Raw genomic sequence first — 71,577 nt, 5'->3', positions numbered from 1 at the left:
GCAGCAGCTTGTCCCTGAACCTGCCTCCAAGGCCCCCTTTTCCTCGAACTTTCCAGAGAGCTGATGGTAGCCCTGCTGTGGGCCCCTTCTTTCCTGTACATTTCCAGAGTCCAAGCGGCCCTGCCTCGTCTCTCTCCTGTTCGTTTCACCTATTCCAGTAGTCGGCAAACTGTGGCTCCCGAGCCACATGTGGCTCTTTGGCTTCTTGAGTGTGGCTCTACCACAAAATACCACAGCCTGGGCGAGTCTATTTTGAAGAAGTGGCATTAGAAGAAGTTTAAGTTGAAAACATTTGGCTCTCAAGAGCAATTTTAATCGTTGTTACTGTTGATAGTTGGCTCTGTTGACTAATGAGTTTGCTGACAACTGGGCTATCCTATCCCCTTCCGTGTTTCACTGTCCCCAGCTTTAATAAACAAACGAGCAAATAAACAAAAAACGTAGGGAGGCCTGGAGCAGAACACATTTCCACTTTCTGTTTCTTCTAAAAAGCCGTTGAGATATTTTTGTTCAGAGAGAAGGGGTTTCCCTCGTGGCTTTGGGCCCATAGTTCTGAAAAGTCCCTCCATGTCACTTCTCTGCGTAGGGAGGGGTAGCATCATATACCTTCCATGTACTATTTTCTCCCTCAGTTCCTCCTGTCCTTTTTGGAGAAATAGCTTTCTTTTTTCTTTTTTTCTTTTTTTTCAGAATGCTTTTAAATTCTAATGTCAGAGAACTTCTGCAAAAACCAAACATAGGCTTTGTTGAAGTGCTGTGGAGGGAGAGGTTGAAATAACATCGAGGCTGGACGTAAAGCAGCAAAAAGTCATTGATGTTCTACCTACGAGGAACAGGAAATGACGATAAAAGTCAGCAGGAAAAAAAAAAAAAAAAAAAAAGAATGAAAAGGACAGCCAGAAAGGAAAAGAAGGGCTTTTGTCTTTAATTGACCATCTAGCTCAAAGGTGCTCCCAGAAGTAATGGAGATTATAACAGCTCTATGGAGTGGGAGTGCCATGGGTTGAGGTCCTTAGTTGGATATTTTTTGAGGACCAAGAGTTTGGCCTGGAAAGAGGTGAAAGATTGGGCTGAAGAGAGGTGGAGAGAGAGAATTCCAAGCAGAGTTTGAAAGGAGATATAAAGGTCAGAATGAGCCCTGGCCGGTTTGGCTCAGGAGATAGAGCATGGGCTCACAGACTGAAGGGTCCCAGGTTCGATTCTGATCAAGGGCATGTACTTGGGTTACAGGCTCGAGCCCTGGCCCTGGAGGCAACCAATCAATGTATCTCTTTCATATCTGTGTTTCTCCCTCTGTCTCCACCCCTCCCTTCCACTCTCTCTCAAAATCAATGGGAAAATATCCTCAAAATTAATGGGAAAATATCCTGGGGTGAAGATTAACAGAAAAAGAAAAAATGTGAAGGTCAGAATGAGCTCAGTGGTGGTGACCATGGTGGGGCACTGAGGAAGGGGCTGCCTCAATGGAAAAGGATGGAGCCTCAGAAGCGTGAGGGTTAGGGCCAGGCCTCGGTGTGACCCGCTCCGGGTCTGTCTGGTCGAAAGCCTTCATTAAGAGCTTCGTAAATTGCCAAGGAAATTATATCCCAATTCCTCTGAGTTAAAGTTCAACTCCCTTCCCCTCCCCCACTCCTTCAAGATCCTGTCCTTTGGGCGTAAGACCTTACAGTTGCTAGAATAATGAGGTTGACGTGCTTTCCCTAAGCAATTAATTTGAATAACTAGTGTTCTAGTATTCTGTTTGTTTTCCACTCGAAATTCAAAACAGACTCATAAACTGCTCCACACAAGGACAAGTTCGGCAATTCTGTTTCTCTTTTTCTCTTTGTTATATACACATACACACATACACATACACCACACAAACACACACACACACACACCACACACATATACACACACCATACACACATACACCACACACACACACACACACACACACACACACACACACACACTGCCAGAGTTACCACCTCCCTCCCTTCCTCCATTGAATAGCACTACCTGGTGAGGGCAGTGGAGGAAATCTTAGCATCTGACCTTCAGCTCATAAATAAGTATGGCTGTGTATATAAGTTGCAGAGGAAAGCAATTAATTGTCATACCACTTAAAAATGCATGCAACACGTCCTTCCCGCCCCCCCCCCCCCCCGAAAAAAATAAAGATAGCATTGGCCTAAAAATCTTGTATTGTTCTTCTTCTCTCCTCCCCTCCCCCCTCCTCACTTAATGATCTCAGAGCGTGATTAGAGTTTCACAATTCTGGTCCTTCGTGAGGTCCTGAAACACTCCTTTTTGGGACATCCATGGCTGTGTTGATCTCTATTAGATATGGTCTTTGCCCAGATGCCTAACTCAGTCTGCTCTCCCACTCTTATCTTCCAGTGAAATCCAAATCTCCAGGAGGAACTTAAAAAAAAACAAAACACACCAACCACGCAAACACCTGGTCTGGCCCAGCACCTCAAGGGCAGAGAGCCAGCGTAGACGCTCCAGCTGTAAGAATCAAACCATTCATTATCCGGCCGCGGGTCTTCCAGCCCGGAGGGAACAGGAAGCTCGCCGGTGAGTCCAGGGCGATGGAATGCAAAACCCTGAGCAGTTATTGCTGCGGTTGGAAGCTTTGTCCCGGGAGTGAAGAACAATCTGAACTTTTTTCTAAATCACATTCTAGTCAATAAATACCTACCTAGCACCTAAGGTCTTTGAATTGACTCCAGAAGGAACCTTTTACACAGTGTGTTAACACCCTATTAGTTTTTGAAAGCCAATCTAATAGGGGTACAGAATGCCCAGGTCGCCTGGCTGATTAGATTGCTATTTAAGACAGAGCAGATCAAATACCCTCCCTAAAAAGCCTCCGGAGGCATCGGAATGCCTTACGGGAAGCTCAGCCAGCTCCTGGACAACTTTGCCCGTGGGTAGAACTTGATTTATGGTTTACAGATTCATCTAGGCGTGAAGAGTCCATTCCAGAGGAAGGGTCTGCGTTTAACCGTCGTTAACATACATGGGCTTTGAGGCTCCGGGCTTGTCAGCAATCCAGTTTCATAGCTCGTTTCCAAATCCCTTCTTGGAAAAGGAATTCGGATTACATAACCAGGAAAAACAAACCTGTTGCCACCCAGCATGAACTAACATGTTACAGTGCTTTACGGCCGAAGCCAGCACCCCGGCTTCAGGCACCGGGGGGAACAGTGGGAAAATGAAAACCTGCCAATTTTAAGTGGTGCCACTTAGTAGCAGTGACAGGGGCGATTCACCTTAGGACTCGGGGTGGATTAAATAGGTGCTCATTACCGCTGATTAGGACTGCGCAGTCATTAGCAATCTAGAAGCCTATTAGAGCAATTCTTTAGATGAGCTCTTGTGAGGAAGAACGCCACCTTGGGAGTTTCTAGTCAGCCTCAAGATTCCCATCAAATGCCTCCTCTGCTGGGCAGCCTTCCCTGACACCGTCCCCCTAGGCAAGTGAGGTAATGAGCTCTGATCTTAGGACGTCTATTGAATTGAACCAGAGAATTCTGGGATTGTGGGTTTTTAAATGTTTCACTGAAGGTGAACTTAGAGATAAAAGTCCCTAAATTAAAGTTTAATCTGCCTTGGCCAGTTCTAGTCAGTGGTTAGAGCACATGTGTCAAACACAAGGCCCGCGGGCCAAATCCAGCCCGCCAGGCCTTGCAATGTGGCCCGCACCGCGCTGTCATCACTGCACTCCGCTGTCAGTTTATGACATTGTCAGTTTATGACTGTTCAGTAAACCATTCGGCCCGCGATTTAGGCTGGATTTTAGATTTTGGCCCCTTCTCTGATTGAGTTCGACACCCCTAGGTTAGAGGGTCGGCCCCACACTCTGAAGGGATCACAGGTTCGATTCCCAGTCAAGGGCACATACCTGGGTTGCATGTTAGAACCCTGGCCCTGGTCCGGGCATGGGCGGAGGCAAACAATCAAGTGTGTCTCCCTCACATTCTCTCTCTCTCTCTCTCTCTCTCTCTCTCTCTCTCTCTCCTTCCCTCCCTCCCTTCCATTCTCTCTAAAAATCAATGGAAAAAATATCCTTAGGTGAGAGTTAAATAAAATATGTATTTTTTAAAATCTACACTTCGTGGTTTAAGAGCCGCACACAGACTCTGTCCTACGAGTCCTGTTCCCACATGAAATCTACCAACATGAGGCTGGGCACACAAGCAGACAGGAAGGAGGTTACTTTCTTATTTCAGACAGGTAGCCAACTGAGAAGGCTTTTCTGCCTGCAGCAAAACTTTGACCTACATTTCTGTTTTCAACACAGAAGTGAGAAAAAGAACACAATTTGATTTATCACCAACTCAGCACATAACCTTTCTTGTGGCTAATACGCTTTATAAACTTACTATGAGGTGTAAAAACCACCTTGGTTCTTCCAGCAGAAATTACAGGTGAGTGAATGACACAACCTAGCCAACGATAAGTACCAATAGCTATCTATTGATTATCCACCACGTGACCTGGTGCCGAGAGCTTTCCACAGATTATCTCTTAATCCTCATAACAGCCCCAGAGTGGAGACAGGTTAAGCAATGTGCCCAATGTCTCAAAGAGGGTAGGTGGTGCAGCTAGGAGGTTCTTTGGTTTGATTCCTACACCCCTGCACTGTGCCACCTCCTGGTTATCCGATGGCATTAGAATCTAGAAGACAAGGAACAAATACACTCTTTAATTGCTATGATCAGCAGGTCACCCTTATACATCCTGAATACATAGTCTGTCATCTTTGCCTTTTTCATGAAATAATACCCTTTTTCTTGGGAATTAAAAATCATAGGCAACCCTGAAAAGTGTTGATTACCCGTTTTATAAATAGTCAAGGATTCTGTTTTCTTGTTCTAGGACCTTAAAAGCAAATTCTCCTGGAAGGGAAAATATAAGGGATGATCTGGTTAGCAGATACCAACCAAAAGAGATGCCTAAGTCAGATGCCTCCACTGCCTTCACCTTTAGCTGCTCCTGCTTCTCCAAATTTCAAGAAGCAACAGAGACGGGAATAAGCAGTTTTCTTCAGTTCCTTTGTGGGTCATTTGCACTTTACCTCATCCACTGAGCTCTTGGGCGGGGCAAAAGAGAAATGGTTATTCTCCAACATTTTCTCTCCCTTCCTCTCCTAATAACTGTCTTTCACCAGGTAGCTGGGAGAGTACCGTTTGATGAGTTTCTACTATTTGGGGGCCCTTTGCTCTCTCATCCACACAATCTGCATATAGCTATTGAATATTTACTATGCCCCAGGCACTGAACTAGTCCTTACTGTTCAATGCCCAACGTTTTTGGTGGCCACTCAGAGAACTGGTTTCCTATGAAGCCAGGCAGGCTCCAGACACTGTTGAGATATCACATCTATGTACTCTCAAAATCAGGAGTAGCTTTAGGGTTGGGAGTGTGAAGAAGCAGAAGTTAGGGCCCGGGTAAGAGGGGAAGGAAGTGAACCATCATAAGATGTTTGTCTAGGGTTTGGGAAGTAAGGAATGCATGGGAGCCACAAAAGTTGCTGCCTAGTTATCTTGCATCTTACTGAAGATAAAGAGCACCTTTTCTGAAACCATGGCTCAGAGGGTCAGTATTTATGACTTCCCTTCTCCACAGCCCAACGGGCCTCACCTAATACATTGGGATCTGAATGCATGAAACAGATATAGGGAGACCATCCATCTCAGTTTGTCTGAAGCTATCTAGGGCTGTCCAAAACATATATTATCCAAGCAAAGTTTTGAAACATTTTTAAAAAAAAATGTATTTTCAATGGAGTGGCAAATGAGTAACTATCAAAAAAAGGATGAATAAGCCCATCATAAAAGTAAAAGTAAATTCTAGATGAATAATATTTATGAAACCTCAAACAATATCTGATCTTGAGAAAGAAGGAGTTAAGAAAAAATAATGTAACAAAATTGAACCCTAATAGGCATGATTAAAAATATTCAACCTCTACCAAAACCAGAAATTTGCAAATAAACAAATAAAAGGACAAAAATAAATAAATAAATAAGTAAATAAAAATGTATTTTCATTGATTTCAGAGAGGAAGTGAGAGGGAGAGACAGAAACATCAATGATGAGAGAGAATCATTGATTGGCTGCTTCCTGCACATCCCCTACTAAGGATAGAGTCTGCAACCGAGGCATGTGCCCTTGTCTAGAATCGAACCCAGGACCCTTAAATCTGCAGGCTGACACTCTATCCACTGAGCCAAACTAGCTAGGGCTTGAAACATATTTATATTGATTATCGGAATATTAAAAATAATATAAACAGAATAATAGTTATATATATAATAACTATTATTTATAGATATTTGTTATATACTGGAGTCCCAATGCATGAAATTTGTGCAAGAGTAGGCTCTTGAAGCCCCGCCTACCTCGGCCCTCACAGCTCCAGCTGCCTCACAGCCCCACAATCCCACACCCTCCCTCCCCACCCTGCCCACTGGTCATTCCGGAAGGTTGTTCTGCCATCCGGTCTAATTAGCATGCTAGCTCTTTATTATATAGGATAATACACATATTATATATATCATTTGGTTTCTTATCATTTTCATTTGCTAGTGCTCTTTTATTGAGATATCTCTGAAGAATGTAGTTTTTCAATATGGTCTTATTATATACATATTTTTTCTCATAAATTTGCCACAGTCTTTCTCACTTGACACTTCTCTGTAGCCCACAATATTTTCAACTGAGAAATCTCTCTTCAGGTGATGAGGCTCACAGTATGCTCAGAACAAATTCTGCTAAATGGAGATTCCCAATTCTATTCTTTATAGTTTAAAATGTGTAAATATTTCAGCTGAGATATTTACGATCCCTTATGTGTGGCTCTATTCAGAGTAAATTTTTAAAACAAATACATTTACAAGGCAAAACTTGCCTATAAATTGTCTCTATTCATATTTTAAAATATATATATATATATATATATATATATATATATATATATATATATATATATATATAAAAGCCTAAGTGACTGACTGAACAGTCAACTGGTCACTATGATGTGCACTGACAGATGCTCAATACACAGGATTGGGCTCCCTTCTGTCTGGATCCGGCTAGCAAGGATCAGGTCAAAACTAGCTATCTGACATCCCTTGAAGGGTCCTGGATTGCAAGAGTGTGCAGGCCAGGCCAAAGGACCCCTAGTTTTATATAATTTGGAAGCTTCAGAATTGTTAGCTTTTGTAGTTTCATTCCATCCTGGGATAGAATATATATTTGTTAAATAAAAACAAGGAGCTTCAGCAAAAGGTTATTCCACAAGTCAGGATATTTCAAGGCACAATTATAGAATTCATAATTAAATCCTATAAATTGATTAAGTGCTAAATGTTTAATTTATTAAATTCTTCCCTTGCTTCTATAGGATAAATGTCAATATCTCCCCATTTCCAAATTTTGTGGTTAATAACTGCAGCTTTCTAAAAGCGTAATAGAGCCCAGCTGGCATGGGTCAGTGGCTGAGCATCAACCTCGGAACCAAGAGGTAGTGGTTGGATTCCCGGTCAGAGCACATGCCCAGGTTGTGGGCTCGACCCCCAGAGTGGGGCACGTAGGAGGCAATCAACTAATTATTCTCTCTCATCATGGATGCTTCTATCTCTCTCTCCCTCTCTCTTCCTCTCTGAAATCAATAAAAATATATTTTTTAAAAAAGCATAATAGAACATTTCTGCTCTATAGATTTTTTATTTAGCAAGAAATTTATTGACAAGAGATAGAATGTATGAAGAATTTGTATTTCTATGATCTTCACAATAAAAATTTTTTTATCTTCAGTGTTAACATTTTTAACTGAATTTATGATAGTATTCATAATAAAGCCAGATGAATTTTTTTTACTCCGATTCTATGAATTTTATGGAAAAAAATTGAACAATGATTGGAATTAATTAATTTTAATTTGAAGCATCTGTTGACACATAAGAACGGAGTCATTTAGCTGTCTGCAGAGTTCTTCTGTTAATTAAATAAAACACATTAACAGCTATTGCTTCATATTTCATGCTTGTTCATGAAAACCTTAAAATAACGTCTAAGGTTTAAAGTAAATTCTGGGACCTTTGTAGTATATTTATGACTTACAGTTTTCATTATTACAGGGATCAGAGTAAACATTTGCTGGCAAACATTTTATTTATGTTATGTACTCATCATCAACTTTACTGAGAAATTAAAATTGTGTACTTAATTTTTCACTAAATAAGCATTTTTGTTTTGGTTCTGGAGCTGACAGGGTTCATTTAAAAATCTTGAAAAATATGAAATAGTAATAAACAATAAAGTAAATAAATAGAACAGTAGTAGATTTATACTATTTAGTATATAAGAAAACCATTTCAGCCAGATTGTTCATGCTACTCTATATAAGCTCTATGGCAGGCATTCTCTTTTTGTTTGTTTGTTTTTTTATTAATCCTCAACAGAGGATATTTTTCCATTGATTTTTAGAGAGAGTGGAAGGGAGAGGGAAAGATGGAGAGAGGAACATTGATGTGAGAGAGAAACATCAATTGGCTGCATTCTGTGCATGCCCAAACCTGAAACCTGGGTTATATACTCTGGCCAGGAATCGAACCGTCAACCTTTTGGTGGACAGGACAAACCTCAACCAACTGAGCCACTCTGGTTGGGCCTCTGTGCTATCTTTAAAGTGGAGGAGTTAGTTTCCTGTGTCAAGAAAGGTCTTGAAAAAGTGGGAGGGGTTCTCACTGACAGTTTGGATTTAACCTCTTGTTACATGTCTTTGCTTAGGCTCTCTCACATACTACCAGAGAACACTGTGGTAGAAAGTGGAAGTACAAAGTGGTCTACCAAGCCAATCTAGCTTTATTTTTGATACACCTATTAATAATAATATTCTCGCCGAAGCCGGTTTGACTCAGTGGTAGAGCGTTGGTCTAAAGGTCCCGGGTTCGATTCCGGTCAAGGGCATGTACATTGGTTGTGGGCACATCCCCGGTAGGGGGTGTGCAGGAGGCAGCTGGTCGATGTTTCTCTCTCATCGACGTTTCTAGCTCTCTATCTCTTTCCCTTCCTCTCTGTAAAAAAATCAATAAAATATATTTAAAATAATAATAATAATAATAATAATAATAATAATATTCTGTTAAAAGCAGTAACAACAACGCTGGGGCACATTAAAACAGACAATAGACGTAAACCAGGAAGTATATTCACCTTATCTATTGACCACAGGAATGTTTCATACATTAACTTTTTTTTTTAACAAGCAAAGTTTATTTAGAAAGCCACATAGGTAGAAGTGAGTCATAGAAGGCTCAGGAAACAAATTAAAGAAGCAAAAGAAAGACCTATGAATGGATTTCTGTACTACACCCCAAACCTTTTTCCTTTTGGTGTTAACGGTTTTATTGATTTGAGAGAGAAAGAGGCAGAAGGAGAGAGAAACATCAACCGGCTGCCTCCTGCATACTTCCTGCCAGGGATTGAGCCAAGGGGGGACACCCAATCAACTGAGTCACACCAGCCAGGGCTACACCCCAAACCTTTATATCAGAACTGGGTAGAGCCTAAAATTTTGCATTTTAGAAAAGCTTTTCATGATATTCTTAGGGACACTAAAATTTTATTTCTGGTTTAAGGGAATTTCTTCACTTTTCACTCCAATTAGTCAAACATCTGATCATAGGGGTTGGGAGAATCATACACTTTATTTCATGGTGAACCAAACACCTGGACCAAAACTATTATTGAAAATGAGGTGGGGGACCAATTGAACTGTCATCTCCTTGAACAAACTTGTCCAGCAGGTTGAGAGATTGACTTTTGACTATATGTATTATTGTTGTTTTGGAATCTTGGGCCTGTACCAGCCACTTTCTTTCTTTGGGCGTCAGATTTCCAACAAAGGAATAGAAAATTTGATAAATATTGATTTTTTTTTAACACTTTGGCAGAAATAATCACCGCATAAGCATTTTGTCCCTAAGTAATGCTACTGAAAATTTAAAATTAAATAAACAATTCCACTTTATTCATAAAATTACTGTTCCAAGACTCATTAGAATGTGTTTTGAATTTCTAAAAGGTAATCGATTGCAGAATGATGAGGGTTTATCTGTCTAAGCTGTTTTCTTTACTTGCTTTTTTTTTGCCTGTGAATTTTTGAAAATAGCTTAATCTCATTGACCTCAGCTACAAAATGAGGATTTCAGTCTAGAGGGAATCCAATGTTTGTTCTACTTTCCCAAGTTCATCTTTTATATCTTTCTTAAATGTTTGGAATTTCTTATTATGCACATGTGCTATTACTTTGTTAATAAGAAAGACTATATAAGTGGGAGGATTATGGGCCATTATTTTTTTCTGTGGTTTTCCTCTACTCTAAACAAACAAATGTTATATTAAAACAAAGTAAACAAGAACGTTAGCTACACTGAAGGAAGAGAGAGAGAGAGACAGAGGAAGATAGGAAAGAGAATGCAGTGAGTCAGAGTGTGGGTCAGTAGTGACTTTTAAAGATTTTTCAAGGCAAAGGGAATCACCTAGTGGTTGGAATAGAAAAAGCTTTTTAAAAGTTCAAGATCCCTTTGCTTGTGCTTTAGTTCCCATTACTGAGTCCTGTCCATATGGCTTGTAATCAATTTGCTTAAAACATATAGCCGTGGCTCACTGGGTTGAGTGTCATCCAGTGCACCAAAGGGTTTCTGGTTCGATTCCTGGTCAGGGCACCTATCCAGGTTCCAGTCTGATCCCTGGTCAGGATACGTGAATCAATGTCTCTTTCTTCCTCTCTCCCTTCCTCTCTTTCTAAAATCAATTTAAAAAACCCCAAAAACACACAACCCCAAAATGTTGAATATTTTTTGTAACCAACTTTATTTAAATCATATGAATGTGTTGAATATGCAATATTTACTACCCTGAGCTTTTCTTTCCTTATCAAAAATTCCTCAACATCAAGCTTTGAAATTCTTGTCCCAAAGTTCACCTTGTGCTAAGTTCACCAGTACTTTAGACAAAAGAAGTCAAGATATGCACGAACCAAGCATAACCCTTATCTACCTGAAACCCATGGTTCTAAAACCAACCGCTACCAGGCAAACCTATTATAATTACACTTCGAATATCACCGATGAAGTAGGTGAGGTTCCATCTACATAACAGAAGCTTCTGATACATTTGGGAGACCAAGACTGATTTTTTACTCGCTGAAAATAATAAATTATATGTGCAGTTTGGGTTCTCTCCACAGCAGAGACTGAGATAAGGACTGAGATGGAAGTTTAGTTGGGTGATGATTCCAGGAAGCAAAGGGAGGAGAAGGGAGACTGACAGGGAAGGAGGAAAAGCCAGTCCTTGAGTGCTGTTTCCCAATTGTTGCGTAGGTGCTAGGGGTTTGATTCTTCCGGGATCTCTCAGAACAGCCCACGTGAAAGATGCGACACAGGCCTTTATCTATCCACTAGTTCCTGACCCCACTCATTGAGGATTGCCCCTGGAAGCTGCCCTCAAAATTCCTGGCTGTTCTTGTATACTAGCTTAGCAGGCTGCCTCAGTTTCAGAGAAAGTTCTAGAGCAGCGGACTGGTGTGATCCATGGCTTGCACTTGAGGGGGAAACAGTCTGAGCCCACACAGAACTACCCACCTACCACAGCTGTGGCTGCAATCAAGGTGGGCTAAGGGGATGGCATCAAAGTACTTGCTATAGAACACACATTAATCTACTCCACTTGTCTTTGTATTTTTTTTTTTTTTAAATAAGTCTTTATTGATTTCAGAGAGGAAGAGAGAGGCATAATCACCAGTGATGAGAGAGAATCATCGATAGGCTGCCTCCTGCACGTCCCGGACCCACAACTGTGAATCAAGCCCAAAACCTAGGCATGTGGCCTGACCTGGAATCGAACCGAAACTTCCTGGTTCACAGGTCTACGCTCAATCAATGAGCCATGCCAGCCAGGTTCTGTCTCTCTCTAGCATGCTGTCACCTTTTCCCACCCACTTCTTTTCCCAGAAGCACACCCACACTTTTCCTCCTCGATTTCCTCAAGGTAGCTGAGTACCTTTTCTGGGTCTCTCTATCTGTTTTTCTCTCACCTAAGCCCCAAGGGCCCTTCTTTTGCTTCTGTAACTTATTTCCTGAGTCTGCGCAGCTCAGCTGGCTCACTTCTACCTCTGTGAATTTCTAAATAAACTTTTGCTAGTATTAAAAAAAAAAGTTGAAATGTAGAAATAGCACAGAAGTTGCTAGAATAGTTTCCATCTCATGATTGTTCAAGAAGTGAATGTATTTCTTCACTATTTATTACAGAAGAGCATAGCACAAGGCGTGGCTACAGAGTGGCCACTCAGTAGACATCTAATAGCAAATGTAAATTTCTCATTCAAGACGCTCTATTACACGTCTTTCTGTTTTCTTTAGGCAGTTGACAAATCTATGTATATAAAAGGCTAACATGCTAAGTGTCCCTCTGCCCATCTGACTGGTTGCTGTGACACACATTGACCATCAGGCGACAGACACTCAATGCAGGAGTTCTCCAGTAAAACACCCTGAAACCAGAGAGGAGGGAGCCACTGTCAGCCCGAATCTGGTTTACTGCACACTTGCATTTGTGTTCCACACTCTGAACAACAGCAACTTTGCAGAGTGCCCTCTTGCACTCGGGGACCTCTTGGGGGATGTCAGCGAGCCAGTTTTGGCCCAATCTCCACAGGCCTACTGGAGGGACCCTGCTCACTCTGCAGACGCAGGGGAGGAACCGAAGGAGACTGGCTGCAGGGAGTGTCTGGCCCATCTTGCCTCGTCCTGCCCCACTGACAACCTTCTAATTAATTTTCTTTCAGTGTGCATGAATCCATGCAGGTCACTAGCAGTTGAATAACAACCTGGGAAGCAACAGGTTTGTAATTGGTGTTGGAGTCAGAGTTTGGTTAGAATTCCAGAATGACCAGATACTAGACTGTATGTGGGAAGTATAGGGAATTACAAGAGACACAAGGATGAACTGAAACAGAGTTTACTCTATAGGAATTTTTGAGTCCAGTGGGGAAGCCAGACATAGAAATAAATATAATGTGTAAGCATTATATTTCTAGGAAGTAATTATTTCTAAGAGAGTGGTGAGAATAGAAATGTTTTATGAAGAAAGTGGCATTTGAATTGGGTTCTGAAGTAGAATTTCAGTGAAAGGATCGGGGCAATATAGGTTGTGCTAACCGTCTAAGGAAAGGTAGAGAGAGGTTTATACAAAATTTAGACTCTATTGAGGAGCATAATAACACTAGAGATATATTAATTTAACATTCTGCCTTAGCTGGTTTGGCTTAGTGGACAGAGAGTCAGCCTGTGGACTAAAGGGTCCCAGTTTGGATTCTGGTCAAGGGCGCATGCATGCTGGGGTTGGGGACTGGATGCCCAGTAGGGGGCGATCAGGAAGCAGCTGATGAATTATTCTTTCTAACCATTGATGTTTCTCTCTCCCCCTCTCCCTTCCTCTCTGAAGTCAATAAAATATATATTGTATATTTAAAAAAAGACAACTCATTGTTTTGCTCCTGCCTTCAGGAGCTTCTTTTTAGTTGAATAAGGAAATAAAACAAATAAATACATAAACACACAAAACAGTGGGCTTCATAAAAAGGAGAGATGACACATTCCTGGAGATTCTTTCTGGCTTCAATGTCCTCCTATGGAGTCCTAGCTAACAAGTGTCCCGAATCACTCTTTAGAATATGATCAATACGGGGGTGAGGAGGGGTAGCTACTAGGAAGAGCAGAGGGGGCAGGGTTAGAAAAAGAAGAAGAATCTGATCAATGATCAATAAAGGACAGCGGTTTAAGAGGTCCTGGGTTGGATTTCAAATCACATAGCTTTTATGTGCCTCGCTTAACTTTTAAATAAAATGAGAAGACTTAACCTAATAGAATGATGAAGAATGCATGGCAAGCACAGCACCAAGTATCTATGCTGCGAATGATATTTAATAAACAAATAGAAAAGTATTAAATATTTTCATCGGAGAGCACTCTCCCGCTGGCAGCAGGTGATAGACCACACCCGCCTAATCAGCCGTCGGGTCCCCAGGCTTTTGCAGAAAAAGCGGTTCAAAACTTCCTCAAAAAAAATTTAAAAAAAAATAAAAAATCCTCCATCAAAAAGCACGTGGGCTCCGCCTCCCGCACCCCCCGCCACTCCCCCTTCTCCAACAACAAAAAGGCACTGGAACCCCGGCGCCGGTTCCTCACGTGGGGGAAGTCGGAGGGGGGGGACTTGATTTTTTAAATCCATCCGAAATGGCCAATCAAAGGCGGCGGTCCTACAGCGCGGAAGAGGATTGGTCCGCCGCTGCTTCCAGCGACCAATAGGCTTGGGGAAGCGGGTTTGGTGGAGACCGGAAGTGGGCGTGCCGCAAACGGGTGGCGGCGGCGGCGGCGGCGGCGGGCAGTTTGAATTGGGGGAGTCTGGGCTCCGAGCCGCGGAGGCTGCGCCGGAACCCGGCTCTGCGAGGGGATGTGTTTCCTTCCCCGCTGGTGAGGTGAGCGTCCCGCCTCGGGGCATGGAGGGACGGCGGGGGACGGCGAGGGGGTGCCTGTGGGATCGCGCCCCCCCGGGGCCCCGGAGGTGCAGCGGACCGCCTGACGCGCCCGGAGACTCTGTTCCTGGGAAAGCTGTGCTCGCACCCGGGCCCCGAGACCCCGCTCGGCCGTGAGCTTGCACTTTGGGGGACCCGTTTGCAAGGCTGCGAGGTGAAGGAATTGGGGGTCAGCGTGTATGTCCTGTCACAGGAGCCGGGGGGGCGGGGGGGGCTCCGGTTTGATAGGTGGACGTGGACGGGGGTCCTTTGTCGCCCGTGGGTCCTTTGTCGCCTGTGGGCGGCGGCGGGAAGGCTGTTAGTCCCCGTTGCCTGTCACGTTGTGTGGACGCATTTGTGCTCCTGGCGCTGCTCTGCGGACCCAGAAACGGATGGCGTGGGTCCTGGCCTGGAGCGTGGTCCGGAGGAGCAGCAGGTGTTTGCATCCTCGGGCTCCGCACTGGAGGCGGGAACCGGGGTTTCTTTGGTGGAAATGGGGGATCCTGATAAGGAGAAGGCGGCGTGCACACCGGCCCGCAGTGCCGGGGTCTGTGCTGAGTCACAAGTCGGCTTCCTCGGGCGCTTTTCGGGGTTGGATTATTATTATTCGGGCCTGAAGAGTGTGTCCTGCAGCCAGAACCGGTGTGGCTCAGTGGATAGAGCGTCGGCCTGCGGACTGAGGGGTCCCAGGTTCCGTTCCGGTCAAGGGGCGTGTATCTTGGTTGCGGGCACATCCCCAGTGAGGGGTGTGCAGGGGGCGGCTAATCGGTGATTCTCTGTCGTCATTGATGTTTCTAGCTCTCTCTCCCTCTCCCTTCCTCTCTGAAATCAATTAAAACATATATATATATATATATATATATATATATATATATATATATATATATATATATATTTAAAGAGTGTCCTGCAGATGTATCTGAGAGCATTTTCTGGAAAGGACGATGGTCCTGTAAATTCTCTTTGCAGAAACATTGACTTCCAAGGGCTCTTCTACACCAAGCCCCCGCCCCGTTCCCCATCCTTTGCCCCCTACATCTTATTTTTAAGGTTTACATATTTTTTGGGTCTTCCCCCCACCTCCTCCCCAGTGGCTCCATACAGATTCTTGATGCCTACCGTAGTCAAAATTAGGCTGGGTTTGGTAGTTGCTTTAACGCCTTCTTTATAGCCGTCTTAGATTTCTGAGTTGGAAAAGCATTGGACTTGCCAGCCTTCCTTGCTTATTTCTTAACCTCCTCTCTTGTCATCCTTCTACATGGCTCCTTTTTATATTTCGATGCCTGTGGCGTCCCGGTGGTATGATATCAGTGACTGGCAGGATTGTTGAGGTGGGTTGCAGCGTGTGCCTCTGGGATCTGTGGACACACACACACACATACACACACACCCTCCCCGGTCCCTGAAGGAGCAAGCTAGGTTTGGAATGGACCGAGCACCCTGTTGGGACAGTGTAAATTGTTCTTTGTTGCTGGAGAGGCTTGAGACTCCCTTCAGGAGGTTTTTGGGCAAATGGGAGGAGAGTTTAAGTTGCTTTCAAAGAACTGACATCTGGAAGCAAAAGAGTTAAACAGACAGAGAAAACACCACTTTCCAAAAGCATGATATCTGAATTGTTTTCCCAGACCTTTGCTTCTTTCTCTTAATAATCGAAAACCTCTTTCTTTAAATCATTCTTAGTACTTTCATAAACTATTTATTAGTTATCCTGATAAAAAATAAAAAATTTAATTGATTCAGTCGATTGAAATAAAACACTAAAATGGTTTTGGGCTTCAGTTAGTAAAAACAAAAAATCCTCACCCTGTTGCCAAAATAACCTGAAAATGTACTTAATTTTTACTTAAGTACTAAGGGCTAATGAATAAAGAAACTGCTAGGATGCTTTTTACCAGCTGATTTAAATGTCCCAATATATGGCTGAGAAGGAGGTAGGCCACTTCCCTTTTGGTACCATAAGCTGAAATACAGAAATGAGAAAATGTTCTAAGGCTATGGGAAGTTGCCATCTCCTTTGCAAAGGAGAAAAACCACGGTACAGGGCAAGTTAAATGACATGCCTAGTCTGTAGCATGACTTGACTGCATTTTGCAGTGGTTCCAGTACGTGTAGTCACAGCTTTGCCACTCATAACATTAGTTTAACAAATGAGGACTGGGAAGGTGAGGGAGGTACCTATGTCACAAGAAACTATGACCAGGTTGTGGATCTCCCGGGGGAAGAGGGACAAAGAGGCAGTGGGAATTGATCGCATGAAGAGGGGGAAAAAGAGCATTTACAAAATTACTTGTGTATTTTATTTGCCTATAGGACCCACTTCACCCAAAACATTATGGCAAAACATTCATATTTTGTATAATGGAAACAAACAGCAATAGAAAGCAGGTAGCAATCGAAGGAGTCACAAAGGAGAAATAAAAACAGAAAGCAAGGGAATGCCAAGCAAGCATATACTATGTGCTTCACCGTCAGGTTTATTGGTAATCACCTTCAGAGGACGGGGGAGACAGATATTGCGTTTTGTCGTCTTTTGCAGTGAGGAGTTCTCAAACTTGATTCTTAAGGGTGGTCTGTTGACTCCTTAATCTCTGAGGCTTAAAGTGTCCTTTTCCCATCTATATATTAGACCAGCAGCCTGGTTCTTCTCTTCAGTTCACTTACAGATGTTTGAATAACAAAGAGAGGAGTCAACATGAGCTGGGCTTTGGAAGAATGGAAGGAAGGCCTGCCCACCAGAGCCCTTCAGAAAATCCAAGAGCTCGAAGGACAGCTGGACAAGCTGAAGAAAGAGAGGCAGCAGAGGCAGTTTCAGCTGGAAACCCTGGAGGCTGCGTTGCAGAAACAAAAGCAGAAGGTACTGTACCCCTGACACCCTGGTGTTTACAGCCCGGGACACTCATTCCGTGGATGCGTTGTTTCATCTTGGCCTGTTTGGTTTAGAGCAAAATGATTTTGCTATATCTTTAGGTGGCAATGACTCCTCTCCTTTTAAGAGTCATTTTAATTTCAATTACCTCATTTTTCTCTGTCCTCGTTTCTGCTTACCTGCTTATTATATTCGGGGTGGGGGGTGACAGAACAGAACACTTTGTGGTCCAAAAATAGCAACCAATTTTTTTGAGAGTGGGCTTTTCAACTTGATATTCCCAGACCTGTCTCTTCAGGGCTAGTAAGTGAAAACGTAAACAGCCCCTCTTATCTCTTCACTGAGGAACAAAGTAGTGATACAGTTACTGCTTCTAAAATGTTTTTGCCGCTGGGATAATTTTTCAGTTTCTTCAATAACGAATTTTAGCAGTCAATTTCGAAAATGAGTTGCTAAGGAAGATGTATAGGGCTGATTTTTGTTGTTTTAATTCTTGAAAGCGTACTAGAGCTTTTCTAGGCTGGGCACAGGTAGCCCTGACCAAAGGTAATGTAACGCATGACTTTGTAGAACTTTTCTCTCTAGCGGCCTTAAAGGGAGGTCTTTTAAATATCTGCATTCATCAGGCATTGCCACTGGATTATTGCAACCCTGTCTCAGAAAATAAGTCCTCAGTGTTAAGTTCACATTTACAAATCATACCCAGCAAGGTCATGAAGTAAGAGACATCTTTCCTTTTAAATAATCCCCGTTAGGTTGAGAATGAAAAGACAGAGGGCACAAACCTGAAAAGGGAGAATCAGAGCCTGATGGAAATCTGTGAAAACCTGGAGAAGGCTAAGCAGAAGATTTCTCACGAACTGCAGGTCAAGGAGTCACAAATGAATTTCCAAGAGGGACAGCTGAGCTCAAGCAAGAAACAAATAGAGAAACTGGAACAGGAACTTAAAAGGTAATTTTTTAATGGTATTTGGATGGATGTCTGTGTGTATTTATCAGAGACATTTCTCTTTCCTTCAGTGATGCAGTTATTTTTCCCAGTGGAAAAAACCATGACCTACGGAAAATCGATTCTTCTATACTTCAGTCCTATCATTGCATAGCTCAATACTATTTACATTCATTAAATGGTTGCTCACTTCATTTAAAAAAATACATTTTTATTGATTTCAAAGAGGAAGGGAGAGGGAGAGAGAATCATTGATTGGCCGTCTTCTGCACACCCCCTATTGGGGATTGAGCCAAGTGTGCAACCCAAATGGTGCACTGACTGGGAATTAAACCTTGACCTCCTGGTTCATAGGTCGATGCTCAACCACTGAGCCATGCTGGCTGGACTATAACAACTATTAAGAGTATAGTTTTCTATAATCTAGAAATTGTTAAGAGTATAAAAACTATACCACAAGAACTATTGAGTACAGTGTTTAAATTCTCACTGGTATCCTTCAAGTGCAGGCCAGGAACTTAATTTCTCCATCAATATCTACAGATGTTACAGGAACATCTCAAACATGTTAAGTTTGAAATGTTGATCGAAAACTGTTGACTATAGGCAAACTTCTGTAGTTAAACTTAATAGGAAATATCCTCATGGAGGGCTTTTTTTTGGTGGTGGTGGTGGTTTTCTCTCTCTAAGAAAAAAGAGAAACAGGTTTATAAAGATAATAGGGTATATTTTTATTTAATATTTAAAATAAACTTTTTGTTATTTAATGAAAGGATAGGGAAAAGGGGATAAGATGTGAATTTGAGAGGGAAAAGAAACAACGATTTTTCAAGGTTTTTAAGAATTCAACTCTGGAATTATTATCAGCCTTGTGACACATTAGGTAGTCTGTAGATACACCTCCACTGTCCAGTATGGTGACCAATGCTACATGTGTCTCTTTAACTCTTGAAATGTGGTTAGTGCAAACTCAGATGTGCTCCAGGTTCTGAAGATTTAGTAAAAAAATAAAATACCTTATTAACAATTTATTGATTACAAGTTGAAATGACAGTCTAGAAAACATTGAGATAAATATTGAGATGAAATTCAATTATTTCTTGTTCCTTTATTTTTATGTGAATGGAACTTTTCTATTGTACAGTACTGTTCTACCTACTGAGAGTTCAAATCTGAGATCTGGTTTGCTGGCAGTCATTTTCAGCTCTTACATTGCTACTTCCCAGGTTGAAGTTGAGGCTGAGGGAGCTAGGGCACCGAGGCACTTTCTTCACCCTCTGCTTTGAGGAATGTGCCCATGGCAAAAAGAATAGTGCACATTGCTAGCCATCCTAATTGGATGTTCATTATATTTCTGTGTTAAGCTAAAATCAGAGACATTAGAGGCTTGAGAGAATCGAATCCTCTTTTCACTTAGGTTGCCTGTTTCTGAAAGTTGCTCAGAACTGAAGTGGTAGGAGATTTTGTACATATATACAATATATAGCTTACTTTTCCCGTTTCTTTGTAACTGTTTTCAGTCATATATTTATATGTTATGTTAACTTGATTCTTATATCTGTTTTTAAATGTCATAAAGCACATAGTACATATATCACATCTACTATGCTTTTTGTCATGCCTTGATAACATATACCATCCAGTTTTGTGATTTCAGCCCATGCTTCAGGGATACCAGTTTTCTATGTTTCTGAAGTTCTGGGTTCTTTATATCCCTAGACCTCAAATATAAAATTTTCTTGGAATATATCCCCAGCCTCCCACTTCTTGCTTGTACTATATAGTGGATATTACAAATCTTCATTATAGCCTTTATGACATTGTATTTATTGGTTTATATTTCTGTTCCCTAACCAGATTGAGTTGTGTGTCTGTCACATAAGCCAGGTTAATTAAATGTCTGTTGGGTAAATGAAGCAGTTAGAATTCTTAGGGTGGGTTTTGTCAGGTTATTGCTCTCCGGGAATGTATGGTGTTGGCTTTCTGTAACTTTCACTCTGATTTGGCATCCTCTTGGGTCCTTTTCTAACAGGTGTAAATCTGAACTTGAAAGAAGCCAGCAAGCTGCACAATCTGCAGATGTCTCTCTGAATCCATGCAATACACCACAAAAAATGTTCGCAACTCCACTAACGCCAAGCCAGTATTATAGTGGTAAGGATTTTTTCTCTTCCTATAAATAGTTCTCTTATTGAGATTTCAGTTCTGCCTAAGAAATAGTTAATTCAGTTTTGAATTAAATTTCTATCTGGGCATTAAAAAATGTAACTACTTGCTATAACATATACATTTTGTTTATCTGTTGAATTATATTGAGACTCTAGGTTAATAAGTCTTTATGCTTTTTAAACATTTCTTTTTCTTCACCTGAGGATATGCCTTTTATTTATTTGAGAGAGAGAAACATTAATGTGTGAGAGAGAAACATCAATCAGTTGCCTCCCATATGTCCTGACCAGGGATCAAACCTACAAACCAGGTAAGTGCACTGAAAGGGAATAGAATCTGACACCTTTCAGTTCCAACCCAACTGAGCCATACTGGCCAGGGCTTAACATTTCTTTCACTAAAATAGGAATTCCACCAAGTTGTTAGAACTAATATTAGGGAAGCTTTAAAGGAAGCTCCCATTTTCAGGGAACATAATGACCTCAATATCTACTATTGCCCGCTTCTTCTAAATTTCTGCAGAAACACATTCAGGTAGCAGACTTGTTGACTGGCTTACACTTTTCACTTTATCCTTCTATGGTGTGTTTCAAAAGTAATTAAGTTTTAGAATATTCAAAGCACCTGTGTTTCCAAGGATTTTGATCCTTGAGTAATTTGATCAGTATCTGTTGCCTGAACTGACTGTTCTTTCTGGTGTACTAAGGTAGTCATTTCTCAGCTATCTTTTGCATTCATTATTGATCTGAGAATCCCTTCACTGAATCAATTACCAAAGTAAATTGTTATCTCCTTGTGTGTGTTTAGGTTCCAAATATGAAGATCTGAAAGAAAAATATAATAAAGAAGTTGAAGAACGAAAAAGATTAGAGGCAGAAGTGAAAGCCTGGCAGGCAAAAGTAAGTCAAGTATGGGCCTTAAAACAGAATGTGCAGTCAAGAAAGTGCTTTGGTACAGGCTAGAACAAGGTTAGAAAAATCTGCTTCGTGTAGAGCTGGGACATTTTTCTTACACCAGGAAAATAAAGTTCTTGGCTCACTGGTTATGATAGCTACTTCATTTAAAAATAGGTAAAGAGTGAATAAAATAGAGTGGGAGATTGCATTATCTCCAATTGTTAAATGTTCACTAAATGCCATAGAAACTAGCAATACAGTATGTTTGTTTCCCCTATTAAGGTCTAATGATAAGAATCACGTTTGAAGAGGGTAAGACCAGTCCTTCCGACACTGGCATTGTCACCTGGAGGAAATGGCTTTATATTCGGTTCTTCTGAAGGACTGTGGTGATTGCTGCCACGGTCCTGGGGTTGAGGATCCTTACTTATGAAATGTTTATTTAAGAAGAGAATGTTTTCAATCTCTCTCCCATTCTTTTAAGTAAGTTGCTGGCAAGGGTTTTAAACTTCATTTTGATATGTATAAATGAGCAGAGAGGTGGTTAGATTTGTTTAATGTCAGCAAAATAAAATAAGAAATCCATGTTTTAGAAACCCTTGCTTCTACAATAGTTTAGGGACTTACTCTGAAATACCTGGTATCTAGAATTTTCCTTCACCATTTTTGCTCATGTGATATTATTTGTTTAACAAGTACATTTTGTTCTGCTAAACATAAGAACTTGATAAGATACCACAGTTTTGCAGATAGTTGAATGACAAATCTATAAGTAGATACCTTAAATATTGAGGATCAAAAGTTCTTAATAGAACCTTAACAATTTTGATTCTTTTTTGTGCCTTTAACCCTTGTTTCGGAGTCACCAGAATTTTCATTTGTGACAACAGCGTTGCTTATGAAGATGAGTAATTATTAATAATTCTATGGTTTATCTTAGAAATATCATATGCTTCGTTATCCAGTTCAATCATTGTTATCAATTCTGCCCCTGATTCCCAGCTATTCTGTGGAGGAGTGGGAGTCTCCATAAATATTAAACCTTTCACTGTGGCAAGAAAAGCACTTGCTATATAAAATGAAATGTAGCATCTGCAGCCATGTCAGAGTGGAGTCAGAAAGAACCAAAAAATCCAAAGCATTAGGAAAATCCATAGATACCTATTGTATAACGTAAAATATCTTACAGGACATTTTTGGGGGAGTGGTATGGTGGAAAGTGAGATTCTTGAAAGTTTTTTAGGTTAATTTTGATTCTCTTTCTGTAAACCTACTGCAGAGGGTAGGGAGAGCGGGTATGACCAAGGACAGGGGAAAAAATCAAATTTCAAAATTCAAAATTGCAGTAAATACTCATGTGTTTAATGGAGTATTTGAGGGATGTAAGCTAATACAAAAACTGAGCTCAGGAGAAATAGCTCTGGCTTAACCCTTTTCTAATGGTCTGACCATTTGAAAATCTCACTGGGTATTGGAGCTTAATGGTTCCCTTGACTTGATGAACGTTCTTCCTTGGTACCCAGTGGAGATGCTAACCTCTTGGTATGACTTTATGTTCTACTTGAAAATAAGTAGTCTTGAGTATTGATTTCTAAAGGGCTCTAAAGAGCTTCTATCTTAGCAGAAAGCAAGCCAGGCTATTCCACAAAACACCATGAATCACCGGGACATTGCCCGACACCAGGCCTCATCGTCTGTGTTCTCATGGCAACAAGAAAAGACCCCAAGTCGTCTTTCTTCTAATGCTCTACAAACCCCGAGTAGGAGAGAGTTCTCTGCATCTCACTTCTCTGGGGAACAAGAGGTGACTCCGAGTAGATCAGTTTTGCAAGCAGGAAAAAGAGATGCCAACAGCAGCTTCTGTGATAATTCTAGCAATTCTCATCTTTTGGATCAATTAAAAGCCCAGAATCAAGGTAAATTAAGTTTAAATTTTCCTGAGATAATTTTAGAGGTGTTCCCAGACATTGTTGGTCTGAGAAATTGCTCATGTGTTTCAACCCAGTCTGATGATTTTAATACTGTCTTTTTGATAATGAGAAAAGATATCACAGTTTTGGAGTGTATCTTGATTTGTACTGAAAAGCTGGGCCCCTGAAGCCTTCAGAAGTAGGATGAATGGCTTTGATTGTCTTTCCAGAAGCCGGGTGAGTAGGTTGGTTGCAGTCGACACTCCCCACGCTTCTCATCTGGTGCCTTTTGGGCCCCGTGGAACAGCCTGTGTTCTGGCCAGTTTGGGCCAGAGGTGTGGCATGTGTCTGCAGAACAGCTTTGCTCTGTGCTGCCAGCTTGTCCATATGGGAGCAAACCTGTAACCTTGGCTGCTGCACCACGCTGCAGCTGACAGCCAAAGGGACCAGGTGGTGTTTTGGAATCTTCTCTGCAGACTACGATAATTTCCAAGGTTATGATATATTGAAAATCACCGTCAGTGTTCACTGTGAGAGCTGTCACACTGCCAATGCCATTGGAACCAATAGTGTGTGTGTGTGGGGGGGAAATGAGAAAAAATTATTGTTAATTTTGGCAGTATAGGAGGCTCACACTGTCTTGATCTTTAGTGGAGGTAAAGCTACCCCAGGATATGGGAGGGTGAATTTTTCACTGTTTATCACTTACTAGCATTGATGTGGGCACAAAACACATATTAGTCTGCCAGTGTGTAAAACCAAGTGGTAATTTAAGTAAGGGTGGTATATGTGATGCACTTTTTGCAGCCTTGATCAGGTAATATTCATGATTTTAGAAAAGCATTTTCTTCCTCAAGTTTCTCTGATAAGAAGAAAATTTGTTTCTCCTGCTTTCTATAGGTTATTTGATATAAATAATAATAGACTAACCACTAAAATTAAATCCAATGAAAGTAACTTCTGTGTTTAATGTGAATTGACTTATGTTTGTCTCACCAAAGACTTCAGAGCAGAGTGACATAAATGGTAAATTCTGAATTGAGTTGTAAGTTTTTTTGTGAAAAGTACCTACGTGTTAACTGAAGTATGGCTTTTGTTTGTGATTTCAGAGCTAAGGGGCAAGATCGGTGAGTTGGAACTATGTCTACAAGGACAAGAAAAAGAAATGAAAGGCCAAGTGAATAAATGGCAAGAACTGCAGCTCCAACTGGAGAAAGCAAAGGTGGAATTAAACGAAAAGGAGAAAGTTTTGAATAAAAGTAGGGATGAACTAGTGAGAACGACAGCACAGTTTGACCAAGCCTCCACAAAGGTATGTGACTGCTCCTGAGTTACTGAAAAATCTCCACTTTTTATGCAGTTATTTGGGAAGCGCACTTTACACTTGAATTATGAAATAAATGATAAAATGAATCTTACTAATAAATTCCAGGCAGTATCGATGCCCTTGAACTAGTAAGTTCTTTTAGAGTTAGATATATCAGGGCTCAGTTCTGGACTGCCTGTTTTCCCTGCTGAGGGACTTGAGCCAGTCATGTCTCTCTTAATCTCAGAGGGTGAAGAATAAGGTAATGTATACACAATGCCTGCCACTGTTCCTGCCCATATAAGAGACTTAAAGAAATGGAGCTTTGAATGACCTTTAGGAATTATAATAGAATGTAATTGAACTACTCTTGGGATCCATTATCCATTTACTCCTAAAGCTTCAATTAAGGCCTGTCATTTGAGCATTGCTTTTGTTTTTATTTTTGTTTTTTGGTGGTGGTGTGTCGTGAGGTGTTTGTTGCTTTAGCCACAACCTATCTCTCTAGTCTTCTGTTTTTTTCCTGTTATTCATTCATTCATTCATTCACTCATTTGACAAGTATTTATAGATTGCCTACTATGTCAGCCATTGTTCTAGACTTGAAGATGGAGCAGTAAGAAATTAGACAAAAATCATTGTCCTGTGGAGCTTCATCCTAATGGGGGATGTATCAATATAGAAATCACAGGTAGTGTGGTATATGGGGACGAGTGTAGAGAAAAAAGAATTATCTTCTAGAACCACCAGCCTTATTTGATGTCTCCTGGATATAATCTTTACTGGGCCCAGTGTCTTTTTTTTTTTTTTTTTTTTTTTTTTAATATATTTTATTGATTTTTTACAGAGAGGAAGGGAGAAAGATAGAAACGTTGATGAGAGAGAAACATCGACCAGCTGCCTCCTGCACACCCCCTACCGGGGATGTGCCCGCAACCAATGTACCTGCCCCTGACCGTAATCGAACCTGGGATCCCTCAGTCTGCAGACCGACGCTCTACCACGGAGCCAAACCAGTTTCGGCTGGGCCCAGTGTCTTTTTGCTTCACATACTCTCCTTGGAATACTCTTGACATGCTCTTCTTTTCATCCTTTCATCTCACCCCACTTTTATGTAATTTTAAGTGTTTACATATATTTAGAACCATATCTAACAGTATTATAATTTTTGCTTCAGCCCTAGCTGGTTTGGTTCAGTGGATAGAGTGCCACAGTCAGACTGAAGGATCTCAGGTTAGATTCCAGTCAAGGGCACATACCCTGTTTATAGGCTTCATCCTTGGCCTGGTCACATGGATGTTTCTGTCATTGGGATGTTTCTCTCTCTGTCTTCCCCCATTCCCATCCACTCAAAAAAATAAAAAAAATAAAAAAATAAGTAAGTAAATTATTGGGTGAGGATTAACAAAAAAAAATTGTTTTTCTCTTTAACTGTCAAATAACTTAGAAAACTAAAGAGAAGGGAAGCCTTTTATATATACCAAGATTGTTGCTTCCCTTCCTCTTTTCTGGTTCCTTTCACCTGTCCTTTCATCATTTCCTTTTTGTTTAGACAACTTTTTTCAAACAATTTTTTTAATGTTGGTCTGTTGGCTATGAGTTGTTTTACCCTGCCTGTATCTGAGGATGTCTTGGTTTCCTCCTCTTTCTAAAAAATACAGCCTCAGGGTGTAGAATTCTGGATTAGCTGAAGTTATTTTTTCTCAGCACCAACATGTTTTTCCCTTGCGTCCCAAGGTCCCCAGTCAGTCTTCTCTCCTGTTAGAGCATTCTTTTTTTTTTTTAAATATATATTTTATTAATTTTTTTTACAGAGAGGAAATGGAGAGGGAGAGTTAGACACATTGATGAGAGAAACATCAATCAGCTGCCTCCTGCACACCACCTACTGGGGGTGGAGGGATGTGGCTGCAACCAAGTACATGCCCTTGTCTGGAATTGAACCTGGGATCGACCCTTCAGTCCACAGGCCAACACTCTAGCCACTGAGCCAAACCAGTCAGGGCTAGAGCATTCTTATGTCTGTTTTACTAAACAGGGTTTTTAGTTGTTCTTGATGGGAAAAATAGGGAAGTGTACATCTGTTCTGTCTTCTTGGAAGTGGTAGTCCAGGTTCATTCTTAGATATTCTCCTAGTGTAGGACCTGATAAATATTGATTATATCTATGAAGGAAAAGTAGAGGGTCAGTAGCCTGCCTTGATCCTTATAGGTATTCTCTTTGTGCAGTCTAAGTTGGTTTTTTAAGTTAGAAAGACTGGATTTTGAGTTCTGGCCCTGCGACATCTCAATTGTATTGCTTTTGGAGCTATTTAATTAAATTCTGAGCCTCAGTTGTCTAATCAATAAAATGGTGTTAAAAAAGCCTGTGTCATAGGATAGTTGTTCTTATTGGAAGTAATTTTCATAAAGGCTTTAGCATATAGTACTTGGCACATGTGCATTATATTAATCTTCGTAATGATTTTTGTTGTACAGAATTCTTTGTCAGTTAAGCTCATTTTTAGTTGTATTTCTGCCAGCTCAGGCCTTCACATATATAAGAATTACACTTAAACCCTTTCACATTATGTGCTGTTGGTTTTCATGTAATAAGATCGCTGAATCCTTGTTCCATCTGACACATCTGATTGTAGTGTCTTCTACCAGGTCATGATTGAAATATTTGACTGACAGTGCTGAGTGCTGAGAACTTTCTTTCTATGAGTCGTCCACTCTGGCTTTCTTTCTATGAGTCGTCCCTCCTAGGTTAAGAGTTGTTTGTTTCGTTTTTCCTGGATTCCATTTTCCCCTGAGCTACAATCCACCTGACTGAAAATTCAGTCTACCTCTCTCCGCCTTGCCTCTTGTCGGTTATGTTGCTGGAATCAAATTATGCATTGTTTATGTTCTCCCCTGAATCTAACCTTAGAATTACCTATTAAATAAAATGGAACTAATTAACCAAGTTCAATACCATGTTCTTTAGTTTTAGTGAACATATGCTCTCTTTGGTATGCTTCTTTTCCAAGTATTTGTGAATCGTGTGGCATATAAAGCTGTTGAAATCATATAGAAACAAAGTGTTGGGGCTCACAGCAAACCTGGAGTTGAGCACCCACATTTTAGAGATGAAACATAGGCCCAGAGTGCTGAGTGCTGAGTGCTAGTTTCCTGTGCTGCATATTTTCATGGACTTGAGCTCTGGACACTATTTTAGAATATTATGGGACATTCATGACATCTAGTGGTAAGCTACTCTTACATGGATTGTGCATGAGATGCCATTTAAAATTTTTTACATAAAAGATGAATATCTCCTGCAAGCTCTTTTTTAACATGCTGCTTCTAGTAAGAAAAAATTACTGCTTCTGAGAAACTTGAATGGAATGAGTTGCAGATTGAAGGAGGGCCAGCAGAGGGCGCCAAGGGCTCAGTCCTCTACAATGCCTGCCAAGTGTGGGGGGTTTTCCCATGATTGTCAACCATCATTTCGGACCTTGTGGGCAGTGGTTTCTATCTGTATTGTTTACTCCTGTATCTCCAGTATCTGGCACAGTGCTTGACACATAGTAGGTTTGCAATAAGTTTTCATATTATAAATAATTTCTATAATACTTTTTCTTGGGGATTAAAAAATTCAAGAACAGTTAGGATAATGACAAATACATTGTCTTAAGGTCCAAGGCAATGTATTAATTTTTAAAAAATATATTTTCATGATTTCAGAGAATAAGGGAAAAGGATAGGATGATGAGAGAATCATTGATGGTTGCCTCCTGCATGCCCCACACTGGGATCAAGTCCACAGCCAGGCATGTGCTCAGACCAGGAATGGAACTGTAACAGCCTGGTTCATAGGTTATAGTATAAATGATGAAGTATTGAATGGTCAAAGGCTTTATATTCTTGCTACTATTTCCCAAACATAAATTTTATGTGTCCTAGAATAATTATAGTGCTTTTGGTATATGGCTAATAGTTTTAAGCCCAACTTTTTATGAAATATAAATGTCAAAACATAATGTTAAACTTAAACCAGAACTTGGCACTAATTTTTCTAAAGTTCAAAATATTCTTTCCTTGAATAGTTTTGTATTGCACATTTTTATTTGTTGTTAGTGTACTGCATTGGAACAAAAACTGAAAAAATTGACTGAAGATTTGAGTTGTCAGCGACAAAATGCAGAAAGTGCCAGATGTTCTCTGGAACAGAAACTCAAAGAAAAAGAGAAGGAGCTTCAAGAGGTAAGGTGAATAGATTCACTAGGAGTTTGTCGGGATGTCACAGTTGACTCATTGGAAAAGAGCCATTTGTCATTGTTTGGGAGTTTTACTAGGGAAATGCTTGGGGAGGGGTGGGGAGGTCACTGTATTTTCATTCAGTGTTTTCAGTCTTTCAGTTTTTGATCGGAGAAGGAACTCAGTAGTCAGAATGTTCTTTTTTACCCATATTTTCTGATTAGTTTGAGATTATCATTCTGAGTAGGAAAGGGTCATATTTCTTCTTTCAAACACTCTCCATTGTGAAAGAAATTGAATTACAATCTGGCTGTTTGTAAAGCTTGTGGGCTGGCAAATACATTAGAACAGTAGCTGATGAAGTGGGCAAAGGCTTTGGCAGGCAGGTTATAGCTGAGGATGTTCTTCTGTAAGTACAGCTGCCAATGTGAGGCGGGTTAACCGAGAAGTGTGTGTGTCATACAGATTGAGGATCTGCAGACTTCCAAGGGAGTGACTGCAGACTGGAGCTCATCTTTGTCAGATGTCTCATACATTCATTAAACTGTTTATCCCTTTATTGTTTTTCTCACCAGAACTACTGTATACAGCAGGCATGATACACCCAGAAGGAAGTAATTCTGCCTCCTGGGGAAATTATAACCAATTGTGTATTAAAATTTTTTTTTCTATTTTTTTATTTATTAAATTATTGTCTGTGTACATATTTTAACATTGCCCCTCCCTCCCATACATACCCTCCCTCCCCAGAGTTTTGTGTCCATTGGTTGTACTTATATGCATGTATACTGTATTTAAATATTTTTTAAATTTAATTTTTAAAAATCAATATCTTTTTATTGATTTCTGAGAAGGGAAGAGGGAGATAGAGAAACATCAATGTTGAGAGGCAATCATTGATTGTTGCCTCCTGCATGCCCTCTACTGAGGATGAAAGAGAATCATTGATTGGCTTCCTCCTGCACGCCCCCTACTGAGGATCAAGCCTGATTCCCTGGGCATGTGCCCTTGGCGGGAACCGAACCTGGGACTCTTTAGTCCACAGGCTGACACTATCCACTGAGCCAAACCAGATAGGGCTAATTTAATGTTTTAATTTCAGTTGATGTTTAATATTCTGTTAGTTTCAGGTGTACAGCATAGTGATAAGACATTTGTAAAACTTACAAAGTGATCCCCTGATAAAACAAGTATTTAAATACTGTGTCTATCATTTATTGACCAGATAAGATACCAACTGCTTTGCTAGTTCTGGTGAACGGGGTGATTTAAGACCATGGATTTTATAGTCTAGAATGGTGGTTTTCAACCAGGGGTGATTATTTTCCTTTTCCCAGGGGTTATTTAGCAATATCTGGGGACATTTCTTATTGTCACAACTGGGGTGGGGGGTTGGGGGCCACTACCAGCATTTAGTGGCTAGAGGCCAGACCTGCTGGTAAACACCCTGTAATTCATGACAGTCCCTTAGATTAAGCATTGTCTCCAGCCCAGAATATGAGTAATGTCAAAGCTGGCAGTCCTTGTGCAGTAGTGGGGTGATTAGAGAGAAACTACCCCCACCCCCCAAAAAAACAAGCAAAAAAACAACACCAAAACAACCAAAAAACCACACAAGCACACAAAGCACACATACATATATAAAAGTGACCTGCAAATGTTACTCTGGTATCCTTACCTGGTTATCCAAGTTCATTGGTGACATATACTTTGTGTCATTCTCAATTGTAAGTGGTGTGTGGTATTTCAAAATTTAAACCCCATTTTTGAGTGCCTTTTATTGCTCAGCTCTCCTCTCTTTTGCCCCGATGATTGATTTAAGAGTGGGGATGAGGACGACACAGGGTAGCTTCCGTGTGGTCAATGGGCTCCTTCCTGGGACCTCCGAGGCCTGGATTTGAATACCAGGACCAGTGTTCCGGCTGATTACGCTCATCATCAAGTGGATGGTTTTCTAGGCTCCCTGTTGTCTCTGGCATTTCCTGTGGGGTGTCTGTGTCACCCTGGTATCTGCCTGGGAACCATCAGCAGTGTGACACGTGTGTCTTTTGCTTTTCAGGAGCTGTGCCGTCAACAGCGCTCCTTCCAAACACTGGACCAAGAATGCACTCAGATGAAAGCCAAACTCACGCAGGAGCTGCAGCAGGCCAAGAATGCTCACAACATCCTGCAGGCTGAGCTGGACAAAGTAGGCGCTCCTTTCTCCTTTTCCTCGTACCTGGTATTTCTGTGCCACAGCTGACATAGACTACTTGGGAGGGAAAAAAATGCTCTATCTTTGCTTTCCTTTTCACACAGGAGAGCAAAAGAGCAAACGGACCCTGTCTGGGTCTGGATTCTCTCATTTAGAGAAGAGGACAGTGAATGAGGAGGGCTTCTTCGATCTGAAAGTCTGTGAGCTCTGATATTCTGGTTCTTAGTCATGTCACTGGGTTCCCATCCCAAGTAATTTATGCCCTCAAATAGACAAAGCACTGAAAATTACAATCTGTTTACTTACTTAACACTCACTTCGTAAATGATGTCCAGTATTGTGGTTTTGCATTTCATCTATGTGCTGAAGGCTTCCATATTTGTATCTCTGGCCTGGACATCTGTTCTGAACTTGAGACTCATGGGTTTATGTCTAACATTGCCACTTGCACTTCTAACACATCTTACTTGGTAATAATGGAACTCCAGTAAATACCTTATCTCAGTAAATATCAATTCTGATACTCATAGTGCTCAGGCCTAAAGCTTCCTGTTATCTTCGGGTCTTCCTTTTCTCTCACACCTCAGTGTCATCCATTAAACCTCTGCCGACTCTACTTTCATTTATTTACGTGTGTATTTGTATATATCAGTGTATATGTGTGTGCATCTGTACATTTCTGTGCATAATTTTATGTGTATGTGTGTGTGCATCATATAGAGAGTGCATTTAAATTTTTTGTTAAAACAAAATTTATATAGAATAAAATTTTGATAAGTCATTATCAGGCATGCCCTTTTATAAGCATTATCTGTATTGGGATAGAATGTTATCAGCCACCCCAGAAACCCTTCATGTACTACTTACCTCTCTGCTTAGAAGAAACCTGACTTTACAAAGTCTGTCTGTAGTTTATATTGAATATGACTACTTTCACCATTTCCGGTGCTGGCCTAAGACGATGTTGTCTCCCTCCTGGATTATTGTTCTAGCCTCTTAACTGTCTCCGTGCCCTGCATTTCTTCCTCAGTCTGTTCACAACCAGCGGCCAGAGTGAATCTGTTAACCTGATGTCACTCTGCGCAGAGCTCCTCAGTGTCTCAGAGTGAGGGTCTTGGCCAACATGGATGGATCAATTCTTTTATTCAGTGACTTTCTTATTATTGGAGAAGAAATTATTATTAAGGAAGTAAAGAACAGGAAACTGAACCTTGACCTTATTTTTTCTTTGTAGGTCACATCAGTAAAGAACCAGCTAGAAAACAAATTGGAAGAGTTTAAGCAGAATGCCTGCCAAACCGAGCAGGCGTTACAGGCAAGTCAGAGCAAGGAGAATGAGCTGAGGAGGACATATGAGGTGAGTGTTTGCCAGCTTCCACTCAGGATGTGCTGGGAATTGCTACACCAATTTTCAGTAGCTTATCATGATAATTTCATTGTCTATTTCATTTGCCAGAAGTATGACAATGTATTTTGTATGTAACCTGTAGCATCGAACATAGTGCTTTTATTTCCACATTCTATCTCTATAAAAGCCTAAGGGACAGAATGACCAGTCAATCAGTCACTATGATGCGTACTGACCATCAGTGGGCAGACGCTCAACACAGGAGCTGCCCTCTGGTGGTCAGTGCACTCCCACAGCGGAAGCACCACTCAGCTCATCAACAGGTGCCAGATGCCAGGCTCATGTGCAAGCCTCTCCCGGTCCTGAGGCAGTGCTACCCAGCAGCGGTGGTGGCAGGCCCAGAGAGGTGGTGGTGGCAGGCCCAGAGTGGTGGTGGTGGCAGGCACAGCGGGGCCAGGATGAGCAGGAACAATGTGGCGCCTAGCCTGGGCTTGGGCTCCTCCCTGGCCGCCTGCCGCTTCATGTGCTACTACCTCCCTCGGGGGATGTCAGACTGCTAGTTTCGACCTGATAAAACTGGCATTCCGGCATCCCCCTAGGGGTCCTGCCAGAGGGTGCAGGCCAGACTGAGGGACCCCACAAGTGCACGAATCTGTGCACAGGGCTTCTAGTTCTGACATAATTACCAATATGCATGTAGCATTTATAGGAAAACTTGACTTGTACTAAGGACATATACTACTCTTTTTAAAAAATTGTTTTAGACCATTTGGGAGGTAGAAGAATAGAAGAAAATGGGGGGTTTTCTAAGTGGAAAGAAGGGGTAAATGGAAATCCCTTTTCCAAGGGTTGGCTTTTGAATCATCAAATATTAAAAACCTGGTGGAAAGTCAGTGATTTAAATGAGCAGAATAATGACAGATGAAGTGTTTCTAGATTTCAGGTTCTTGTGAAAATATCATGTAATTGTAAATTATGTTACTCTGGCTTCAAAAGTCAGCCTTAGGCTCAGTGTTGAGCATGGTTGTCAGTGTTTTCGTAGATTTGTGCTTTTGTGCTCATTGCTGGGTGATGTCCCCGGTGGTGTGAGTATAGAACTACCCTGGCATTGCTCCTACTGATCGGGCATTCTCCATACTTACTTAATTTGGCTTCTCCCTGGATTTACTTAGTGGCCTGAGTTTATTTTAAAGGGCTTGATAAAGAACCATTTGGAGGCGCTTATTAGCCTTAGACAATTTGAATAGTGACATAAATCAGCGTGGCATTATTACAAAGAAGCACAGCAGAACACAAGTTTCTTCCCCATCAAATGTCACAGGAAATAAATTGTTCTACTCATTCTTTAAATATCTTGCATCACTTACTAGATTGTAAAGATTCTCTCTTTGAAATTCTCTGTAAAGAGCAGTCATTTTTGCAGGTGAGTAGAGTTGAAAGGTTTTTATCCCCCAGCTTTGGAGAGGGAACGTGGTTGTAAAATCCGAGCATCTGTCAGTAGCACAGCAGCATGCAGCTGCCTCAGAAGGGTAATACGGCTGGAGACAGGCGGCCCCAGTTCCAGCCACTGGAGTGGAAGGAAGCTTCGTATCAGATGATGGTTTCAACAGCGAACGTTTTCAAATGGAAGTGTTTTGTTTCAGCAAAACAAATGTTTGCCTTTTGGCCAGTGGGGACCAACCAGCAGATGCTTCTGCTAACATTTCCACAGGCAGACTGGCACCGAACTCTTCCCTCTGTGAGGTCCCCTTTCAGCCAGGAATCTCCCACGACGCCACTGGCGGGCTGGTGGAAGCGTTTTGTAAAAGCAATCATCTGGTTAAGAGGCCACAAGCACTTTTAAAACAGTCTCCTTGCCCAAGGCGCAGTAGTGGGCTGGGTGTTGTCTTGCAGCTGTTTCTGAATACTTGGGTGAGCCCACAGGGCCTGGTGTGCCAGCCAAGATGCTCTCCTATATACCGTGAAATCGCCTATGCTGAGCTAACTGCCCACCGTGTTGCACTAATACTTCATCGATCTCTCTGTCCACAGAGGGCAGTTGTGTGTCAGGGCCTAGCACAGGGCCAGGGAGTTCATTTATTGTCTGTCTTCATTTATGTGTGTGTCTTCATTTGAAGATGATAAGAACTCACATTGAGCTGGCTCTTGCATTTTGAATTTGGATTGGGATCAGAGAAGTGATTTAGCCACTTAGAGCAGCGTATAACTTAATGGCATGATGTTGGCAGCTTTAGTGTGAGTGAGAGCTGAAACTGCACTGCTTTTCTGCCACCTACCTGCTGAATGACCTTGGGACAGTGACTTTCCTCTTCTGAGTCTGACTTTATTCATGTGCATATAGGGACAAATAATGCTACCCTTCCTTTTCAAAGCTTCCTTTTCAATGATTAGATTAAACCCTGCCCAGCACATAAGTGCTCAGTAAATTATTGCAGTCCACCTGCTCATTGCTTTGGTCTTCACAACTGCCATGACCTGTTTGCTGTCACCAATCGGCACAGAAAGCGATGAGCCAGGGGACAGTGCATTTGAGATTTGACACATTTAAAGTTTGCCTGTTCTATTCTATCACGGTGGGTCTCTTTCTGAATCCAATTATAAGTAAGTACTAACAAGTTTAGCACGCCGATAGGTTTTGGATGCCGAAATAATGTGACAGTTGTACTGAAATTTTCCTCGTTCGTGTTTAGCAAACTAATATGCCACTCACAATGAGAAAACATCAGTAATGGAAACGTGATTTAATGGTCCAATCAAGGGTAAAGTTAACATTTAGCATCAAAGCGAATGGAGGGTTTAGATACACTGCTCATCCAGCGTTGGCTGCCAGCCCCATAGCATTGGGTTAGGCCATCATGTACCATCATTTGACAGCCAAGGTAGGGGGAACACTTGCTTGGGGACCTTTCTGAGCATGGGATCTGTATTGCACCGGATCCTCTAAAGGGCTTGTTCTGGCAGACAGGAATGATGAGGTGGAAGGGAAAAACACATCCTTTGCATCCGTCCCTTGTTCATGATACAGACTTTGCCCCAGCAGGGGATGTATTAAGCATCATTCATGGATGGGATCATGAAATAGTGCCCAGTAACTGAAATTTGTTTTGTCTGGCCCTAGGAAAGGATGCTTCCCTTGCTGCTCCTAAACCGAAGTTGGTTTGGGAGGAATAGCTTGCTAAGCTCAGATGCTGGCTTGTGTTTATAGGGATTTTTGTTGCATTTATCCAGATTCGTGCCCAATTTTGCGCATCATGTCAGGATGCAGGAGTTGCCTGGGAGAATGTATCCTTGTATGCTTAACTCGTTGTTGGTAATGAGCTACCCAATCAAGTCTTAAGTGGCTGTAGCCTTGCAGAAAACTAATTGCTGATGGATAGCCGTCTTCAGCTCCATTTTCAGATGTTCATTTTCAAAATTCTGGCTTTTGAAAATCCTTGGGTTGGTCTTAGCCATAGCATCAGAAGCCTGCTGGGTCCCAGAATTGGCTGAACATTTTTTTGTTAGAAACAAATATTTACGGAGCTAATGCCAGAATAGGGAAAGACATGCTAATCTTGCCATTTCACTTACAATTCCTGTAAATGTCTCCAGTTACGGACAGAGGCTGTGGAGATCAGCTGACATGTAAACATAAGTTGTCCTTCTCCCTCTCTGGGATGCACCCAGCTTTAGCTTTGCACATGGTGTCTTCTCAGTTTTCTTGTCACCTCCAGATGTAGATGCCATTTGATTTGATTGTTTTTTTAGGGTAAGAAAATATTTTATAGGTTGTAGATAAAAATTCTGCGTCATCCCAGGCAGGTGGGTAAATGCTAGTTCCTCTCTTAAGTTGAACTCATTCAGCTGATCTTAGCACTGATCACGCAGTTCTGGCTGCTGTTAGATTTTGGGAAGAAATACTAATGATGCCCCATTCACTTGTTAAAGTTCTTCAAGGTACTTTTCCTTTCCCATTTGTGAGATCTTTTGATGCTGATTATCCTGTGTTTGAAGAACAAACAAGAGATTATAGTGTCTACAGTTTAATGATGTTAGTTTAATAACACATTTTAAATATATATATATGTGTGTATATGTATATAAATATAAATATAAATATAAATGTTAGAGAAGAAGTGAGAGGGAAAGAGAGAAACATTAATGATCTGAGAAACATTGATCTGCTGCTTCCTGCATGCTCCCTTCTGGGGGATCCAGCCTGGGCATTGCCCTGATTGGGAATTGAACTGGCAACCTTTCGGTGCATGGGATGGTGCTTGATCAACTGAGCCACACTGGCTAGGGCACCCTGTTGTATCTTAATGATCAGTCTTTGTGGACTTGAACACTGCCCAGTATGAATGTCAGCCTCAGTCTTGAGATCAGTTAGAGCGGCCCTTTAGTTCTGATTGATGTCTTAATTTGCCAGCAAGGAAGGGAGGCAGGATTAGGACAAAGACAGGAGTTTAACTACAATGGGTTCTGTCTTGTCTTGATGATGAAATGAGCATATATATATATATATATATATATATATATATATATATATATATATGAACACAGCAGCTGCCAGCAAGTTTTCAAGTACTTTCTCCTAGCCAGATTTCCCCTCTTCTTGAATTTGGCTTTGCTACCTCGGTACCCATCTGCTGGTAGTAACCAGACTGATAATTGAAGGCAGCTTTCCAACACAGCACTGCCAGGGCCATCTGTTTTCTAACGGTGCAGTAGGGTTCTGGAGGCTGGGTCTTAATTGTTTCTTTAAGATTCAGAATTTCCTCCTCAGAGTGGGTATTTTTAAGTATTGTTGTTTGTGTGTGTCTTTTTAAGTTAGCCTTATAAATTCCCCCTCCCTCAAGGATGTGAGACCCTTAATTCTATCAGTATATGCCAATTCTTTGTCGTTCGGAGGGTGGCATATCATATAAGCTAAGATACTTAATAGCTAAAAAATCATTGAAGGTGGAAAAGCAGGTTGAGGAAGTAGAGAATTTATGATATTGTGTGTCTTATGCGGTTAATAAGCAATAGTACTTTTCTTTGACATACAAATATTACTTGGCTTTAAGATTCCTCCCCTCCCCCAAATATCTCTCTTTAGATAATACAATGGGGCTACATCTGCATCTCTGGTACTTTATTTACATTTCAGTACATGGATACTTCATTTAATCAGGTGCCCAGAGAATCTGTTTTTACTGTGAAAGCTCAGTTTCCTCCGTCTAGAATGAATTCTTCCTTTTGTGCTCCAGCCCGATTTCCCATAGTACTCACCACCTCTCTTTAGCAGTTAGCACATCCCCATGTGTATAAGTGACTGTGTTCATCTTCCCCTATTGGGTTACCTGCCCTGAGGGCAGAAACTGTCTCACTTAAATTTGCAACTTTATAATGTTCATTTCAGCATGTGCTTCATTGTAGACTTTTTTGATAAACACGTATTAAAGGTAATTCACTCATCAAGACATCCCCTTATCAGTGAACCTCAAGAAGTAGAGTCAGAATTTGTAGTGTGAATTTTTTTGTTCCTTAGAACATCAGGTATTTGCAAAAATATATTTGAAATACATTCAGATATGGTAAGAACTTGGAACTTGTGTCCTTGAGGATCTTTTAAATAGGATTTTTTTTTTTTTTTTATGAGCTCTTTAACAAGCTTAGGGAAAACCAGAAAGCTCAAAGAAACGTATTTTTGAAGGAAAACGATAATTGTCAGATTTTTATTTTATTTTATTTGTTTTAACTTCTATTCATAAACTCATTTGGTGTAAGAGTATCTAACTTTGTTAAGCACTCAAAGGAAAGTGTGATTCTTCCCCTAGTGAGATACACAGTCATTTCCATTAGGGCCTTTCCTAAGGCAGAAGTCATAGTTTGCTTGAGCATTTGTTTTGATTATAACCATGAAAATATGCACTTTAGGAAATGAAGAAGGAAAACAGCTTCCTTAAGAGCCAGTCTGAGCAAAGTGTCAGAGAAGTCTGCCACCTGCAGGAAGAACTGAAGAAGACCAAGCAGTGTTTGACGCATAGCCAGAATTTTGCAGAAGAAATGAAGGGTAAGGAAAACTTGATGTTTTAGAATTATTTCTCTACGCTACCATTCCTGAGAGAGAGGATGGATAGCATTAGAAACTTTGCATTTTCCCGTATATTCTCCCAGAAAGATGTCTGCATTTGATGTGGAGAAAGTTTTCTCTCATCCACTTTTTAGTATCCAAAGTGATAGTTGGACATTGTTTTATTGGAGCACATTGAGTCCCCAAACGCCTGGTTTTCAGCACTTTGAAACCAGAGGGGTAAATATTTCCCACACAAAAGTAAATTGTCAGTGCTGACTGTTGCCCGAGAGTGCTATTGATTGTCTCAAGTGTGTTTGTTCGTTACATTCAGACAGCTCATCTCCTGGCTCATTACCATTTCCCATATAATGGAAAATCCCTTTATGAAATGCATGTGTCCCAGCCCTTAATGACCATTGATTTTTGATGACTAACTTGACTGAATGATTTTATTTCCTTACTTTAAAGCTACAGAATTATGCTATACACACTAAATGAATCCACTGCTAGTTTCCCATTTGTGAGTGTACCACATATCTTCTACTTCATTTATTTTCTCACCTGGGGTATTTGCACATCTGAGATTTTTTTTTTAATCCTCAACTGAGGATATTTTTATTGATTTTGGGGAGAGAGAAAGAGAGAGAGAACCATCAATGTGAGAAACATTGATCGGTTACCTCCAATATGTGCCTCAACTGGGAATGGAACCTGCAACCTTTTTTGGTGTGCGGGACAACACTCCAACCAGTTGAGTTACCTGGCCAGGCCTCTAGGATTTCTTTTAACCTGACCTGTTATGTGTCTCACTTGCCGGTGACTGTTTTCTTTTTAAAATTTCCATCTCCCAAAGATAGCTTTCAATTTTTCCACAGCAGTGGTAAAAACGTCAGTCTCCCTTGAAAGAAAACAATGGCAAAAGTGAAGAGTTCCAGGCATTTTCCAGTGTTAGTCATCAGGGTTATTGTCTCACGTTCTCATGAGCAGAGGTGATTGATGGCCCATGTAGTCAACTGAGAACCCTCCTCCAGTGGGTAGCATTAAGTATAGGAGCTGTATTGTAACATCTGCATTTAGATCCTGTCTTTATCATCTACTATTAAGTTTCTCAACTTATATTCTCCCTCAGTATATTTGGGGTGTATAAAGCCTTCCCACCACTGTTGAATGAAATCATTGAGGTTATTTTCAACTGGATGGGACCAGTGGGTAGAGTTGTGTTGTTGGACAGAAAACAAGATTTTAATGGAGTTTGAAATTTGGATAATTCTTGGATTTATAGACACCACTCTTACTGCAAGGGGCTGGGATGTGGGTGACATTGTTCCTATGTAATATTCCTATATAGGCCTCAAGAGTTAGTGATTTTAGGGTTCTTTTACACTTTTGTATTTAATCCTATAAACTTTGGCTAAAATGGTGGCGTAGTTACTTATTTTTCTGTTACTGTTACTCCATAGTAGCAATGGGTAATTCTGTTTCAGTGCTGCTTTTGACACAGTTTTCTGTCTTTAAATAAGTATATCAAAAGAGTTGAAAAATATAGTCAGGAATGTGGTGAGTTTATATCCAACCATTGCAGAAAAGCAAGTATCACAATGAAGGGAGTCATGATCTTTTACTGGTGGAGGGTCTTGCCTTCAATTTATAAAACATGCAACATCATTGAAGTACAATAAAATGAGTATTCCTGTACACATATACATAAACATGTACACAGAAGAAGAAAAGATGGTTGCAACACTTAGGAAAATAATCTGTTGGTATTTTATATATTTTATAAAATAACCCTTTATTAAGCTGCTTAGAAGGAAGATGAACAAATGTATTACCACCCCTAAAAAGGACCACATCTCTCATTGCTGTAATTGACTTTATATGATGATTGTCAGGTGATCTACTTTGCAGGAGGTACCTGGGCAATAATGCCAGTTTTTACAGGGCTGAGAAGTTGTTTGTTTAGATTTTTTTTTCTTCAATTTAAAATTTTTATAAAGTAAGCATTAAAAACAGTTGACAGTGCTTTTTATTATTTTATTTTCAATAGCTAAGAATACTTCTCAGGAAACCATGTTAAAAGACCTTCAAGAAAAAATAAATCAGAAAGAGAATTCTTTGACTTTAGAGAAATTGAAACTTGCCTTGGCTGACCTGGAAAAGCAGCGTGATTGTTCTCAAGATCTGTTGAAGAAAAGGGAACATCACATAGAACAACTGAATGAAAAGTTAAGCAAAACAGAGAGAGACTCTGAAGCTTTATTGAGTGCTTTGGAGTTAAAAAAGAAAGAATTTGAAGAATTGAAAGAAGAGAAAACTCAGTTTTCTCGTTGGAAAAATGAAAATGAACAACTTATAAAGCAAATGGAATCAGATAAGGAAAGCTTGCTGAGTAAAATTAATCAGTTGGAAACTTGTCTTAAGACACAAAAAATAAAAAGCAATGAATACAACGAGAGAGTAAGCATATTGGAGATGGAAAGAGAAAACATAAATGTTGAGGTGAGAAACCTCCACAATGTGATTGATAGCAAGAGTATGGAGGTAGAGGCTCAGAAACAAGCTTATGCAGAGCTACAGCAAAAAGCCGAGTTCTCAGATCAGAAACATAAGAAGGAAATGGAAAATATGTATGTGAAAGTTTCTGAGCTTACTGGGCAAGTTGAAGATCTGAAGCACAAGCTTCACTTACTTTCAAGTGAAATAATGAACAAAGACCAGCGTTACCAAGACTTGCATGCAGAATATGAAAGTCTCAGGGACCTGCTAAAATCCAATGATGTTTTGGTGGCAAATGAGGCTCATCACAGAAATCTTTTGGCTTTTGAGCAGCAGTCTGCAGTGAATAATTCCTTTGCAAATATAGGGGAACAAGGAAATAAGCCTTCAGAAAGGAGCAGTTGCCATGTAGAAGCTGACCCAAGTCCAGAAAACTCATCCATCTTACAAAATAGAGTCATTTCTCTTGAGTTTTCATTAGAGTCCCAAAAGCAAATGAACTCAGATCTGCAAAAGCAGTGTGAAGAGTTGGTGCAAATCCGAGGAGAAATAGAAGAAAACCTTGTCAAAGCAGAACAGATGCATCAAAGTTTTGTGGCAGAAACAAGTCAACGCATTAGCAAGTTACAGGAAGACACTTCTGTCCATCAGAATGTTGTTGCTGAAACTTTAATTGCCCTGGAGAACAAAGACAGAGAGGTGGAGCTTTTGAATGGGAAATTGGAAAGTGAGCAAGCAGAAATTCAAGAATTAAAAAAGAGCAACCATTTACTTCAAGAATCTCTAAAGGAGCTACAACTTTTGTCTGAAACTCTGAGCTCAGAGAAAAAGGAAATGAGTTCCATGCTTTCTCTAAATAAAAAGGAGATTGAACAGTTGACCCAGGAGAATGGGGCTCTCAAGGAACTTAATGCAACCTTAAATCAAGAGAAGATGGATTTACTCCAAAAAAGTGAGGATATTTCACAGTGTATAGTTGAAAGGGAAAAAAGTATTTCAGAGTTACGTAATCAGTATGAGCAAGAAAGACTTATTTTATTACAAAAATGTGAAGAAACAGGAAATGCATTTGAGGATCTCAGTGAGAAATACGAAGTGGCACAAGAAACAAACTCCAGATTAGAAAGCGTGCTAAATGAATGCATTAGTGTAAGGGAAGATAGTAAAAATGAGATGAAACAGTTAGAGGAAACATTTGCAAGGGAACACCAAGCATTTGTAGCAGAATTAGCGTTAGCTAAAGAAACTCACCAGAATCTAAAACAAAAGTTGGAGTCATTGCAGGGAGATCGGAGAGCTGAGATTGAAGAAATTCAAAATAATTCCAAGAGCAAGGCTGATGATTTAAAGCGAGAGATCATGACTTTAAAGGAAGAGCACAGCAAAATGCAAAAGGAACTGGATGCCCTATCACAAGAGAATGAGCAGCTGAAAAACTTAATGAAGATGAAACATGAGCATCAGAATCTAGAATTGGATCTAAATAGTGACTCCATGACAGAAAGAGACAGTGAGAAGAGTGAATGTCATGTTCAACTTCCAATGGAGCTTGAAGTTAAAGATACTTCTCCGGACAATTACATTGCACAGTTGGAACAATTAGAAGCTAAGATAAGAAATATGGAATTACAACTTGAGGAAAGTGAGAAGGAAAAGAAGTACCTACAGCACGAATTACAGAAAATTAGAGAATTAGAACCTAGAAATTTGCAGCAAGACATTCAATCACAAGAAATTAGTGGCCTTACAGACTGTGAAGTAGATACAGAAGAAAAGTATATGTCCATGCTTCATGAGTTGTCAACAAGTGAAAAGGACAAGGAACAGCTGCAGTGCTCTCTACAAATGGCATTGAACAAGCTGAATGAGCTAGAGACAATGTGTGAAATGCTGCGCAGTGAAAAGTTTGAATTAATGTCTGAGCTGAATGACTCAAGATCAGAATGTATCACAGCAACTAGTAAAATGGCTAATGTTGAAAAACTAGTCAGTGAAGTTAAAATATTAAATGATGAAAATAGTCATTGCCAAGATAAGTTAGTGGGAGAAATGCTGGAAGGTGAATGTGGTGAACAACAAAATTCAGAGACATCTGTGACCTTGCATCCTTTAGATAACAGTCACATCTATGAGCCCTTGACATTGTCGACCAAAGAAGTTCAAATGCACTTTGCTGAATTGCAGGAGAAATTCTTATCTTTACAAAGTGAACACAAAACTTTACATGATCAGCACAGTCAAATGAGCTCTAAGATGTCAGAGCTACAGTCCTATATTGACGTGTTGAAGGCTGAAAATTCGGTTTTGTCAATGAGTCTTCGAAACTCTCCAGGTGACTTGGTAAAGGAAGGGAAGATAGAATCCAGGGCGAGGCATTCACTGTCACTGTCATTCTCTTGTATGGCTGACAGCCCTAGTCTTACTAGTGTGAGTGAATTATCATTTTGCAAAGATCTTTTGGAACAGACAAGGGAAACATCCTTTTGGAATAGTTTGGAAGGGAATGTTTCTACAAACCAGTCTAACCTAGAGGATGTATCTTGTAGCAGTTTGGAGGAGGAGGATCTGCCCAAGACTGCTGTCCCTTCAGCCTCAGAGAAGAGTGTTGAAGAACTTGAGATCCTCTGTCAGATATACCAGCAATCCCTTAAGAAGCTAGAAGAAAAAATTGAAAGTCAAGAGATCATGAAAAAGAAGGAAATTGAAGAGCTCAAACAGTTATTAAGTTCTGAAATGGAAGAGCTCGACTGTCTTAGGAAGCAGCATTTGTCAGAAAATGAACAGTGGCAGCAGAAACTGGCAAGCGTGACGATGGAGATGGAGTCCAAGTTGGCAGCAGAAAAGAAACAGACAGAACACCTGTCACTGGAACTTGAAGTAGCACGACTCCAGCTACAAGGTCTGGACTTAAGTACCCGGTCTTTCCTTGCCACTGACCTTGAAGATGTAAGTACATGGATTTACATGCTGTTTTTCTAATTACATGTCTAGCAGATACTCAATTAATGTTCATTGAATGGAAATCAATGTTGAATTGACCTTAAAAGTAGTCTTAGCATTCAAGGGCATTAAATACCCCAAAGTTGTTTTTTGTTTTTTTTTTAAATCTAGAACTTTACAAATATGAGTAAACCTTTTTGGGAGCTAAATTTCTATAGTTATTACATTTAAACACTATTATATGGGAAGTTACTAAAGAGGGCTTTTAAACTCTCCTGGAGAAAATTATATGGCATCAGAACAGTGTCTTCAGGATGTGTATGTTGTGTGTTTTCATTCATTGTGAGTTAATAAAGCACACATATATTAAATTAGAGCTTAGGATTGCTTCTGTGATATGAATTTTAAAGCCCTTTCAGGCTATTTTTTAATGTTACAGAATTACAGTCATGAAACTAAGAAAAGAGTATATTACATGTTACTGAATCATTTTCTAACAATTTGCTCTGATACAAATCAGTAATTTGGTATCAGTCGTTTAAAAAGACATTTCTTTCTTTATAGAACACGAAATTGCTTAGTTATTTATAACTTTGTCCTTCTAGTCTGCCAGCTAAACTAATAATTCTTCATGGTCAACGAGCCTTACTTTGTTCCTTCTGCCTCTGTAAGACAGGAAAGGCAAGGGGTGAGTCAGCAGGAGTAGTCGTAGTAGCTGATTCCCATTTTACAGGTGAGAGGAAGGTGATATCCAGACATGTGATTTTTCTGAGAATGTTAAGCCCTTCAGCTAGAATTCTGCTCAGAAAACCTTATTGCCTTTTCTTAAAGTATATCAGAAATGCTTAAGATGGACACTGAGCATGTCATGGAATTGGTTAGCCTCTTGTTTGATAATCACAAAGAGATATTTATTTTTATATTTAGACTATCTGGACTATTTCTAGCAAGAAAAACAATATATGAAATTTAAGTGTATGCCAACGTGGATGATTAAATAACTGGAGGTTTGTCTTCATGATAAAGACCTTACCAGTGCCTTGCCCAGAGAGAACACTTACTGAATGTTTGTTTAATTGTGAAGTATTTGGATGGAGAGAAGAGAATATTATAGGAAATATTTTATTTGAAGAGATGTATTTAGCCAAGGCAAGAACCCAGTTGCTGTAAAATAATTAAGCCTATTTATTCTATTATGATTCTTCCTGAAACATAAAAAGCATTCTTGTTATGTATTACAACTGCAGGCTATTCAGGGTGGAAATGATAACTGTGACACCAACAAATCAGAAGAATGTACTACTTCAGAAACTAAGAGAGCAACAAAGCAGGACATTGATCCAATTTGTGAAAAAGAGGTTCAGCAGGACCTCAGTCTAGAGGAGGAGAAAAGCACCACGCCTGGGGCAGTTCTGCAGGCAGGAGAAAGTCCTCAGGAGCTGTCCCCAGAAACCAGTTCTGATTCTCCACTGGAAGACAAATCCCAGGACTTTCCAGAATGCATTTCTGAGTCATCCCTTTCTGGTCCTAATCCTTTGGTACCGATGGATTTTCTAGAGGCTCAGGTAACCACTCAGAATCTCCAGCTACAGGTAAAAGAAATATCAAATGAGAATTTGAGATTACTTCATGTCATAGAGGAAAGGGACAAAAATGTTGAAATTTTGCTAAGTGAAATAAAAGAGTTAGATTCAAAACTCAATTTACAGGAAGGACAACTAACTACCAAGATTGAAACGTGCAAAGAATTGGAAGAAACCATTGAGAAACTTAAGAAAGAAAAATCCGATTTAATGGAAAAATTGGAGTCCTCTTCTTGTGATAACCTGGAGTTCCACCAGAGAGTAGAAAGTATGGAAGGCCTCAATTGTAGTTTAGAAATGGGCACAGATAAATTGTCGCATGAAGTTACTCAAGATAATGTAGCCAAGGTGACCGACCACTGGAGAGAGAGGTTTCTTGAAGTGGAAAATGAGCTGCAGAGAATCAAGTTGGAGAAAGGCAGCATCGAGCATCACGCCCACTCTGTGGAAGCTGACATAGAGAGAGTTCAAACAGAGAAGCTGCAATTAGAAAAAGACTATGAATCTAAGCAGCAAGTTATAAGCCATCTTGAGGAAGAACTCTCTATGGTTACAAGTGAGAGAAACCGGCTTCATGGGGAATTAAATACTTTGTCAAAAGAAAATAAAGAATTGGGCTTGATGTCTGAAAAGATGAAGGAGAAAATTCAAGAGCTGGAATCTCATCAGGAGGAGGGTCTGCAGCACATTGAAGTGATGGGAGGTGAGCTGAAGGACAAAACACAGCTCCTTCAGAATTTGTCCTCAGATAATGCCCGTCTGCAGGAGCAGCTGCAGAGTTTGGAAAAGGACTCACACACTCTGTCTTTGGGAAAAAGTGAGCTGGAAAACGAAATCAGACAATTGAATAATGAGAAAGAATTGCTTGTAAGGGAATCTGAAAGCCTAAAGACCAAGTTTCATGAATTGGAACAGGAGAAGTTGACCATTGCCAAGGCCTTGGAGGCTGCACTAATGGAAAAAGGTGAGGTTGCCAAGAGGCTGAACTCAGCACAAGACGAGGTGCATCAGCTGAGAAGTGGCATGGAGAAACTGAGGGTCCGTATTGAAGCTGATGAAAAGAAGCAGCTCCAAGTCTTAGAGAAACTGAAAGAAAGTGAGCGTAAGAATGATTCGCTTCAGGATAAACTTGAGAATCTTGAAAGAGAATTGCAGATGGCGGAGGAAAACCAAGAGATGGTAATTCTTGATGCTGAGAATTCCAAAGCAGAGGTAGAAACCCTAAAAACACAAATAGAATTGACCACTGAACGCCTGAAAGCTTTAGAATCAAACCTTGTCACAATAAAGTCCGAAAAAGAAAATCTGACTCAGCAACTACAAGAAAAACAAGGTCAAGTGTCTGAATTAGACATATTACTCTCTTCATTAAAAAGCCTATTAGAAGAAAAAGAGCAAGAAAATATGCAGACAAAAGAAGAATCTAAAGCTGCAGTGGAAATGCTTCAAACAGAATTGAAAGAGCTGAACGAGGAGGTGTCGGCCTTGTTTGATGACCATGAAACCAGGGAGGTCAGAGCACAGAGCCTGGGCTCCCCAGCACAGGTCGTGCACCAGCTGAGAAATAGCATCGAAAAGCTGAAAATCCACCTAGAAACTGATGAAAAGAAGCAGCAGGAAAGTAAGCATCATGCAGACTTGCTTAAGGATAGAGTTGAAAACCTTGAAAGAGAACTAGAGATGTCAAGAAAAAAACACGAGCATGTGATTCTGGAGGCTGAGAACTCCAAAGCAGAGGTTGATACCCTAAAAGCAAAAATAGAGGAGATGGCCCCAACTCTGAGAGATTTGGAATTAAACCTTGTCAATATAAGTTCAGAAAAAGAAAATCTGACAAAAGAATTAGAAAAAGAGCAAGGACGAGTATCTGAATTGGAAACATTAAATTCTTCATTTGAAAATCTGCTGCAAGTAAGAGAGCAAGAGAAACTTCAGCTGAAAGAAGAATCTAAAATTGCGGAGGAGAAGCTTCAGGTACAATTAAAAGAGTTAACGGAGAAAGTGGCATCCTTGTGCAATGACCAAAAGACCTGGAAGGCCAAGCAACAGGATCTGAGTGGTCAAGTAGATTATCTTGAACATGAGAAGTCTAAGTTGCTGCAAAGCCTTGATGAGGCCAAAAGTAATTACACTATTTTGCAATCTTCTGTGAATAGCCTCATTCAAGAAGTCGAAGATAGCAAACAGAAACTCCAGAAGAAGGATGAAGAAATCCATGTACTCAAAAATCAAATCCAAGACCGAGAGCAGCTTGTCTCTAAGCTGTCCCAAGTGGAAGGAGAGCAGCAAGTTTGGAAGAAGCAAAAAACAGACTTGGAGAATCTCACAGTGGAATTGGAGCAAAAGATCCAAGGGCTGCAGGCCACAAACGACACTTTGCAGGACACCTTAGAAGCGCTGCGGACTTCTTACAAGGACCTGGAGAAAGAGCTTGAATCGACAGAAATGGAAAAAATAAGCTTTGTTGAAAAAGTAAGTGGCTTTATGTACGTTTTCATTTGTTGTCATGAGGGAGGGAAACCATGGGGTGAGTTATATTTCCCTGTGGATGGTGTCAGCAGTATGGGACCAAACCTTGTAAACGCCTTGAACTTGGGAGACATTGAGTTTGCTCCAGTAGTAGTGACCCTTTTGCTTTGGGACACATTTGCCTGGGACTCTTCTGAGGATTGGTCCAGGTTTTCAATGTGGCACCTGGACATGGGAAAAGCTCTGGGTCATTCATAGTTCCTGGTTCATTACACTTCCCTTTCTCACAGTGCATCAGAATAGTACCCTCCAACACACAGGTGAGAATCTGCTATAAAAGATATAATATATATATATATACTAGTTAGAATCAGAAGGGATCCCCTTTGTCCCTGGGGTGCCTTCAGGAGAAAGACCTATTAGGATGGTGATAGAATTGTCAGGGCAGAACCTTCATGGCTCCTGGTGTGTATCCTGCGGATTTTGTGCTTCCAGTTCCCCTCTCTTGTATTTTCTCATTTAGTCTCCTATTATTTGTAAGCTGATGATCTGCCCTCAGGAGGCTCACTTGTTAATGAAAAATTAGGGTTTTTTTTGCCTTCTTTGCTTGCTTACTGATCTAGCAAAGTGATTTCATCAAATACATTTTTACTGGACAAATATTAAAGGAGAAAGGGTGTGTCCAGGAAATGCAGTCAATCATATCTTTATTTTCCAAGAATTTCAAGTTTTTGAATGGCTAGCAAGAGATGGCGGTTCTGGTAGAGATGATTAGAAAAACTATAGCAGGCTGTTTCAGCATCATGGAGCAGATGCAAACAAGAGAGCTGTAGCTGGCCGGAACTGATCAGAGTCATTTTTCTTGCAGAGCAGTATGGCATTGGAGGATTAGTAGAGATCTAAGAAATGATAAAAATCTTGAGATGCTGCCTCATACAGTATTCTCTGAGGTTTAAGTTTAATTCAAATTAATGCCTTTATGAAGGATTTTAATACTGAGTAATATCTTTTCTTGTTATCCCTTTTCTTATTGCTGTCTTTTATTAAATCTTTGCTGAGAAGAAAAGGTAAGCTCCCCAGTAGGATTTGAGCATATTAATTGAGTGGATTAGTAAAAGGAGGCTTAGCTGGGTCCCATTTTCTTACAACATGAAGCCTGAAGTGATGTCATAAATATGTTGCATCTGAGGAATTAATTTGATCAAAACAGAAAACCAGAAGCAGGTCTTGATGAAAGATTACATTTCAGGTGGACGCTATAACTTTGAAGGAAACTGAGCTGCAGAGGGAAATGCATGCCATGATGCAGAAAATGACGGGTTTGGAAGAAGAATTCAGTGGGGAGAAAAACAGGCTCACTGAAGAAATAAATTTAATGTCGGAAGAAATAAAGAACAGCAAAGTAAGCTTTTCTGTGACAGATTGACAATTCAGTGTGCATACTTTACTTGTTTGTTTTTGTAATGTACCAAACTTTTTTAGCTTTTGAGATAAATAACGCCACACATATATCACGATCAGGTTTGCAGTCATCTCTACCAGCGAACACTGTCATGAACCCAGGAGTCATGAGAGGCCTCTGAACACATGACCAGACCTGTCATGGAGCCCAAGTCTTTTTTTTTTTGTGGAAGGGGACCCTTATAAAATATGTTTTTTTAATTGATTTCAGAGAGATGAAAGGAGACAGAGCGGGGTGGTGGGGAGATAGAAACATAGAAACATCAGTGATGAGAGGGAGTCATCTTTTGCCTGACTTCTGCACACCCCTTACTGGGGACCTAGTTAGCAACCTGGGCATGTGCCTGGGAATGGAGTTGTGACTTCCTGGTTCATGGGTTGATGCTCAACCACTGAGCCACACCAACTGGTCGTGGATGCAATTTAACACTGCTTCCCTTCCTCCTGAGTTTCTTAATGCTGAGTCCTGGGTAGCAGCTACCATGCATGCAGAGCTATCAGATGCAGTGAAACCTATTTGCCACTCCCAAATGTCCATATGGTCCTCATGCAGCTTCATCCCTCAGAAATACTTAGAAAAGGATAGAGGAATAGAGTTGTGATTATGAACCTGAATAATCACAAAAAGTTGAAATGACATTTGTAATAGCCTATATAAGAAAGAAGTTGGGGAAAGTTTTGTACTTTTCTTTAAAGTACTATATTTAAGCTAATGAAAATTAAATTTTTTGGTGTTTAATCTTGGAAATTGACAATTTTTTGGCAATGCTGTGTAGGAGTTCCTATTGATGATAAGTTTGACTATCGCATCTGCTGAAATCTTTGGCACTGAGCATCTTGGGACTACCCCAAGTATATTGTTATTCGTACTTGTAGGTCTAAAAATTGCGAGGTGTTTAACCTTAAGTTTATGCATATGGGAGTGTTAGCTTCCTGTGGCTTCATTCATTCATTTTATTCATTCTATAAATAACAAGCACTGGTAAGGTTAGGGGATAGAATGTCGACCCGTAGCTCTCCTGTACTGCTTGTATTCATAGAGCTTGCGGTTTAGACACACAGTCAGGCATCAAATAAGAAACATGAAATAATTATAAACTGTTAAGTACTATAAGTGAAAGGAATAAGATTCTTAAGATTGGGCTGTGAGGATAGGCAACAAACTAATTGAGATCGGGGTGATCAGAGAATGTTGCCTACAGGATGAGGAGTCAGACCCACAAAGAACCAGCTAGAGCATGGAACCTTGTGGGTTTAGGGGGCAGTGTGGTAAAGTCTTTGTGTTTTATAGAAATTGAAAGGAAGCCATTGTGGCCGAAATTTTTTCAGGTGGAAAGTGATCTGAGAAAAGATTAGGGAGGAAGGAAGGCCATGGTAAAGTGTTAGAATAAAGTCTGAAGTGACCAAATACATGAGGCAGGAGTTTAAAGGAAAGTTTTGGGGTGGATATATTCATTTGGTTATTTCAGAATATAGGTCATATTTTAGAATTAGGCAGTGGTAGAAAATACAGCCCAAGCCCAGAGATCCCCCAGTGTGCAGCGTGATGTGGAGGAAGAAGAGCAAGCTGGGAAACAAAGAAGCCATGGTCAGGCCAAGCAGGGGCAAGTCGTGTCCCAACAGCCAAGAGTGGAGGCTCTCAAAGCAGGAGGGTCAGAGCCTCAGATCCTACATATAGGTCAGACGAGATGAGGACTGAAGCGTGTTTTTTGGATTTAGAATGTTGAGGTGGACGATGCCATGAAAAGCTATTTCAGGAGAAGTTGGGATGAAACCAGGCTGGAGTGGGTTGAGTGAATAGGAAATGAGGTAGTGGACACAGTATGTATAGAGACTCATAGAGGCATCTCTGTGGGATCAGGCACAGGGGAGGCAGGTACCCCCAGGGCTGGGGTTCTGCCTGTACTGCACAGAGGAGGGGGTGCTAAAGTGTTCAGGTCGTTTGGAAGAAAATTCTTAAAGTGATAGAACATGGAATCTAAGCTGGCCAAGGAAGAAAACTGTAAGTCTGGAATGTGGAGGTCGTCATGGTGGTGGTGTTGATGAGGTCAAGGAGTTACTGCAATGGAAATACTTACATAAGCGAACCTGGTAGCCAGGAGGGTGTAGTCCCAGAGTGATTTAGTGGAAGTCAGGTTTCAGAGATTCTGTGGTTCATCTGGATGTGACCTAGGAGGTGGCTGGGTAGAACAGGGGATATTGTCACTGCAGATGAAGTTGCAATTTAAAGTGAATACACTGCTATGGATTACAGCATTATTCTGTATAGGTTTTTGTTTTGCCTATAAACTATTCTCTTCCCCCTCTGTACTCAGTATTTTCTGAAGACATATGTCAAGGTTCTTAATTATCTTCCCATGATTGTATAACTTTATTCATTAGGGTCAATTGAAGGAAGTCATGCTAGAAAATCATGAATTGAAAAGGAGCTTGGATTGCCTACAAAAAGACCAGATGGAAAAGCTAGAGAAAATGAGAGAAGAAATAGCTGGATACCAGTTCCAGCTCCAGGAAGCTGAAAAGAAACACCAAACTTTGCTTCTGGATACAAACAAACAGGTGACCCGAGGAGTTTGGTTACTGGGGGAGCCGGATTGTGTGTGTGGACTATGGAAGTGAGGCTTTTTTTTTTTTTTGGCAAGAAGGTCAGAGTTCTGCATCGTTATGCTATGTGACCTTAGGAAGGTTTTCCTCTCCACCTTTCCCTTCGTTACCTACACGTCTCATTCATAACTGCTTTTTTAAAAAATACCTTTCCATCTTGGGGTAGAGTAGTAGGAGAGGCGCAAAGACCATTTGAAATGGCCCTTGAAATAGCAGTTCTATTTTAGTTCACTTTGCTTACAATGTTTTTAGCTGAGCCTCCTGGCTAAAGTAGCATTTTCTGTCCCAGCATGAGATGGAAATCCAGACCTATCGGGAGAAGCTGACGTCTAAGGAAGAGTGTCTCAGTTCCCAAAAGGTGGAGATCGACCTCTTGAAGTCCAGTAAAGAGGAAATCAATAACTCCTTGAAAGCAGCCACCGAACTTTTAGAGGAATTGAAGAGAACCAAGGTATGTTTACTCTTTAAAAAAAAAAAAAAAAAAAAAAAAAAAAAAATATATATATATATATATATATATATATATATATATATATATATATATATATTTGTGTGTATTGATTACATAGAGGAAGGGAGAAGGAGAGAGACATAGCTGAGAGGGAATCATTGATACGCTGCGTCTCCTGTACACCCCACACTGGGGATTGAGCCCACAACCCAGGCATGAACCCTGACAGGGAATCAAACCATGACCCCTGGTTCATAGGTTTACATTCAACCACTGAGCTACACCAGCAGGGGAATATGTTTACTTCTCATTGCTTCATGACCTTGAATGGCTTATGTAGAATCACCATGGTTTTAATGGTATTGAATTACAAGGTTTCATTTTAATTTTTGTGAAAAAGGTTTTTGCAGTTTTAAATAATATCACTCATCAATTTTCCGCTGAGTTATTTTTAAAAGTCAGTGGATGGCTTACAGTCTCATGGCATATATGAATTTCATCCACTGCTCAGCGAGTCCTCTCAAACTACTTCAAGACTTCTCAAGATGGAGGTGAAAGTTGTACCACTGACAGATTAGCATGGGCCCCTAAGTAATAATTTGGTGGTAATTCCAAATTCTTGCTTGATGGGTCTCCAAGTTCATTGCTGTCACCAAACCCACTTTGGCAAAGGTGAGACAGAGCATTTGGTTATGCACAGGTAGGTGTGCATACTCCTCTTCCTCTATGCAGGGATTCTAAAACTGTGTTCTGTAGATAAAAAGGAGGTGAACCCTAGTCCCAGGGTTCTTAGACTGGAGGTGGTGCTTCAGGAATTCTACTTGTAAAGGGCTGTTTTGATTTCTACAAATAATTTTCACAAAATGAATACCATCTAGAATGTATAATAATGAACCTGGATAATAAATATTGTCCCATAAAAGTCTTGATTAAAAGATGATTTAAATTTTAAATATGCTACTAATTGTTCAAACAGAAAACTAGGTATTAGCTTCTTAGGTTTATTGCTCATGTACACTTATCAAGGTGAAGGAAATATACCAATAAAATACACACCAGCCTGCCTGGTATGGTTCAGTGGTTGAGCACCGACCTATGAACCAGAAGGCCACAGTTTGATTCCAAGTCAGGGCACTTGTCTGGATTTCAGGCTCAGTTCCAAGTAGGGGGCATGCAATAGGCAGCTGCTCACTGATTCTCTGTCTTCATTTATGTTTCTATCTGTCTCCCTCTCCTTTCCTCTCTGAAATAAATTTAAAAACTGTTTTTAAAAAAATAATACATACTTATAAAATTTAGAGTAACGTTAATGATCAATGATGTTCTGTTACAAAATGAGATATGTTAGTTTTAATAATGGAAAGATGTAGTTTCAGGTCTACTTTTTTATTCACTTTCTGCCTTTTTAATCTTTTTCAGTTTTACTGTAGGGAATGTCTGTTTATGTACATACCATGTACAAAATGGTACACTGTTGAGTCTATTCAGATCACATGCAATTTTAATGAGGTGCCAGTTGATAAGCATTGTTGAAATGGAATTAATCCATCTCCAATACAATTATGGCTGGATTCAGATATAGAAAATTTCACAAATGCAGATGAACTGCAACATTGCTAATACAGGATCTCAAGGTGAAATACCCAGAGAATTAAATCATTAGCAACATGAGCCGAAACTGGTTTGGCTCAGTGGATAGAGCGTCGGTCTGCAGACTGAAGGGTCCCAGGTTCGATTCCGGTCAAGGGCATGTACATTGGTTGCGGGGTTCCCGGTAGGGGGTGTGCAAGAGGCAGCTGGTTGATGATTCTCTCTCATCGATGTTTCTAGCTATCTATCTTTCTCCTTTCCTCTCTGTGAAAAATCAATAAAATATATTTTTAAAAAAATCATTAGCAACATGATTATGGTGCTCAAGTTCTTTTATTTCAATCGTTTGGTTTGCCTTTATATTTTCATGATTTCTTACCAGAAACTCTTAAAGCTAATTTATTTTAGAATTCTGCATTTTTTAGATATTACATAATGCAATACACATGCCACATCCTCCTATATAATAAAAGGCTAATATGCAAATCGACCTAACAGTGGAATGATGGGTTGCTATGATGCGCACTGACCACCAGAGGGCAGACACTCAACTCAGGAGCTTCTTCCTGGTGGTCAGTGCTCTCCCATAGGAGTGAAGCCAGGCTCACAGTGCTAAGAATGTCTTGGCAGTTAGACATACCCCAAGGGCTCCTGGACTGCAAGCGGGCACAGGTCTGGCTGAGGGACCACCCCCCACACACACACCCCCACCCCACCCTGCATGCAGGAATTTCATGCACTGGGCCTCTAGCAATATATAATATCCTAGCAGGCTCTTGGGTAGTAATCATACTAATCCCTATTTCTGTAGCAAAATGTGTGACTGTTCTCACAAGGTAGGATAAATAAAGACTAGAAATGCTCTGGTATCCAATCAAGTTTTGCCTCTAAGTCATTTTCAGAGTTTTTTTTAGGATGTTGCAATTGTGGTGAAGGAGCTTGAACTTGCATTGCTGAGAGGTGCATGATGCTATAATTCTCCCACCATTCTATTCACTTTATAGTTGAACTATATATAAGATTTAAATTTGTATTGTGAGCCACGTAAGAGGACGTTATCTGAGCACCATGCTCTATGCTTGCTGATGCTAAGACAGGAAGTGACAAAACCATTGTCCATTGGGGAGACCTGGAAAACTGAGTAGAAAGGGTGAATTGTTTCATAAATCTTTAGATGTTTCAGTTTGAACATAATCTTAGATTTACAATATATGATTCTTAGTTAAGCTCATGATTTTTTCTATGTGCTCACTAAAAGAAGTTGAAGGTTTTAAATTCAAGGTTTTGCTTTGTAGACGGACAATCTAAAATATGCCAGTCAGCTGAAGAAGGAAAAGGAGCGTGCCCAGGGGAAAATCAAGCTGTTGATCAAATCCTGTAAGCAGCTGGAAGAGGAAAAGGAGCTGCTGCAGAAAGAGCTGTCTCGCCTGGAAGACGCTGCGCGGGAGAAACAAAACTCAGGTGGGGTCAGCTGGGCATGGCCAGGCCAGCTCGCTGGTGTGTGTGTGCCAGGCATGGCCTTAGCACTCTGTTTATTACCGCCCGCTGATTCTCAGCGGTTGTCCATTTCCAGCTTTCGAATTTTGTGCTCAGCGTGGGGTCATTCATAGAATTCAGAATGAACCCTGCACTTTGAAATAGGGTCGTCACATCTTCTGTTCTATGAAACGTAAAAAGCCTGGCAGCACTTTTTGCTAGTGAGCCATTCCAGGGTGAGTTTTCATGTGACGATTTCCCTCTCAGTAGCTCCTACATCACAGGCAGATTGGCCTCTGAGCTGGTGCTGGCAGTTTACAAACAGCTGGTTCTGGTCATCCTGGACCCATCCTCATGGCTCAGCCACATGGGAGGGTGAGAGGCCTATTTTTGGGTGTGGTGATAAAATAAAAAAGAAAAGATAACCTTTCTCCACTTATGCCCGAGGGGAATGCTGATGATGGCGAGCATTGTATGCATGGCTCTTCTGGACCACGCTGGGCAGGGTGTGTCAGGTGTCTTTCCCTCTGAGAAGAGTCCTCAGTATATGAGGTTTTCTAATGGATTTAATGGCAGCTACAAGTTGCCAAGACTCCCACTTCATAGCCTCCCCCAAGCTTTTGTCCATCAGACTCTCCATTGCTTACAAATGGCTTTCAGAGCCTTTTGGACCTGCCTTGTCACACACAGGTCCCGTTCTGCCTCCCAGAGCCATCACAACTGGGACTTCGTATACTTTACCAACTTACATTGCTCATTCACATATGGCGGAAAGAATGGACTGGGATCATAGGGATGTGCTAAATTAATCCATTTGATCTCATGAACAACTACAAGAAAGTTTGCTAGGCTGGAGGAAATACATGCTTGAGATTTGGGTATGTAAGCTGTCCTAATAAGAATATTACCTTGATGTGATCCCTCCCAAATGAGGGTTATTTAAACTCTAAGAACATGTATAGATATATCTCCCCAATTTGTAAAAAATAAAAAAAAACAAGCCTAAGTTTTTCTGCTTCATGATATCCAGTGTCAACTAGAGGAATGTGAAGTGACACTTGTGATTTCTGACAGGTCCTGTTCTGGCTGCTAACGTAGATGAACTAATGACCGAGGTGAAAGAACTGAAAGAAACCCTCGAAGAGAAAAGCAAGGAGGCAGACGAGTATCTGGATAAATACTGTTCGCTGCTTATAAGCTACGAGAAGTTGGAGAGAGCCAAAGAGATGTTAGAAACACAACAATCTCAACCTAATGTCCAGAGTTCTCCTTCGCCCAAGTCAGTTGTCCCGGGATCTCCTCCAGTCCCTTCTGTGACTGAAAAGCAGAAGTCATCTGGCCAAAGTAAAGGTTCAGGCAAAAGGCAAAGGAACAGTGGGATTTGGGAGGATGGGGGAGGGACAGCACCGTCTACCCCAGACACGTTTCCTAAGAGAAGCCGGAAGGCGGTCCGCAGTGGCGCTCACCCTGCAGAGGACTCAGAAGACGCCGAGTTTGAGCCTGAGGGGCTTCCTGAAGTTGTAAAGAAAGGTACGGCATAGTTGTAGAACTAGATTATCTGTGTTGTTTTGAAAGTCCACATGGCATTTCCCATGCAAAAGAGAAGCATTGAGTTTTAGGTTTTTGTGCAACTGTACGAACTCAAGTTCAGAAGCAGTCGGCCACTTTTAAAGCATGTATTTTCCTTTCTGTCATGAGACCAGATAGGACCTAGTTGCTCATGTCTCACTACAGAAACGGCTGGCCCATTTGCAGAGTGACTGTTTGAAACCTGTTTGGAATTTGATATTCCTGTGCTGGAAAGCCCCCAACTGTAGGACACCCTCCTAGCTTTCCTGTCTGTAGTCAAGGGCTGGAGGATGGACCCGAAGACGCTGGCCCCCTGGCTGGAGCCATGTACCACCTTTTTTTTTTTTAAAGTTAATCCTTACCCAAGGATATTTTTTCCATTGATGTCTTTTTTTCTTTTTCTTTTTCTTTTCTTTCTTTCTTTTTTTTTTTTTTTTTTAAAGAGAGAGAGTGGAAGGGAAGAGACACAGAGAGAGAAACATTAATGTGAGAGACACATCGATTGTTTGCCTTCCACACACACACACATCGACTGGGGGCTAGGGATCAAGCCTGCAATTGAGGTACGAGCCCTTACTCTTTAGTCCTTCGGCCGATGCTCTATCTACTGAGCCAAACCAGCTAAGGCAATGCTTTTTTTAAATTTTTATTAAGTTGTTCTCCAAGTGTGGCCCAGGGACGGGAACTGTTGTTACTGGTTGTAGTTAAAGGGTTAAAAACAACCCAAACCAAATGTTGCTTTAGTTTAGTTTAGTTCAGTTTAGTCAGTGCCACTCCATAGTGTGTGATAATCCCGTCCATCAGTTTCCTTGGGTTGACTTTCTCTTGTCATCGCAAGTCACGTGGAGTCCTTCTGTGGGAAGAAGGTATGGCTGCAGAGTGAGATTGAAATCCCGCTTTGCAAGATTAGATCTCTGTCCCTCCTGGTCTTCACCCGAGGGCAGTCACCTGAAGTTGCTGTAGCATTTTACACTTTCCTCCAGAAAAAACAACTGGCCTTTTTATTTTTATTTTTCTTCCCATTTTACCCTCTTCCTCACCACCCCCTTCAACCCAAATTTTACAGGGCCTACCTGGTGTGTTCTTTCGGTCTTAGAAAAACACAAGTTTAGAGATCCTCATAGAAGCAGGAACATATTTTCTGTTTTCCCCTTTTTTCCCCATTGTGGTTTTTTGTGTTTCTAATAAGAGAAAACCTGTTAGTCAGTCAGTCAGTCAGTCAGTCAGTGTGACGACTCCCAGGGTAACTGAGAAGGTAATCTCTGTTCTCTGTAGCTAGGAGAAAGCATTTTGGAGTCCGCTTATCTGTTAAAACGTGACCTAGTGCATATCTTTTCCATTATGGATAGGATTGGACCTGGCAGTGTTGACAGGCAGTTTTTTTGTCCTTAGGGTTTGCTGATATCCCAACGGGAAAGACAAGTCCCTATGTCCTGCGAAGAACAACCATGGCAACTAGGACCAGCCCCCGCCTTGCTGCCCAGAAGTTAACTCCATCCCCATCCAGTATCCACAAAGAGAATCAGGCCGAGGTTTCCAAACCAACAGCTGGTGGCAGCAGATCACAAAAGGTAAACGCCTGTGAACAAGTGTCTGCCATCTGAAATCCAACAAATGATGGTGCTACCAGGGCAAGGGTTTGGCACTGCGCCCTCTGACTCAGGAGCTCTTAAAATTCAGGGCTGAGGAGGAAAGGCCTGAAAGTTCCTTTCACTCATTCAAGTCTGTATTAGAAACATTTTGTCATTTCGTGCAAGGCTTTTCCCTCCTCTGTCAATTACCCCCATCCTTCCTCTCCCTCTCCCATCTAGAGTTAACTTTTGGGTGCTGGTATCAACAGAACACTGCAGTGAGCATACTGCAGTAGGCCCTTGCTCTCCACGGACCACATGAAAGCTTTTCCATAAAGCAGCCAGTGCTCTAAAGCGTGAAGCTTCCGAGCTCCTCCAAAGCTGTCACCTGTAAGATGAGCCCTGACCTGCAATCCAGGAGTCAGGCTTTTAGGTCCTGACGGGGCCAGGCCGGTTCCTCATGGTGGCTGGCAGCTGCTCCTTCCTCAGTGCACACGGATACCCATCCTGCTGGTCCCACACTGAGGGGATCCAGTGAAGTGTTTGGCTCTTAAAGCAGAAAATCATGACTAGGTAGTAAGTACCCCAGACTCCCATTATGATATGCCAGTCCACTTTATTATAATTGCCTGCTTGAAAGTCTGCCTTCTGAATTGCAGAGTGAGTTCTGTAAGCTTCTTTTTTTCCTAAAATATATTTTTATTGATTTCAGAGAGGAAGGGAGAAAGATAAAGAGATAGAAACATCAATGATGAGAGAGAATCATTGATCGGCTGCCTGCAACCCTGAGCATTTGCCATTGATCAAAATTGAACTCAGGACCCTTCAGTCTGCAGGCCGAAGCTCTACCCACTGAGCAAAACCAGCTAGGGCTGTGAGATTATTGATTATGTTTATGCTTTCCCAGTGTCCCATGTCAAATGTAACATCTCACATTGAACCGATGTTTGTTGAGTGGGTGGAGCCGTTGCTGATGTTCTGAAGTGAGCAATAATAAATAGAGGTTTTAAAGGTGTGCTAGGAAATTATCTCACAAAATTACCAACGGGTCACTTTTCCCTCCTCTGATAAGGAAGTAAGTGATGGTACAGCAGTTTGCGTGTGGAGTTCAGACTTATCTTTAGAAAACAAGCTTTGCACACTAGGGGGCCTGCTCTCCACACTGTTGTTGAGTCTGTTGATCGCAAAGTCGTAACCATGGTTTCCTGCAGATCTGCGACCCCTGTATTAGCTACAGGCGGCAGGAGGCACCAGCGGTTATGAATTGCTAAGCAATTTTGTGCACATGTGCAAACGAATGGGGGGAGTCCCTCTTGAGAGAAGGTTATAGGAGACTTCCTGATTAGATGCAAACTTCAAAACCCAGCCTGCTGAATTTTAATTTAATTCAGCATTTTCTGAGTCGCCTTATAAAATGCTTGCCTCATCTGTTACGCATATTTTATTATTCGGTTTGAAAAATATAGAGCAAGGCATCATTTTCCTAAAGCGACTGCTCAGAAACCCAGGACTAGGAGCCTTCACCTGAAGCAACTGGATGGGTTTTGAGCGCGATGATCCCCTGGGTCATTTAGCAGGACCCTCAGTGATATTTGACCAGTTCTGAGGGAAGGGTGGGTGAAGTGCAGATTAGGTGAGGGTCAGTCTGTTATGTCTGGATGAATAAACCCAGGCACTCCTAATTTGCTGGGGACCAGGGAGCCTGACGTGTGCCAACTTGACCTGAACCTGGGGTTGGTCTGTGCCGGTGGATGGGCCACTGAATTGGGAGGATAGTGAAGCATCACTGCCCATCAGTCACTCTCCATTTTAGTGGGACTTTGAGTTTTTGCCTTCTAATGAGGTCCATTCTCACCAAGCTGTCAGCATCCTCGCCCTCTCCCCTTGTGGCTGCAGACATAGTTTGTAAGACAGTCAGGGTTTCTGTGCCATTAGGAGTTTAAGTACTTGGTGCATTTGACCTCATCTCATTGTTCACAGTCTGAGGCTAACTGACCAACATGAGGAGCAAAAGTTTAAACTGATCACAGACTCTTCATTTCCTCAACACAGTATCAGAGAAATTGAACCTAGAGGTGGGGGAAGTCCAGGAATGGACCTTGGCTATTGAACTGGGGGTAAGGAAGAATTTTATTAGCTCAGAAAAGAGAATCAGTGTACCCCCTCCCCCCCTCTGCCATGATGGGCTTAGAAATTGGATTCTCCTGCATCTGATGGGTTCAAGGGAAATGCCTGCCTTTTATATCACTTTCTACTTTTTAAAAAAGTGCCATAAAACTCTGTTTTTTCCCTTCAACTTTCCATGACGGTGATTTTCCACTGAGCTCTGGTCCTGGCCCTTCAGGGCTGCTGCTCCTTTTGCGTGTCCTGCACATACTCTGAGGTCGGGGCGAGCTTTCCCGGGATTTGATCTGTTGGCCAGATTTGCTATGTTTTCTGTAATGAAAAGTATTTAGCTGCCTTTTAAAGCCACATTCTTCCTATGGAAAGAATATAAATGGAGACATAATTTCCATTCTTCTTACTGCTGCAGAGGGAGGGCCCTGGCGGCCACTGCGCAGGAAGTGACTGTCGCTGAGCTGCTTCTCAGTCCGTGCTGGGCACGCGTGGCCCTTGTCAGGGCCCGTCCTCTTGATTTTTTAAAAATCTTCCTACCTGGCTCTCCCACTCCTACCTTACCTTTGGTTAAGTGGAGTTTTTGTGCCCGTCAGCTGTCTTGTTCCTCTTTCTCTCCAAGCCCCTGTCTTCTTTCGCTACTGTGTAACCCTCAAAAAAGTCTTAACTCTCCTTGGCTCCTAAGTCTCATATTTTCTGAGATCCTTCTGGCTTTTAAAATACCAGTCATCAGAACGGAGATTTACTATCATCAGACGCGATTGTTAGATGGCTCTAATCCAAATCCAATATGAAAGCTGACAATGATGCAGGGAGCAGGAGAAAAGCGCCGTTATATGAGGAACAGGTGGTGGGCCATTGAAATGTTTTACAATAGATCAAGCTTATATCCTGTGGAGGTGGTATTTCTCATTTGGATTATTCTCATTTGAATGAAGAAGTGGTTCAGTTAGGGTAAATGGAAGCTGGTTTGGGTTCTCTGAGGTGTATATTGAAGGTTTGCTGGGTAGTCAAGCTTATTGTGGGCACAAGGTAAGGAAGACATAGTCTTTGCCCTCAGAGAGGTGCCCTCTGGTCTGATGGTGTCACACTGGCCTTGGGATCACATCGCTGCCCATCAGAGGCATCAAGGACAGTTTGCAAGGTGACTCGTCAGAGGTCCCGTTTGACATCGTCCTGTTACATAGGGCCTGTTCTTAGGTAAGAAGAAATGGTAAAACTATGTACAAATCCTAGGGAAGAAGAATAGCCTAAATTTTGATGACAAAGGATTCTTCATGCTGTACGAATGTGAATGTGATGGAAACTCTTAACAAAGGTGCTTGTGTTGCAGGTCAAGGTTGCTCAGCAAAGCCCAGCGGATTCAGGCAGCATCTTCCGAGAACCCCCCGCGAGACCTCTCGCGGTCAGTAACCTTTCTGAGAGACGTTCGTCCGGCAGCCCCAGGGAGGGCCTGAGGTCCAAGCGAGGCCAGCTCGCCCCCAGCCCCGAAGCCGGCACCACGCCCAACGAGAACTGCCGGGTCCAATAGAAGAGACTTGTGTGTTAGGACCCCGGTAGGTGGCCGACAGGGGCTTGCCTGTGGTCAGGGACACACTGTCAGTGGGAAGAAAACAGTTCCTGTCCATCTAACTCCATTGTAGTCTTTGGGTCCCCATTAGAATATTAGAAAAGTTTGGAAGCCCCGATCACCTTCCTCGTTATAGTCCTCTTCAGAGCTGGAAATTGTAGTTTAGAAGGAAAGCTTTTTGTAATGTTGCATTGAGCGGCAAAGCACTATATCCTATAACTTGTGTTTGTGTATGGGTTTTATACTAAAAAAAATGCGAACATTTTATACTTCCAATGAACAGCTCCCAGGGAAATGCAAACTTGCCTGTGCTGTTCCCTCTGTTTAGTGTGGGGCATGAGATAGTTTGAGAGGGAGAATTTCTTTGAGCTGAGTAAAATGAAGGAAAACCATGTTACATGTTCTTAAGGAAAACACGCTCACATACACACATATGGCTGTGCCCACCCTTCTCTTCCAATGTGCTTTCTAAACCTTTGATAATACAATGTGTACATATTTGTGTGTGGTAGTGGTGGAAGTTCTATGTTGATTTCCAAGTGTCCTGGTTGCAGGCTCCTCAGAGATTAATATATCAAATTTTCTGTCATTGTGATGTTTTTGTTTTGTGAAGACTGGTTTGATGTACATTCTCACAAGCAGTGCTGTATTAAAATAAGGCTTTTTTTTTTCTTTCTAATAAAAAAAATCACCTTTGTTTCTGTAAAAATGATTCCTATATATAAATGCATTATGATTATCGTGAGAATGTACAACTTCTGACACCTCTTACAAAAGTGAAACCAGTCCAGCAAGTGCTACTAGTGTATGCAGTGGGTAAACATACTCAGCTATAGTAAAAGGCGATTCGGAATACAGGCCGTGAAGATTATATGGCAGTGTACTGTGTCCAGCCAGTATCTACCATATTGTATGTCCCCATTAAATCATATCAGCCAGGATATAAGTATGTGGTATTTTCCAGCTCATTTTGACGACAGGCTTATTTCTAAAATATATTTTTATTGATTTCAGAGAGGAAAAGAGAGAGAGAGAGAGAGAGAGAGAGAGAGAGAGAGAGGGAAACATCAGCAATGAGAGAGAATTATTGATAAGCTGCCACACTGGGGGATCAAGCCCTGACCATGAATTGAACTATGATCTGGTTCATAGGTCAGTGCTCTCGACCACTGAGCCACTCCAGCTGGGCTGATGACAGGGTTTTGAAAATATGCAGGCATTATGAGCCATACCAAAAGTAAAAACTTTGGACCGAGACTTTGTGTCCTTGAATCAGGGTAAAAAATTTTCCAGGACACGAGTTAGTAAAAGATCATTTGCTCTTGGCTTTCGGTTCAGATGGATATATAAACCTTGACCCGTGTTCATTTGTATTTTAACCTCGTCCTTTGCAAGGTGGCCTCTGTTGGATAATGCTGCTGTGACACTAAACTGCTTGGTATTCATGTACTGAAAGCTGATACCCTGACTTCCCTCCTGTGTCTCCGGTTGCTGGAGGCTGTGGTCTGGTGCAGGGTCCTTGTCACAAATCATCCCGAGGCTGCCATGTGCTCAAGGGCATGGCCCCGCACCGACCTCGCTGGGGCCGCTCATCAGCCTCGTTGGCTCGTCCTCACTGCCTGGAAGATTCCACTCAGAAGGGCTGGATGAGCCGTCCTGTGGGTCCTTGAAAGCCTCTTCACCTTTTCCTGGGTGGGCCGGGGCTGCGGCTCCTTCCTCGTTACAGGGCATCCTCGGCGTGCCTGCCATGTTCATGTTCATAACCCTGTGAGGGGACAGCCCGGACATTGTGGCTTTTCTCATTTGATGCCAGTCCATTTTGTTGGAACCACAGTGTCCTGTTCACACGTTTGTTCGGACCTGGAAGGATATCAGGGCACGTCTTCCCAGAGCCCCTCACTCTAGGAGGGGAGATGTACTCCGCTTCCCAACAGTCTGATTCCATAAAGATGCCTAGCTGCTCTTAGCATGCCTCAGACCACATTCGGAGCAGGTAAGTGAGCTGCCTCAGCACCGTCAGCAGTGGGCATTCACCTAGGTCAGGGGACAATCGGCTCCCTCCATGTGGGTAAACCAGATGATTACAGACTTGCTTTTAACATATTTTAATGAAAGAACTAATCCCTGGAGGAGACCCATCATTCCTAGAACTTAAAACAAGTTCTTATGGAGGAGATTTACTTCACACCCCACTTACCAATCTGTTGTTTTGAAAACCAGAAGCCCAAATTAGCATCCTAAGTCTTGTCCAACATGTATAACAAAATTAGATTTTTTTTTTTTTCTCCCTGGAGGTTGTCATAAACTCATTCAAGGAGAGAATATGCTGCTTTGTAAGAGTAATGCTGATTTCCCAAGTGTGGCATAGACTGTAGTCAATAGAGACTTCACTTTTTAACCAAATTCACTCAATTTTTTTGTTTTGTTAATCCTCACCGGAGGGTATTTTTCCCATTGATTTTTAGAGAGAGTGGAAGGGAGGGATGGGGAGAGAGAGAAACATCGATGTAAGAAAGACACATTGGTTGCCTCCTGCATGTTCTGGGGATGGAACCTGCACTGCAATCCACACACATGTCCTCGACAGGGAATTGAACCTCCAACCCTTCAGTATGTGGGCTGATGTTCTAACTGCTGAGCAACACTGCCAGGGTCCAAATTCACTCAGATTTTTAAAAATTATTATCCACAGACAGAAAATGTTGTCCAGAGATGATTGATCGCCTACCCAGCTGTCACTCCTACTTTCTTTCTTGCCATTAACACCCACTTTTGTCCAGGCAGCATTTGCTCAAGAAACACGACGCCCTATCACCAGGGAAGGCATTACTTAGCATAAACCCGTTGTGGTCACACAATTCTCTGGTTTTGGTGACCACCTACATAACCAATGCTGAGAACAGAGGGAAAGCATTTCCAAAGCACAGGGTGTCCAATCAGAAAGATGGGTGTTTGTTAAGCCTCTGGAGCAACCTTGGACTTCTTATCTTACCAGAAAATAGACTTTAAAAGCAACTTTCATTTGGAAATCCTGTTCCTTCACCCACAACCTTCTTGATTCAGTTGCAGCGTCTGTTCTCTGCTTTTGTTGTTGTTAGTTGACAACTACACTCTGTACACTTTCTTTGGGTTTGACTTGCTCCCTGAGCAAGAGAGCCCTTTGAAACTCATTTGCTTAATAATCTTCCTTTCTCTTCCGTGAAAAGCCATTCTGCTTAAATGGGTCCAGGGCACCTTCTGAACCCCGAGTTACACAGGGGAGACACGAAGGAAGCACGTAATTTTCTAATGACTCCCGATGCGCTCCTTGAGGACAGTCATTATTCTGCCTTTTGTGATTTCCTAAACATCGGGTCATTTAAATTATAATAGAGACAATCCAAAATTAAATGGCTTTTAGAGCATCTCCCTTTCCTATGATAACAATACGGTTTGATGACCTAGGTTTTCTTCATCACTTTGGAGATGAAGAAGTTGAGATCCTGAATAAGAAATCATTTTCTCTGCATCCCCCATGATGCCCCCTAAAACCTAGTGACCACACTTTACATTTCCTTCTCTTTTTCAAGTCTGCTCCCTCCAAATAACACTTAGCCTAAAATCCTTTGTAAGCCCGGGAGTCCCTAACACAGGGCCCTGTGTGGAGAAAGCTTCAGTGAGAAGTGATTAATCAATCTATAGCTGAATGATGAAAAAAGCAGAACTGTAATTGCCCATAGATTTCTTTTTCCAGTTGGAAAAATCAGGAATGTAATCGTGGTCTTAGATTGTTATAAAAAGAAGAACACTCCCGAGTTAAATGAGTGTTATTTCTAAGGCTGCCATGGCCATGATCATCTGGCCAAACATTTTTTCACTCTACCTTAGACTAAACATCGGGTCTGTCCAGATAAGGGGTCTGTGGTGCTTTAACCCACCATTCCTACTCCTGCTCCCAAACTATTGTATTTCTCACCGTTCCTTGGGGTCGGTCCTGACCCCTAGTTCTACTGAATCTTCTGGGGCCCAGGTAAGCCTTTTCTGTGCAGTCTTCCCTGACCAAGCTCCCTGGCCCTCACCTCCTCCTGGGAGTGACGGCCTCTCTGGTTGGCACTCAGTCACAGCAATGGAGCATAGGCTATGCTCTTATGTATATTCCTGTTTCCTCATCTGAACTTGAGGATTCCCTGGGGACAGTAGAGTATCCTATGCCTTTATTTTTAATCTTTATTGTTAAAAGCATTACATACAGCCCCCCCCCCCCAACCCCTGACACCCCCCCCCCCTCCGGCTTGACCCTAAGCAAAATAATCATGCCCTATGCCTTTTTATTCTCTTAGGCCCATGGTTGGCAAACTGTAGCTCGAGAGCCACATGTGGCTCTTTGGCCCCTTGTGTGTGGCTCTTCCACAAAATACCATGGCCTGGGCGAGTCTATTTTGGAGAAGTGGCATCAGAAGTTTAAGTTTAAAAAATTTGGCTCTCCAAAGAAATTTCAGCCGTTGTGCTGTTGATAGTTGGCTCTGTTGACTAATGAGTTTGCCGACCACTGGGTTAGGGCATTGCCATCTGATTCCCTGGTGGCTTTTGGGTGGTGGGTGCTGGAGGGACCTGGAGAGCCGGAGGTGGGAGGGACTAGATCCTGCTGGCCTCCTCTCAGCATCACCCTTCGGCTCATTCTCCGCTCTCGCCCCGGCACTTTATTTCAGTAGCAGTATCGGGGGTCAGTTCAGCATTTTCCCAGCACCCACCGCCCTCATCACACTCCCTGAGACCCAGCCGCAGCCGGGCCTTCCCCCAGGTTCTCTCGTTCTAGTAATTTTCACGCCTCCCCCCTGTTCCTTTGGCCTTAAGCTTATTGCAGTCACAGCCTCTGGGAATCCTTGGGTTATTATTTTTCTCTTTCAGTTCTAGGATACTTAATTAACAATACTTGATTAAATTCACTCTTTAAATAACTGGTGTCATTTCTGTCCCTTGATTGGATCCTGTCTGACACAGAGGACCGAGGTGGTTTTAATGTGTTTGGTGGAAAATACAACTAATTTTGAATCAATTCTTTAACCCATGTTTTTCACCATTTAAAAAATTTCCACCGAATGTGTTGGAATGCATGACATGTTCTAGAAACCATTGTTTCCACCAAAAGCTACTGACCCTTCTTTCTGTTAATACTTCAAGACTTAAAAAAACAACAACACTACAAATCTCCATTTCCAGCAAGTGAGAATTGATACTATTCTCTGTTGCCCTGTCCCCCCAGATCCCAGAAAGAGGGTGTATCCAAGTCAGTCTCACTCCTGTGACACCTTGCAAATCCCAGGAGGGAGCAACACAGGCCGCTCCAAGACTGTCACCCCCAGGAGGCTGAAGGTCACGGGCCTTTTCTCCTGGCAGGGGGAGGAGAAGACCCAGGCGAGCAGCGGGATTGATTTAGATATTTATTCCTTCCACCTTGCGCAGCGGGCCTCACGGGCTGGGCAGGTGTTGTGGCTTGCTTGGAGCGGCTACTGTGAGGCCAAGGAACTGTCTCCCTGGAGAACCTCTCGCTCAGAGGTGCTGTTGCCATTACTCATTCGGTAGCTACTTCTGTTTATTTTTTTTATTTTTATTTTTTTCCTTTCGGTCATTGGGGAATGGAATCTTTGGCAGAGCTGAAGTTTTTCATTTTAATGAAGTCTAATTTGACCATTTTTTTCTCCTATGGGTCATGCTTTTGGTGTTGTATCTAAAAACTCGTCACCAAGCCCAAAGGGACTTTCTCTGATGCTTTCTTCTTCTAGAAGCTTATACTATTGTGTTTTATCTTTAGGTCTATGATTTTTTGCGTGAAAGATGTAAGGTATCTGGATTTTTTAATATATATATTTTTTGCATATGAACATCTGATTTTTCCAGCAGCATTTGTGAAAAGGATATCCTTTACTGAATCACCTTTACTCCCTTTTCAAAGATCAGTTGGCTATATTTGTTGGGTCGATTGCTGATATCTCTGTTCTGTTCCAGGTTCATTCATTTTCTGATGGTGTTTATTAAGCACCTACAACAAGAATGGAGGGCCATTCTATTTAGGCACAAAGATGAAAGACAAAGTTGCTGTATGTAGGTGGCTCTTGCTCCTCAGACTCAAAGCAAGAGCTCACAGTAGAGCTTGGTAACGGCTACCTGGATGTATGCGCAGAGAACCAAGAGTTTCTAGAATGCACACAAAGCATCCCAGCATCTCTTCCCACCTCTACCATGACCGTTTCCCTCAGGGCCCAAAGCACTGCCATCTTTTACCGGGATTTGTACAATCGTCTCTAACGAAGTTCTCTGATTCCCTGCTTGCCTTTCCTTTAAATAAAGTGGACCAACTGAAGCCGGTTTGGCTCAATGGATATATAGAGTGTCAGCCTGCGGACTGAAGGGTCCCGGGTTCGATTCCGGTCAAGAGCATGTACCTTGGTTTCAGGCACATCCCCAGTAGGGGGTGTGCAAGAGGCAGCTGATTGATGTTTCTCTCTCATCGATGTTTCTAACTCTCTATCCCCCTCTCTCTTCCTCTCTGTAAAAAATCAATAAAAAATATATTTAAAACAAACAAATAAATAAATAAACAAATGAAGTGGACCAGTGTCATTTCTCTGCTTAGGATCTGCAGTGGGCTCCCTTCTACCTTGGAGAGAAAGTCAGTGTCCTCACAGGAGCCTTCGCAGGCTGCTCCCATCATGTTCCTGACTCGCCTTCTAATTTCCCCCCCATCATTCGGTCCTGGCCTCTGCTGTCCCTCAAAGGTGCCAGGCAACCTTGTTTCAGGGCTTTACACGTGCATGTCACTCTGCCAGGAATAACTGGCCAGGCGACTGCATGACCTCTTTCCCACAATTCCTTTAGGTGTTGATATTCTGTACTATCCCCATTCATTACCTGCTTAATATTTTCTTTCTTCTTTTAAACTCAGTTTTACCAGATTATGGAATTTTGTGTCTCCTTTTTTCTTTCCCCTCTTTCTCCTCGTCCTTTCTTTCCCTCCTTGAGGTGCTTAGAATAATGCTTGGAATATAGTATAGCTCATCAAATATTTATGAAATGAAAGCATGGAAAACAAATAGGGACCCTTTGGTCCCAGGGCAATCTCTAGGAAAGAGGAGCTTTTATAAAAAATCATTATGGCCGAAACCGGTTTGGCTCAGTGGATAGAGCATCAGCCTGTGGACTGAAAGGTCCCAGGTTCAACTCCAGTTGAGGGCATGTACCTTGGTTATGGGCACATCCCCAGTAAGGGGTGTGAAAGAGGCAGTTTATCCATGATTCTCTCTCATTGATGTTTATCTCCCTCTCTCTTCCTCTCTGTAAAAAAATCAATAAAATATTAAAAAAAAAACCACACCATTATGGACATGAGAGCCTAGACATGAAATAAATGCTGAATTAAAAAAACAACAACAACTATATACTCAAATACCCATTTACAGTTGAGAACACTGAGGCACAGATCCTTAAATGGCTTCCTCCAATCATGCATCCAAATAGTGGCAGATGTGACATTTGATACTGTAGAGATATTGTGTTGTTTTTTTCATTTCATTATTGTAAAGCCATAATCACTAAAGCAAGATGAACTAATTGGGTCAAGGGGATTCATCAGAAGCCAGGAGGAGGCTTCATAAGTTAAAACAGTGGTCGGCAAACCGCGGCTCACAAGCCACATGTGGCTCTTTGGCCCCCTGAATGTGACTCTTCCACAAAACACCACATATCCTAATTAACTTAATAACAACGTACCTGCCTACGTAGTTTAAGTTTAAAAAATTTGGCTCTCAAAAGAAATTCCAATAATTGTACTGTTGTTATTTGGCTCCGTTGACTAATGAGTTTGCCGACCCCTGAGTTAGACCGTTTCTCAGTAGGACTTTGCAGGAAGAGAGCCTCAAAGGAAAGACACGGAAGAAGAGCTCTCCCCAGTTCTCTATCTTGCTGGGATGTCGGAATGCAGGAGTGTGCACCAGAGGGTCTGGACACAACCTGGACAAGTAGTCTGGTGACTTTTGCTTAGCAGCTAACAGAGGCCATGGAAGGAAGGAAGGAAGGAAGGAAGGAAGGAAGGAAGGAAGGAAGGAAGGAAGGAAGGAAGGAAGGAAGGAAGGAAGGAAGGAAGCGGAGTGGATTTCACATTGCAGCCAGGCCTTTTATTTGCACCACAAGGCAAAATGCTGGGGGATTAGGAACACCTGTGGCAGCTGAGAGCCCGACACAAGTTTCTCGCTCCTGGGCTTGTCCCAGGGCACACCGGAGCTGACCCGGAGAAAGCCGTCCTTCTCCGAGTCCTTCGCAGAGTATCTCTCTGGGGCCCCAGTGGGAGACCCCCACTCCAGCACAGGCCTTCCAGGACAACGTGGGGAAGAGGTGAGTGTACTGGCTGCCCTCAGCGCTGTCCAGTATAGAGGTCCACACCAGGGGTGGGAATGTCTGCATCCGTGTCTCACTCTGAGTTCAATTCAAAAGCAAGTGGCCATTGAATTGCTGCCGTGGTATCACCCATGCTCTCCTTGGTGCTTGTGTAGGTAATCGGGTGTGGTCTCGGCGGGCTCTCCATCACTGGTGTTTATAGTTCTTCTTGGTTTGTATGGCCTGTTTTACTGAAAACTTACACCACCAGAGAACAAGTAATCCTGACTTGTATTTCAGATTTATGTAACTGATTCCATATGGCTTTGATAATCCTATCATATCTTTTGACAGTTACAAAAGATATTTTTCCTCCTGGAGTGTCAGGATAATAACTTGAAAAGTTGAGGGCTGTCTTATGAGGAATGTAGAAGATTAGAAAGTCAAATAACTAACTTCAAAAAAAATCTTTTTTTTTTTTTTTTAACCAACACTGATCTAGGAAGAAAGGAGGGGAGAGATTTCTTTTGTAAATTCCATGAAGTAAAAAATGCTGCTTTCTTGTTCAAGGCTGCTGTTAATATGTTTTTTAGTTGACTGTCTATCAGAAAATCATAATGTGTTTTAAACATGTTCAGCGTTTTCTCTTTAAATTTGCCATGCTTACCATGATTTAGGGTGTTGGACTGAAAGGTTGCTTTTGGAAATTTAGAAGCTTGCACTGGATTCCTCATTCAATAAAGTGCGACCAAGAAAGAGGGGGAACTTTTTTTTTTTTATCATAGTATACAGTTTCCAGTTCTGCTTTCTTTTATTATTGTTATTTTTGGACATTCAATATTATTTTGTATCAGTTT

The 71,577-nt window shown here is 41.5% G+C and overlaps 1 protein-coding gene across 4 annotated transcripts; it reads left to right on the top strand.

Annotated features, from left to right (window-relative positions):
- The first annotated feature begins 14,415 nt into the window (after positions 1-14,415).
- On the top strand, positions 14,416-63,317 carry CENPF (centromere protein F). 4 transcript variants are annotated; one of them, XM_084865518.1, is made up of 20 exons: positions 14,416-14,542; positions 17,231-17,432; positions 18,200-18,396; positions 20,426-20,547; positions 21,370-21,461; positions 23,083-23,374; positions 24,478-24,680; positions 28,775-28,900; positions 30,954-31,082; positions 32,323-32,445; positions 38,338-38,473; positions 40,524-43,918; positions 45,160-47,967; positions 49,214-49,366; positions 51,808-51,984; positions 52,319-52,480; positions 55,366-55,531; positions 56,621-57,076; positions 58,508-58,686; positions 62,135-63,317. In XM_084865518.1, the coding sequence occupies exons 2-20, from the start codon at positions 17,271-17,273 to the stop codon at positions 62,330-62,332; spliced, it is 9,276 nt and encodes a 3,091-aa protein (XP_084721644.1). In that variant the 5' UTR covers positions 14,416-14,542; positions 17,231-17,270; the 3' UTR covers positions 62,333-63,317. The 4 variants fall into 4 exon arrangements, with proteins under 4 accessions (XP_084721644.1, XP_084721641.1, XP_084721642.1 ...); XM_084865515.1 differs by having other exon boundaries at positions 23,080-23,374; XM_084865516.1 differs by having other exon boundaries at positions 14,438-14,542; positions 17,205-17,432; positions 23,080-23,374.
- The last annotated feature ends 8,260 nt before the right edge of the window (positions 63,318-71,577 follow it).

This window comes from Pipistrellus hanaki (assembly GCF_964339955.1).
Source record: "Pipistrellus hanaki genome assembly, chromosome: 18".
In the NCBI taxonomy this organism is placed as follows: Eukaryota; Metazoa; Chordata; class Mammalia; order Chiroptera; family Vespertilionidae; genus Pipistrellus; species Pipistrellus hanaki.
The sequence above is the reverse complement of the archived record's forward strand: the minus strand, read 5'-3'. Positions and strand labels throughout refer to the sequence as shown.

What these genes read in the sequence shown, in the direction of transcription:
- CENPF (XM_084865515.1), top strand. Translation starts at nt 17,271, where the DNA reads ATGAGCTGGGCTTTGGAAGAATGGAAGGAAGGCCTGCCCACCAGAGCC. An exon ending in TTGACCAAGCCTCCACAAAG is followed by an intron (nt 24,681 to 28,774) that starts GTATGTGACTGC and finishes ATTTGTTGTTAG; the next exon opens with TGTACTGCATTGGAACAAAA. An exon ending in GCGGGAGAAACAAAACTCAG is followed by an intron (nt 55,532 to 56,620) that starts GTGGGGTCAGCT and finishes GATTTCTGACAG; the next exon opens with GTCCTGTTCTGGCTGCTAAC.